Source organism: Prionailurus bengalensis, chromosome B1, assembly GCF_016509475.1.
Source record: "Prionailurus bengalensis isolate Pbe53 chromosome B1, Fcat_Pben_1.1_paternal_pri, whole genome shotgun sequence".
Classification (NCBI taxonomy): domain Eukaryota; kingdom Metazoa; phylum Chordata; class Mammalia; order Carnivora; family Felidae; genus Prionailurus; species Prionailurus bengalensis.
Window position 1 is genome coordinate 167227213 of NC_057344.1, and position 72089 is coordinate 167299301.

The 72089-nt window shown below is 35.9% G+C and overlaps 1 long non-coding RNA gene across 1 annotated transcript; it reads right to left on the minus strand.

Annotated features, from left to right (window-relative positions):
* Positions 1-25013: 25013 nt before the first annotated feature.
* LOC122468364 lies at positions 25014-33094 on the minus strand. Its single transcript, XR_006293220.1, has 2 exons — positions 33052-33094; positions 25014-25157 (listed from the first exon to the last, which is right to left on the minus strand). It is a non-coding gene; the product is annotated as an uncharacterized LOC122468364 (long non-coding RNA).
* Positions 33095-72089: the final 38995 nt, after the last annotated feature.

The following is a 72089-nucleotide window of genomic DNA, read 5'->3' on the forward strand; positions in this document are numbered from 1 at the left end:
TGGTGGACAAAGAAACAAAAACAAACAAACAAACAAACAAAAAGCCCCGCAAAAAACACCAAAAAACTTAATCAAACAAATAAAAATAGTTGAATAATTTGGAAACTCAATAGCAATGATTCTTGTTAATAGGAGTCATAGCTAGAGTTAATGTCTTAACATTTCCAGAGGACAAAGAATGCCTGAAAGATACCAGGCCATATTTCCAACGTGGTTGACTTACTCCCAAAAGTAAGCAAACCAGACTTACTACACTTTTTGAAGTTATGTCTTCATGATGAAGTGCAAAATGAAAAATGACTAATTTTCCAGATACGAAGCTCAAAATAAGGTTGACCTACAGAAATAGAGGAAAGGAAGATTTTGGCTTAATGTTAGCATTTACTAATTTATTAACCTATATAACAGTTGCATTTAATTCATTAAGAATGGCCTTACCATTTTCTAGAAAACCTTCTTTTATTAACTAGTTTAGGTAGCTCAGTGTGATGACTTCTTAGGTCACTTTTACCACGAAGATTCTATATTTCATAATTTCTTTGTTTTTTTTCTTCCTTCCTTTCCTCCTTCTCTCCCTTTCTCTCCCCTCTCCTTCCTTCCTTCCTTCCCTCCTTCCTTCCTTTCTTTTTCTTTCTTTCTTTCTTTCTTTCTTTCTTTCTTTCTTTCTTTCTTTCTTTTCTTTCCTTCTTTCTTTCTTTCTTTCTTTTCTTTCTCTTTCTTTTTTTTCTTTCTTTCTTTCAGCTGTTTAAAATTAAAGCACAGATGAAAATGCATTTTTGTCCTCTCTGAATATGTTATTTTGGTATATTTGAATCACATTGTAAAGAATGTAATGCTCATATATTCTTTTGTTAAAATATTAAATTTTTCTCATGTCCTCAGTACTATCTGTACAAAGGGATATTTCTCCTTAATTACCTTTAGAAATCTATTTTAAATTTCCAGTGTCTTATATATTTAATCTTAACTAGACAGTTTAGAAATTTAGTTATAAGAATAATTCTAATTAATTTTCTTACTGAAAAAAAATGAATATCAGGAGACTCTCAAAATCTTACTTTATTGGCAATACTAGATGGGTCTTCTTTTGAAGGCTAAAAATATCAATGCTTGAGCAATATGGCTTTTACTTTAACTCATAATGTTGTCCAACTGATGTGGTGAAATTATAGACTTGATTACTATATTGTAACCACAGCATAAGATACATTTTATTATTCTTCCTTTCTGAGCCTTTTCTAGAACCATTATAGAAGTAACTCATATAAGCCCTTTACTAAAAGAATAACTTAAAAAGATTTTTAAGAACTGTGTAAACCATTTTAAGCTATATTCATTGTACATAAATCATTAAAGGAATTATTTTTTCTGGTTACATGAACATTGTACTGAATGATAAGTTGCTTTATGTTAACTACATTGACCACCAATTTCGAAGATTTAGATGTCAATAAAATACACTTAATACTAAAGGATTCAGAATGTTTGTTTGTTTATTTTTTAAGCAGGCCTTACCCCTAATGTGGGGCCTAGCACAGCGCTCGATCTCATGACCCTAAGATCAAGAACTGAGCTGAGATCAAGAGTTGAAGCTCAATCAACTGAGCCACCCAGGTGCCCCCATTATGTTTTGAACATTACAAAGTTCTATAAAACACATTCTATTTTTTTTTCTAGCTATTTATATTCTTGAAAAATAAGTGTCCATACTTTGACCAGTAGTGATGTGTCTTACAACATTCTCAGCTCAGCCAAGAGCTTGATCCAAACCTGGACAACAACTCAAATTCTTTATCCTTTCCATCTTTCTCCTTTGATATAAAGTGTTACGAATATAAATGCCTATGGGGCCAGGAGGGACCTGAATGTATTTAAGGATAACAATAGGCAGTGGCAGAGGCTGTGGTGAAATGAGGTCTTGTTTGTCCTTGCTAAACAGAACAGTGATTACTCCATTCCCTCTGACTGTCACCATCTAGGGAAGTTGATCTTTGTCATAAAATAAACAATTTTTCTTTTTCTTTTTTTTTTTTCAACATTTATTTATTTTGGGGACAGAGAGAGACAGAGCATGAACCGGGGAGGGGCAGAGAGAGAGGGAGACACAGAATCGGAAACGGGCTCCAGGCTCTGAGCCATCAGCCCAGAGCCTGACGCGGGGCTCGAACTCACAGACCGCGAGATCGTGACCTGGCTGAAGTCAGATGCTTAACCGACTGCGCCACCCAGGCGCCCCAATAAACAATTTTTCAAAATAAGCCACGAATATGGAATTTTATTTAAAGTCTTCAGATAATAATTATTGTCCGCTAACATTTCTTTTGTCTTGGTTGTACCAAGTAAAACAAATTCATTTAAGACAAAATCCAACTGCCAGTGTGAGACATCTGTTTTATCTCACATCAATATTTACTTGCTCAAAGTTCTATTATCTTAGGATATTTTTATGATGACATTTAGGTAATGAGATGAACCAACCAGTCATGGCTATAATAACTTCAATCAATTATTGCATATATTACCCAATAAAAATAAAAGCATGTGTATTCAATTCACTATTTAATATAAATGCTCTATAGTCTGAATAATAGTAATTTGGAAATTACTGGGACTGAAATAATCATGTCATATTCTTAGATATTTGTCAATCTCTGAGAATTAATTCAAATCAATTCCTCATTTTGATTGACTGTGTTTAACTATTTTTCTGGATTTACAAGATGAAGGATACTAAGGTCATTGGAAATTTCAAGAATCTTAATAGTAATTTAAGTCGTTAACAATAATATGTGCAATAGCATAAGATTAAAATATATTGAAAATAAGAATTTTGGACTTCTATTGAATGGCCAACTACTTGAAAAAAACTTTTGCTGAAAGTAATTAAAATATTGGATGATCTTTAAAATTTAAAAATATCTTAATTTTTTTCTTTTAACGTACCCATGAGTTGTCAAAATTCAAAGCCTACACAGGAAAGTGAAGTTGAAATCTAAGGAAAGCATGTAAGCAGACTTCACACTGAAATAATTTGTTGAATGGTTGAACTTGATTGCTCACCTTCTTGGCCTGTAGTGCTTAGTGCACAGGGAGTGATTTAGGGTCCTCATAATACTTCTCTTGTATCTATATTTTTCAGAAGGATGCAATAACAAATATTTCTGAATTTACATTTGTAATGAAATGTATAGTTCACACAGACCCAGGCTTAATTGTAGGTATGTAAATTCATAAGTAGGGTAAGTTGGTTTATGTTTCATATTTGGCCATAGGTCTGACATTTATAGAACTTTTACTAAAGGGAGTGACGACCTTAGATATGACTCTGGATATCTTTAGGAAAATATGAAATGAGAAGGTACAGATCAGAGAAACAGATAAAGGATTATTACTAATTTTCATAAACTCTTTTATAAAGCTAACAACCTATATTCATTCCTTTTATAAATAACTTTCTCCCTTGGAGTTGAACATTTTTCTAAAGATGCTGGATTATTGGATAGTGAGAAAAATCTTAAAGCATTAGGAGTTACAGGAAATCCAGTCATCTAGTCAAAAATGAGTCATCTGAGTGGGTCTTAATCCAACTCATACTCCCATTATTATGACTGGTGTCTTAATAATAAGAGGAGATTAGAACATAGACACACACAGAAGACCATGTGAAAACATCAGAATAAGATGGCCATCTAGAAGCCAAGGAGAGAGGCTTCAGAACCAACTCTGTAGAGACCTGGACCTTAGAACTGAGGAAATACATTTCTGTTGTTTCAACCACCCAGTCTTGGTACTTTGTTATAGCAGCCCAAGCAAACTAATATAGCAGACAAGTGGAAACACAGACCAAAGAGACCTGACATGAGTGGTCTCCTATTAAGAGATATTTGTCTGGAAAGAAAACTTCATGGAGGAGATGAAGTGAAAGATGAAAAAGGGTAGGTATATTGTGTTTACATCAATTTAAGAGAGCATCTAACGTGAAAACAAGGAAGCTGAATTGCATTAAAATGTATTCTATAGAGGAGTTGAATAATACGAATTGATTCAATTCATATTTATTGAATTGAATGCTTTGTTCACTTACATTTGTGTGTGAGTGTGCTAATGAACCCCTTTAAAGCATTGTTTTTTGTTTATTTTTTTTTTTGAAATTGAGCTTTGGCTGAATTTCTTACATTTTGAAATATGCAAAAATAATTGGTTTTTCTTTTTTGGGGATTCAGATCTTCATAGGCTCTTTAAATTAAAGTAAATCATAAAGTGAGATATGGCTGAATGAAAGCTGCTGATGTGGCACACTGCAGAAACGAATTGGGCTTTGCATAGAGTCATTTGGCAACATAGAATAGGACTGTTATCCCGAACTTGTCTTTTCAAGCTAAATATTCTAAGATCAGATAAAAATTATTGAAAAGAAGCCTTACATATTGAAAGATAAAGTGGATAAATGATTATGTATTCTTAAGTTATCTTACAGTTCTGTGTTTTGATTTTGGTACTTATTTCGACATTACATTTCTACAATGCAGAGATTACTGAAAAAAAACCTTTAAGTTCATTTCCTGATTCATTAATATATTAAGGTACTTGATTATTCAAAGCTTTGCCAATGTGTAAAACTATTGTTCTTCTTAATAAAATACAATGGTCCGTTATCTTTCCCTTTTATTTAGTATTGAAATATTTCAATTCATAACAAAACTAGAGAATGATGCATTAAAATGGCATCTAAGATAGATATCTAAGTTTCCTCTCAGTATAGGAATCTTTTCAGCTCTATAACTGACGGGTCATTATCTAATCTCCAACAGAAAATCTGCAAGAGTAGATTTTTCACTTTATCACAATTTAACCTTTTGAAAGTTTTCTAAATACTGAAATTTGTATCATCACCATATGGTAAGTTGTCCATGAGATACACCATGACTTATTCATACTTATATCTCCAAAGTCTATTCTGGTCCATAAAAAAAGCTCAGTAAAAATGGATGCAATAAAATTGAGTTGAATAGCCCAAGATTACCTGTCAACAGTTCAGTCACGTTGTTGTTATTGTTTGCTTTGTATCCTGGAACAAAGCTGAGTATTTCTTTGTTTTCTGCAAGAGCTCCAAGGACATGCGAAAGATCTAAAGTTTCTGCTATATTCTTAAATGTCCTTGGGATTGTAGCCCATTCCTATCTGATGCCAAGTTAAAACATTTACTGATCAAGGTTTAATGCTAATCTCAAAGGTGTTCAGAAGTCTTGAGGTCTTGCTTTGTTTTGCTCATTTCGGATGTACTATTTGGCTGTTTTTGTGTCTACTAATCCCTGGTGGTTTGTCCGAGCTAGAGTGCACACGGACTTATGTTGTTAGTGGCAGGAGGCTTACAAATAGACATCGGAACACAGTCCAGGAGAACCGTTAATGGAACTATTTCCACTTTATTTTAATCATTAGTATAACTATTCTTATGCCAATAAAAAAAATGCCTTCTCGTTGAAAAGGGTAAATAGTTTTACAAAGTTTGTTGAATCCTGAGAGACTCCTGGCTCAAATCTTTGTATACTTTCCAGAGAAGGAAAATAACAGGTTAGGAAGAATATTTCAAATGAAGCCTATGAAGAAAATCCTTAGTAGATTAAAATTCTATATCTGGGCCAGGTGAATGAAGTAATAATAAATTGACATATAGATTGAAACATTCACAAATTAATATTTAGGAGAAGAATTTAGGTCAAAGAATGAAAAGGATGTCTCATACACTATTTTCAATACATTAAAAAAAGCAATTGTGCTTAAGCATATATTTGTTCCAGTGCTAGAGATGTTATTCAAACAGCTTTGGAAATTATGCTATACAAAAAAATGTGTACTAGATGGCAGTCTAAGTACCCTTTTCATTTATGTCTCAGTCTTATTTTTGATTCCAATCCATGAGTGGAGGAGAAAAGAAAGTATTGTTCATTATCTCATCAAATAAGTGTTTTTATTGTTACATAAGAGCATAGTGTTTAAATAATTGAACAAACGAGTTGTGGTTCAAGTTTAAAATGTCATAATGCATCTTTTACTGGTACATCATCTGGAATTATAATTGCATCTAGACGAAAAATACCCTTTGAGATACCTTGACACAAGTTAAATTTGTGTTTGTTAGATCCTTACCACCCTTCCTTTACATAGTTCCTTATTGCTTGTCCTTACTGGATTATTCTAAGTAAATCAATGATAAACTGAAATTAGAAGCAGAACTCATAGATATTTTAGAATTTTTTCAGGAACTTCAGGACTCTGAGGATGCAGATACAATCAAATTACAGCCACATCTTAGATTATTATAGAGTGTTTTAATTACCTGGGTGGATTTATGCTGTCCTTACAGTTAGACAACTTTCTTCTTAAAATCTTATGTCTATTCTCATTCTTTTTTCTATACTGGTGCAGAATTTTTTATTCTCAGTTTCTTTGTATATTTACCTTCTTTTGGGGTTTTGTGTCTTTGTGAACGTTATACAGGCCCAAAATATATCTAAGTAAAAAGTCAAAGTCATACCTTTGGAGTTTTATTTTCCTTTCACTATATTTGATCATGGTCTTGTCTTTTTGTTATTTTTACCGAAGGTGTTTGTAAGTGTTGGAATCATTTCCTCATATGTAATCCAAGCTGGCTGTTTAAATCCAATTTGCATACTTGTTTTGAGGATGTCTGGAAAGCTACAGACAGCCCCTCTAGTTTCATTTGCATAAAAGCTCCAAAGCTCCAAGTTGCTGGATGGCACTGGCAGCCGCATGGTCCAGGCTACTGAAGAAGCTGAGGAGTTCACGGGGAATGATAGACCATTAAGCTTGGAGCTGAGAACATAATAAAAATAACAGCTGACATCTCTTTTGAATGTACTAAATGCCAAGCACTGCAATAAACTCATTACATGGATTTCATTTAACTTTTAATCCTATGAGGTAGGTAGTACTATTCATCCCACTTTCTAAATCAATAAACTGAGGTTCAGGCTGGCTAAGGAGCTGCCTAATGTCATAGAAGCAGTAATTCTGGAGTCAAGGTGAGAATCCAGGCAGTCTAAGTGGCAGACTGACTCCTAACCACTACAATGATTTTAAGCACAAAATTATACTACCATAGCCCACATTATAGGATCCAAACAACTTTGAAGTTCTAGATAAGGGTGATACTTAAAATCCGTGTAAGTAGCATTATCACAGTTCCTGATAGTCCATGGTCACCTAGGGCCCAAAGATATATGTAGATTGAGGGTCCAGTGTCTACTCCCAGAGACTGGGACTGGTAAGAATTAGGCAATTGACTGACCAACCAGTTGACAATTTTCAGCAGGAAACACAAGTGATTATCAAGAATGGAGGGAGCCGTTCATGCACGTAGAGACAACTTCCATAAATACTGGTACCAGCTGTGCAACAAATGATTAAATCAGCTGACCCCATCATATCTGAAGTGCAGATTTTCCTATACTGTGCAGACAATTTAAAGAGAGAAATAGTTCCACACACCTTGTTCCACAGCAGTGGTATCGCAACCCCACCCAGGCTTGCTACTTCACAGAGGCGGCCCTTAGTTTTTCAGTGTCCCCTGTATATATCCACCACTTTTTGAGTTTTCTCTTGTGGCATTATCAATTTACTTCCCACTACAGAAGAGGAAGACTGACTCTTTTTCATGCATAACCCATCATACCTCCCCTCTGTTATTATTCTCTCATCTCGTCATTATCCTTATATACTTTCTGTAAGATTGATATTTAATATTTACATTACTAAAACTTTCATGATTATATGACGGCTTTCCCAACTGACCCATATGGTAGGCCATGATTAATTTTAATTCCTGTGCTTTTAAAAAAATTCTTTATAGTTAAAAATTGCCCCTTTTTACATGTTTGCTCAGTTTTCAAAATGTTTATTACTTAGCTATCCCCAATTTGGTCACTAATTTTGTAATCTCCCTTTAGTTCATTCGGTTATATTAGTTATTCTATCAATTTCATATTTTTGGAGAAATACTTTCCAGAAATTTCGTGTTCTGACCTAGACTTCTTCATTCCCAACTCTCCCTACACCATCACACTAAGAATTCTATTCCCTTTCTTAATTTGGATCTCCAGTTTTCTGAATCACCTACTTTCCATAATCTGTTTTCCTTTCTGATTTTGCTGGATCAGATGCCCAGGAGCTTCCTAAGCACATTGGGAGGTACATTTGTTGATAGCTACGATGTATGAAAATATCAGTTTTATGCTCACAATTGACTTCTTATGGGATTATATTTGAGAAAGCATTTTTCCCTGAGAGTTTCATGGATTTTTCTCTGTTGTTTTCTAGCTTCCAGTATTATTGTTGAGAAATCTGATGTCTTTATAAGAAGCTTCCTTCTCAGAAATTCCTTGAGATTTTCTCTGTATCTTGCTTTCTAAAAATTCAAGATGGCATACATTGCTGAAAAGGGCCACTGAAGTGCAGTGGTCCAGGGCACTATTACAGAGAGCACATGTGAAGGGACATTCATTCACATTGTCATTTACAACATTGCCCCTAAAGTTGTGTGTTTTACAATCTGCCTGGCCAATGAGACAATGCTATTGGATGAGGCTATTTTCACCTATCACACTGGATACCAAGTGAATGTTTCAATATAGAGTCATGAATCTAAGCTCTGGAATAATTTCTCGACTTGTTTTGCTTTTCTTTCTTCTTCCATCTCCATTTCTCTGATTTTCTTCTGGAACACCTATTTTTAGGATGTTACAAACCCTAGCTTGGTCCTCTAGCCTATTTTATTTTATTTCCTTTTTTTAAAATCTCATTGTTCTACTTTCTAGGAGATTTTCTCAACTTTATCTTCCATTTATCTTACTAATCTTTTCATTTCTAATATTATATATTTATTTTCCAGGAACTCATTTCTTTGTTCTATAAATGTCTCCCCCCCCCTTTTTTTTTTACTATATTCTCATTCTCTTTATTTCTTTGAAAATTATTTAAGCGTGTGTGTATTTGTGTGTGTGTGCGTGTGTGTGTGTGTGTGTGTGTGTGTGATTTTCTTCTCTCTTTGTAATCACTTTTCTCTGTTACTTGTTTCTGTATTTGTCTTGGCTTTTGTCTTTCACAGTAGAGATGTGTCTCAAACGTCTATTCATTTTTTACCGTAGACTTGTATTTTAAAAAGGGCACTAAAGACTGATTGAAGATTCTATGCATTTGGAAAAGACCATGGGTTTCCCTATAGGGTAATCTAGCAGGCCTGCTTATTAGAGAAATCCTTGATGTTATTACCTTCAAGACTTTTCTGTTGGGCTGGCCAGACTCCCAGGAAAACTCTTTCAAGTGGCTCACAGGACATAAATTAGAGCTTTCAGTTCTGGGATCCTGGCAAGATAATGTATTTGGCATTTAAATTTCCCTAAATTTCCTTCTTTTTAGTATAGTATTCTGTCTTCAAATTAGACCAAAGATATTTTAATTATTCTTCCCCTGTTGATAAACCACCAATCATCTGCCTACTTGGGGTGTACACGTGTGTGTGTGAGAGAGAGTGTGTGTGTGGTTAATGTAGTAGATCCTTAGCTATACAGAGGAAGAGAAGTGATGATCTAGACATCCAAACAAACTTTCAACTGACCTTGATTTCATTCTGCCACCTTTTTCAACTTCCATGAGTACTTGATACTTCCAACTCCTGAGTCATTGATTCGTTGGTGTGCATCGGGTCACATGAGAGATTCTCAAGTTTCATTGTTGCGTTAGGATTCAGCTTTCTTCAATCTATTTAACCAATTACTATTCTTCCATCTGGTTTCAGTTTCCAGCATTTTTCTCTTTGTTCTTAGAGCTTATTCCTCTTTCAAAAATAGCTGTTTAAAAATGATATTTTAGGAAGGAGTGGAAACTATTGCTTATGTTAAACTTGTCCTCTTTAACCAGGTGTCACATAGTTATTTTAAAAATCTATTGCATGTGAAAAGAAGCCAATGATAAATCATGGCAGTATGCCTTATTGTCCCTTTTATTGGGGATATATCTTATATTGCATGTTAAACAACATTGAAGTATTATAAACACTTACTCACATAGGCTATTGTGATACATTTATCATATATAGCATTCCCTTTTTTCAACCTCCATGTATCTCTTGAAAATTTCCCTTTCCTCATACATGCTGTATAGTTTTTCCACTAGATTTTTTGGACTTTTATCATATTTAATTTAAAACCAATCTGGGATACCTCTGTATCTGCTTTCATTGACTGTTTACTCTCTTGATCATGAATCTCACTTTCTTGCCTTTTGTTGTTGCTGTTGCTGTTTGTTTTATTTTTTTAAGGTTAGAAGACATAAATGTTTTATCTATTATAAAGGGCTGGGTACTTTTTGAAGTTTATTTCAATTAGGGCTCTTTGTATTGTCAACTCTTCAAAGAATTTTTTAAGTGATGTTTATAGCAATTGTCTCTTGAAACTTTTGTATTCACATAGGAGCATGAATTTTGTAAATTATTCTGAAAAAGTGAATTTTGAATGCAACATGTCTTACCTGCACGTATGTAAACATATTTTCACATTGAAAAGTGGTGATGCCTATAGACTGCAACTTTTGAGGTAGGATAGGATGAAATAGACAAATAGATCAGTGTGAGGTTAGCATTCCATCTGACAGTAACAACATGAATACCCACAGAAATTTTAAAGAATAATATTATACTGGTAGTGCAGATTGTAAAACAGCTTGACACAGGATTTGCCACTAGAGATGCAAACAATCTGTGCTTCTGTTCATAAGAATTCATGTTCATAAAGGTTTGCTTCACGTTTTCAATATTACAAATGGCAGTTGGAACTCTTGACTGCATGTAATTCTTGGGTATCAGAAAACTGATGTTGATTTGAATCATATAGGAAAAAATTTTTAAAGATGAAACATTTTGTGCATAAATACTTATTTTTTTAAAATAACACTTTTTTAAATAACACTTTTAATACTGAAAAATCTGAGTCAGAAAAGATTACAGCATTTGTGAATGATGTGTATATCACTCTTTTATCACAGCCCAAATAATGGCCTTGTAAGCTCTTTCCAAATGCATCAGCGATATATGTGAAATTGGAATTAAAATAAGAGAAGTTAACATAATTACATACTTCAGCTAGTTCAGTGAGCAGAAATTGTTGGCACCATCTTGCTAGATTTTTCCAAACTGAAGCTGCCATGTTTTGTATTATGAGCAGTTCAGCAGCTTTGTGCATCTGTCCCTCCCCTCCAATTTAATTAGACTGTCTGTTGCAGACAAATCAGACTGTGGCTTTTTTTTTAACCCAACTGCTATAAATGCCAAGTCAAAATATGAATAAAAGGAAAACAAGATGTTCTGCAAACACATGCCACTTTAGTGGGTAAAAACATGATAGGTGGGTCTGCTCACACTCTCCATGAGAGATGAGAGAAGTAAGGCCTGGAGAATGAGGTTATAAAAGGGTCAGATTGATGCTATTGTCTTTGTCGGCTCCAATAGAGCAGGGACTTGATTCTTCCCCCCAGTGTAATCTTGCTTTGACACTATAGCCAACACAGATTTATGATTACACATTCTCCTATCACGAAGGAAGTGAGAATTGCAGCAGAGGAAACACAAGAGACAAATAAGCCACAGATTATTGTAGTAGTTTATACTCTTATGTGCTTTGCATTCTGTGTATAGTTTGAGCCAAAATGCCCTAGTAGGTCACTATAATGTTACATTTTAATCATTTTAATAATACTATAATAAGGTTGAAAAATAGTTGATTTTACAGAAGGAGAATGTTATCTATAGGCAGCCATTAGTTATAGTCCGTGGAGGATAATAGATGAATTCTATGGGATGCCTCTCTCTGGATTATTGTGCAAGTTAACAGTGATACATAGAAAAAGCTGGTTCTTAAAGTTAAGAGCCATCACAGGTGTGATGCAAAGGTGAAACAATAGAATGGTAAGACTCTCAACAGGTAAGTAAAATGTAGTGGCTTATGTCAGTTAGGTATGTTATTCGAAGCAGAAACTTAGATACAGCTATGAGTGCAGAATAAATAAGGTCAGGTAAATGAAGTCCTAGGCTGCAGGATGGTGTGGAAAGCAACAGGGTGTTAATTACCAGAGAATGGATACATGTGACTTGTAAACACAGTTCTTCAATAAGTAAGTCTGGAAAAAGAGATTCACATTTCCTTTGAACTTTACTTAGAAACTCTGAGAAACGGGATCCTCCTTTTTGAGAACATGAAGCTATACTTGACTACCAAATTATCCTACTGTTCTCTTGAAATTATCACTTTTTCTAATAATTGTAATGTACAGCATGAAACTATCCAAACCTTTCTTAATTTCCACTGGAATGTTGATAAAGAAGTTTATTGAAATCGAGGTTTTAGTTTGCATTCATGGGGGAAGATGAAGATAATTTGCTCATCTTAAAACTTGTTACATCTCATTTGGCTTTAATGCATTTCTTTTAATGTTTATTTATTTATTTTTGAGTGAGAGAGAGAGAGAGAGAGAGCGAGCTCCCACACTTGAGGGGAAGGGACAGAGAGAGAGGGAGATAGAGAATCCCAAGCAGGCTCCAAAGCCTGATGCGGGGCTTGACCTCACAAACCATGACATTATCAAAACCAAGAGTTGGACACCCAACCAACTGAGCCACCCAGATGCCCCAAGTTTAGTGTATGTTTAATGCACTTAGCAGATGAGCTCTTTGGATCTAAAATATGACTCCTCAGTGTTTCCTCTTGGAAAATTTCTCACCACCAGACAATATGGTACTTCCTCTTTTAAGCTTTTCTAATCCCTAAAGAATCAGTTACTCTATAGCAACTTTTGCACTTAATTTTACTACAGGCACTATTATTTCCAAGAGGCCATTCACCTGAAGAGTTGTGATACCTGTATGGTTCTAAGTTAATATGAAGAAGATAAATAATCTGAATGGCTACTGGCATTTTGGAGACTGAAAATTGCATACCCCAAGCCCAATTTCTAGGAATTATATAAACTGTGCTCATGTGCAGAGAAAATATCTTCTATATCACCTCCCTGTCTTATCCCTCCTTCAGTTACCATAACAGACAGGGTGAAGGTCAATAAAGGCAGAAAGGAAGATGTGTTGACATTTCTCTTTGGGAATTTCATCTTATTTTCTGATTTTTTTTATGTGGGATCTTGGTTGCTTATTACAGACAATACTCAGACTTGCACCATAAATGTTCCCAGGGAACCATATAATCCCCCGTCTTGGAAACAAGTACCAAATCAAAATACATTTGTGTCTAGCATACACATATCAAAATTTGAGTGTGAATTCAGATATTCCTTCATAGCTAATAGAGGAAAGGTAAAATTTACAACTCAAACAAATAATTATACATATTTTATTTGCATGATAATAGAAAGCTATCAAAATTCTCTGAGTCAAAGGAAAATGCAGAGTGCCACCAGTGGTCCTACCTTTAGAAAAGGAAATGAAGATGTTTGAGGAGATGTTGTCTATTATAAAGGATTCTTCTCACTTAGAAGACAGAAGAGAGTAGTGTAAGTTAGCCTGAATATCCTCCCTTTTAAATCTGCTTTGCAATTTCCCTTAGTGTGGTGTATTGAAATAATATTTGTAGGCATATGTACTGGGAATGTAGTCATTTTTAAATAAATCTTTGTGAGTTGAAGGAATTGATAAATCTAGACAAGGAGAAGTAGGAAACTTGAGACATGTTATTCTTTATATCAGGATGTAAACAGTTCATATTATTTTCAATTTGTAGGTGGAGGACTTTGTAAATTATAAAGCTGTTGACCTGAGGCCAATTAAAAGTAAAGTTACAAAGATTCTTTCTATCATGAAAACTATAATGAATGTCAATCTCTTTAACAGACAAAAAAAAAAAAAAACACTGAATTAAAAAAACTGGGTATTAATAGCTCCTTTACTTGAGATAAAGGGTTTATTTAATTCTGCCAGGCCCATGGACTTGCTCATTAAAGTCATGTGCTGAAATATTTGAGATAATTATATTATCAGAATTCTGGCACTTGTTCTTAAACAAAACAAAAAAAAAAAACAAGGCACATATGCTAGGCGATGTGCTAAAATTCCAAAGTTTTGTGGCTAATTTTTGCATTTTAAGCATATACCACATAGTTTTAATATACCACTTATGCAACAAAATTAATCTGTAGAACCATAAATGAATGAAGTCTTTGTCATTCTTCAGAGAATTAAGATTTGTCTTATCCAAATTGTTAAGAAGGCATCTCCATTCCACAGGAAGTTTCCTACAAAAATCGTGTACAATAGTGATGTGGTCTCTCGTTGAGTTATTTACTGTATTTGTATCATGTCATAAAAACCTTTGAAAGAAAATATTATTTAGGAAAAAGGTTATTGTACTTTTAGAAGGCATAAATAATTTTTTGCGGATGCTGAAAGCTTTATTCTGTCTTCAGGAAAACTGTAAGAAGAAAAAAGGACAATATAAGAGATGAACCTTATCATATTTGCTTTTAAAAGGGCTCTTTCATGTGCTCATGTTAATGACAAGAAATTTATTTTAACGACGACACTTGAACATTGCATAACTGATAATAGTTCAGTATGTTTTTCCTCAATCTTTTTATGAATATTAAATAAGATTGTTTTCTTTTTAATTATTTTTGAGAGAATCCCAAACTTTCACTTCCCATCTCTCTTGATATCATATCCTTCAATATGACTTGAGTTGACACGTAATTTCTCTCACTAAACTCTTAAAATTTCACTAAACTCCATTGCATTTTTCAATATTTTTTTTTCCTGGATAGCCTGGTAAGATTCTCTAGATTCACATTTATTTCCTTGCATACTTCTGAAACGAAACTGTGTGGGTGTTTCAATTCTGAATTCAACCTTCTATAATGGACCACCCAACTTAAAAATATTTTCACTGGTGACTAACTACATGGACCTTTGTCTCCCAACTCCTCCTCCCTCCTTCCCAACACATGGTTCACCAGATTTACCCATTATGTCTTGCATTGTTAGGTCTAAAATATATTTACACATGGAAACAAAATATGGTGTAGGTATTTAGATGAGAAAATTAGAAGATATGGAATTTAGTCTTATACTTGTTACTCTGAAACTTACATTATAAAATTAGAGCATGTACTTTATACATTTTTCTCAAATATATTACATCTTTCGTAATTTTTTGTAACATTGCTTTTTCTGTTCAAGATCTATTTCCTTTCTTTTATTTTCTAGAACAGCCCTGAGGGCTTTCCACAGAAATGGGCATGAGATCCAGGATGCCCTTATCTGAGCAACCCAAGTGTGTGGCCCATGCTTCAAGGTTAAGTAGAACATATTGTAAAGATTGGCGTAGATATATGGTAAGAAATGTTCTTCTAAAATGGAAATGCTGGGGACCATTTAAGCCTCGAGTTTCCAGGAGACAACTTTGCTACCACATGGACAGAATCAAACATAGAATGAAGCCAAAAAGAAAGTAGAACTAAGAGATGGAGAGACAATTTCAAGACCATGCTAACAGACTTTGAATCTCTGAATTCAGCTTTATTTGAAAATATTCTTGAACTTTTCAGTTACATAAGCCAAGTACTCATTTTGTTATTGTTTACACGGATTTCTGATGTTTCTGTCACTTGCAACTAATATTTTAACAATCAAGACTGCTCTACTTGATGATGATTATGAGAATGACAATGATGGTGATGTTAAAAGTAACAAAATACGCACACACACACACACACACACCACATTTTCTTTATTCATCTGATAGACACTTAGGTTATTTTTGTATTTTGGCTATTATAAATGTTGCAATGAACACAAGGCACATGTATCTTTTCAAATTAGTGTTTTTATATTCTTCAAATACACAAGCAGAATAGCTGGATAGTATATTAAATCCATTTTTCATCTTTTGAGGAATCTCCATACTGTTTTTCACTGTGGCTTCACCAATTTACATTCCCACCAAAAATATAGAGGAGTTCCCTTTTCTCTGCATCCTTTTCAACACTTACCATTTCTCCTTTTTTGGTAATAGCCATTCTAACAAGTGTGAGGTGATACCTCATTGTTGTTTTGACTTGCATTTCCCTGATAATTAGCCATGTTGAAAATCTTTTCATGTGTCTGTTGATCATCTGTATGTCTTTTTTGGAAAAATGTCTGTTTAGATACTCTGCCCATTTTTTAAAATTTGTTTATTTATTTTTTTGCTATTGAGTTGTTGAAGTTCATTATATATTTTGGATATTATCTTCTTATTGGATATATGATTTGAAAGTATCTTCTCCCATTCAGTACATTGCCTTTTCATTTTGTTGATGGTTTCCTTTGCTGTGAAGATTTTTAGTTTGATGTACTTATTTATCTTTGCTTTTTACTTATTTCTTTCTAATTTGGAAGCTTCTTTTCTTTCTTTCTTTCTTTCTTTCTTTCTTTCTTTCTTTCTTTCTTTCTTTCTTTCTTCCTTTGCCTAATTGCCATATCTAGGAATTTCAATAACATGTTGAATAAATAAAATAAATTTGGAGAAAGTGGGCATCTGTCTTGTTCCTGATCTTGGAGAAAAGCTTTCAGCTTTTCAATTGTTGAGTATGATATTAACTATAGGTTTATTGTATATGGCTTTTCTTAGGTTGAGGCATGTTCCATCTATACCTACTTTGCTGAGTGTTTTTATCATAAATAGATGTTGAAATTTGTCAAATGCTTTCTTGTATCTATTGAAATGATCATATGATTTTTATCTTTCATTTTGTGAAAGTGGTGTATCACATTTATTTGTGGATATTGACCCATTCTTGAATCCCTGGAATAAATCCCACCTGATCATGGTGTATGATCCTTTTAATGTATTTTTAAACCTGGCTTACTAATATTTTGTTGAGAATTTTTGCATCTATGTTCATCAGGGATACTGGCCTGTAAATTTCCTTTTTGTGTGTTGTCTTTGACTGTTTTTCATATTAGCGTAATTCTGGTCCCCCCAGAATGAGTTTAGAAGCATTTCCTCCTTTTCATTTATTTTAAAACAGTCTGAGAAGGATGTGTATGAAATATGTCTTCAACGTTTGATAGAATGCACCAGTGAAATTGTCTGATCCTAGACTTTTTCTTGTTGGGAAGTTTTTGATTATTGATTCAATCTTATTAATGGTAATCAGTCTATTCTGATTTTGTATGTTTCTAGGAATCTACCCATTTCTACTATGTTATTCAGTTAGTTGCATTTTAATTGTTCATAGTGGTCTCATGATCCTTTGTAATTCTGTTGTATCAGTTGCAACTTCTCTTTCATTTCTGATTTCGCTTGTTTGAGCATCTTTCTTTTTTTCTTGGCAAATCTAGCTAAAGGTTTATTAATTTTGTTTATCTTTTCGAAGAAACACCTCTTGGTTTCACTGATCTTTTCTATTGTTTTTGTTTTATCTTTTAGTTCTTATTTCATTTTTTTTCTGCTGTGATCATTATTTTATTCCTTCTATAAACTTTGGGCTTTGTGCTTCCTTTTCTAATTCCTTTAGGCATAAAGTTTATTCAAGATTTTTCTTATTTCTTGAGGTAGCCTGATATCATTGTGAACTTCTCTCTTAGAACTGCTTTTGCTGCATACCAAAGATTAGAATTGAAATGTTATATTTCTATTTCCATTTGTTTTAAGGAATTTTTTTAATTTCTCCTTTGATTTCTTCATTGAGCCATTATTTGTTAAGTAGTATGTTGTTTAATCTCCACATGTTTGTATATGATTGTACAGATTCTGTTGGTCAGAAAAGATGCTTGATATAATTTTGGACTTCTTAAATTTATTAAGAATTGTTTTGTGGCCTAATATTTATCTATCTTGGAGAATATTCTGTGTACAGTTGAGAAGAATGTGTGTTCTGCTGCTTTTGTATGGAATGTTCTGTAAATATCTATAAAGCCCATTGGTTTAATGTGTTGTTTAAAGCCAATGTTTTATTTATTAAGTTTTTGTCTGGGTAATCTATCCAGTGACTTAAGTGGGGTATTAAAGTCCCCTACAATTGAATTACTGTCAACTTCCCCCTTATGTCTTTTATATTTTATATTTTGGGGTGTTTTTTAATGTTATATTTTACACCTTTTTATTTTGTGTATCCCTTGACTAATTATTATAGTTATAGTTGACTTTACCACTTTTGTCTTTTAACTTTCATACTAGCTTTTCAAGTGGTTAATTCACTACCTTTGCTATATATTTGCTTTTACCAGTGAGATTTTACTTTCATATATTTTATTGTTATTAGTTAATGCCTTTCATTTCTGCTTTAAAAATTACCTTTGACATTTCCTCCAAGGCTGGGTTAGTAATGAATTCCTATAGGTTTTGCTTGTTTGGGAAACTCTTTATCTTTCCTTGAATTCTGAGTGGCAGCCTGGCCAGGTATTCTTTATTGGAAATTTTTTCCTTTCAGCACTTTGGATCTATTATGCCATTCCCTTGTGGCCTGAAAAGTTTCTGCTGAAAAATCAGCTGATAGTCTTATAGAGGTTCCCTTGTATATAGCAAATTGTTTTTCCCTCACTATTTTTGAGATACTCTCTTTACCTTTACCTTTTGATATTTTAATTATAATGTCCTGATGTGGATCTCTTTGGGTTTACCTTATTTGAAACTCTCTGCTTCCTGAACCTGAATGTCTGTCTGTTGCCTTTTCCAGGTTAGGGAAGTTTTCAAGCATTATTTCTTCAAATAAGTTTTCTGCCTTTCTCTCTCTCATTTCCTTCTGGAGCCCTTAACATATGAATATTGTTCCACTTAATGTTGCTCCATAAATTCTCTTAAGCTATCCTTACTTTTTTAAAATTCTGTTTTCTTTTTGTTATTCTGTTTGGGTGAGTTCCACTGCCCTGTCATCAAGCTCGCTGATCAGTCTGTTTCAGCCAGTCTTATTTCACACCTGTCCAATGTAATTTTTAGTTTAGTTATTGTATTCTTCAGACTTCTGATTGGTACTTTCTTATATTTTTATCTCTTTGTTGAAGTTCTTGTGACAAAGTTCATTCTGTGAGGTTCTCTAGAAGTTGGTGAGAACCTTTATGACTGTTGCTTTGAACTTTCTATCAGGTAGATTAGTTATCTCCATTTCATTAGTCTTTTTCTGATGTTTTGTCTTGTTCTCTCATTTGGAACATATCCATTTCTGTTTCTTTATTTTACTCGACTCTCTGCATTTGTTTCTATGTATTATGTGAAATAGCTACCTCTCCTAGACTTGAAGGAGAGAACTTGTGTAGGAGATGAAATATCTTTCAACCTTGACCTAGATCTGGGTTGTGATTGCCTAAGTAGTTTGATTTATTCTTCATAGGTCTTAATTGTTGAGGGTGTGCCAAGGTTTGTAGAGTTCCAGAGGGAGGAATCTCAGTCAGCACCTAGTTCCAGGCTGACTGGAAGTTAGATCCTTTGCACTGACTCCCAAGACAAGTGAGTCCACACACAAGTCCCTCAAAAGGAGTATTTCAGATTCCCACAGCCCCTCAGACCCTGTGAGTGTAAGCCTGTTGGTTTCCAAAGCCATACTTGTTTCTCTGGTGTTAAGTCTAAAATGTTGGGGTACCTGATGTGGGGCACAAGCCCCTTGCTTCTTGAACAGAATATTTATACCTATGAGATTCCTCCTTACTGTGTGTCCATGTGCTGGGTTGGGTTTTAGGCAAGAGCATAACTCTGCCTCTCCCACTCATCTCAATGTGGTCTTTTTATCCCTAGTAGTAGGAGGAGCTGTTCAACTAGTTTTCAGTTCTTTTTTTAGTGGGAATTATTCCATAAGTAACTGTAAACTTGCTCTGTTCTTGCAAGAAGGTGAGTTCAGGCTCTTCCTTTGCCTCAATGTTGGACCCTCCTCCCATGGTTATTTATTTGTAAAGTTTAAAAAGAGAGTGTCAAGAGAGCACTACCTTTTAAGATGTTTCAGCAGACTGTAAACCTATTTTTATGAAGGAGAAAACCATACAGACTTAATTGTGGATAATTTCTGTGAACTTTTATGTAAAACCCTCTGTTTCTATGTTTTATCATAGTTAAACTGGGTGATAATGTTTAAATGACATAAAATTAGCATGCATTAAATGAAACAACACATGTGGAAGCAGTTATGTACCTGACACATAATAAGTACTCATATTTCAATTCTTGTTGATATTCTATATTCGATCCAATCTCAACAGAGGTATAGAATAAAAGAATAATGTGGGTTTTCTGAATATATAGCTTATGTCTGAGTCATAGTTTGTAATAAAAAGATGTTTTAATTTTTTCCTGTATCATCTGTATTCTCAACTACAAACACAGAGCACTCCTATATTGAAAGGTGACTAACACATCATTCTTAATGGCAGCCGTCATATTGCCTTTATAGGATGACATACAGATTTCAAAATGATTTATCCATTCGGACTTTGCACATAATTGAGAAGAAGCAAAGCAAGAAAGTAAAGCTCTCCTTACACCCCTAAGTATGCTATGTTAAATGCACATAGAATTTACAAACCTTAAAGACTCTTAGAGACCAGCTAGTAAATTTCTTCCTCACTTTCCACTCCCCGCTACTATAATGAATCCTATCTGTTAAAACATAAAATAATGTAGCTTAATGCCCTGACTTCTGAGGGAATGGAATAGCATCCTAAGTAAATTAGACTATAATGTGTTTTTAACACATTGGACCATTAAAACCCAAAGAAAAACCTCAACACTACCTGTAAACAGTATCCTATGGTTTACAAAAAGTCTCATCAGACGTAAAACAGATAACTTTCTTTTGCTACCTTTGAGAAAATGCATAGAGAATGAGATAGTGTTAATAAAACCAAAGAAAATCATTCAGGCTATAGGTTCACCTTGTATGAGCTTGTACATTCCTTGAAGTCAAATATATAAATGTAAACCACATCTCAGGATTTTTCTCATAATCCTGAGGAGTTAGGTAAACTTAGATCTTTACCAGATGAGATTTGGTCTTCTTAAGAATGTTAATAATGCCCCCTCTCTGATCCCTTGCCCATAAAAGCTTGGCTGAACATGTAGAAATGTAAGATTATCTTGTTTTTATCCTACAGACAGAACAGTGATTTAGCACTTTACCAACATGTGTGTGTCATATGTACTGTAAATCACTGTTTTCTATTGCTCTGACCTTGCAGGATATAAAGTAATGCTAATGTCAAAAATAACACTTACGTAAGTACTTTGTCATCTGCAAAGAGCATTCACATGTGTTACCTCACTTATCTATAAATATATCACTACTAGTCAAAAACCTCTCCAAAGTTCTCCAGATTCTTTTTCTTTAAGTTTATTTTTATTTATTTTGAGAGCAAGATAGAGAACAAGAGGGGAAAGGGCAAAGAGAGAAGAAGACAGAATCACAAGCAGGCTACGTGCTGTCAGCTGAGTGCCGGACTTGGGGCTCAAACTTATGAACTGTGAGATCATGACCTGAACTGAAATCAAGGGTCAGATGCTTAACTGACTGAGCCAGCCAGGTGCCCCCTCCAGATCCTTAAAAATACAATGCAGTAAGGGGCGCCTGGGTGGCTCAGTCTGTTAAGTGTTTGACTTTGCCTTAGATCATGATCTCACAGTTTGTGAGTTCAAGCCCTGCATCAGGCTCTGTGCTGACAGCTCAGAGCCTGGAGCCTGCTTTGGATTCTGTGTCTCCAAGTATCTCTGCTCCTCCCCTGCTCTCTCTTTCTCTCTCTCTCTCAAAAATAAATAAATATTTAAAAAATTTTTTTAAATATATAATGCAGTTAATTTTTGATGTCTCACTGCTGTTATCAGTTCCATGCAAACAATATTGATATGAAGCCACTCAATGCTGGGAACTATGTATCAGGAGGTTATGATGATGATAATGATAACTGGGACCACATAATGATGATCATAATCATAAAGATGGCAATGTTGATTGCAGCATTTAAAAAAATGATTTCCACGTGCCAAGTTCTCATATATACCAGGATCTCTGGTTCATTTTCACTGCTTTACTTTCCATTTCAATGCCAAGAATGTTTTACAGAGGCTTTATAATGTGTTGTGATATCTGATAAGAAAGTTTTTGTTCATTATTCTTTTCCAAATTTTTCTCAGTGATTCTTAAGCATTTATTTTTTCATATGAAATATAAGATCCTACCTTATTTTCAATTCCTCTCAAACTCCTCCTTTCCTTCCCAGAAGTTCATCTCTGTTTGGATTCTATGAGAATGGTGTTAACATTTACTCATTAATTTTGGAGCAACTAGCTTGTTAATGGTATTAAGGCTTCCTATTCAAGACTATGACAGGGTTTTAATTGGTTCATTGTGTTTTATGTTTTTCAATAAGATATTATACATGAAGATCCTGTGCCTTTACTATTAAATTCAATCACGTGCGTTTTATAATTTTATAGCTAATATGAATGAAAAATGTTTTCTTTTCTTCTCTTTCTTAAATGTTCATTGCTAAATTAGAAACATTATTGAATTGGGGCGCCTGGGTGGCTCAGTCGGTTAAGCGTCCGAATTCAGCTCAGGTCATGATCTCATGGTCCATGAGTTCAAGCCCTGTGTCAGGCTCTGTGCTGACAGCTCAAAACCTGGAGCCTGTTTCAGATTCTGTGTCTCCCTCTCTCTCTATCCCTCCCCTGCTCACGCTCTGTCTCTCTCTGTCTCAAAAATAAATAAACATTAAAAAAAAAGAAAAAAAAAAGAAACATTATTGAATTGATGTTTGTTTATCAAATGTGCAGGAACTTTATGTCTTATTTTTTCTCTCAGTTAATTTTTCATAAGCGTAGTCTGTTTTTTCTGTTTTAAAAATCAAATCACCCATGAGTCACATTGCTTATATTTTATATTTTGTAAGTATTACTTATATTTTGTAAATATGATTTTATTTCATTGCACGATTGCATTTGCTAGAAACTTTGAAGCAATACTGAATAATAATGGTGATGGTTTGTATGCCTGCATGATTCTTGGATTTAAATGAAATCGTTTTGGTGTCTTCACCTATGGTAATATTTAATGTTGATGAAGCCTTTAGTATAGTTGAGTAATTTTTCCTCTTCCAATTTAATTATAATTTTATTAGAAGTTCTTAAAGATTAATACATATATATGTGTGTGTATATATATATGTGTGTGTGTATATATATATATATATGTTAGTATATGTTTATCTCATGGTTACATGAATTTTATCCTTAAATTGCCTGATGTAGTGAGCTATATTGATAGATTTTAGGATAACATGCCTGAAATTATCCTGGCTTGGTAATGGTATCATGGTATTTTGATATTTTAGTAGTATTGGTTTTTTGCCATGTTAATTTAAGGGGTCTGGAAGGAAAGTGTGGGAGTCTCATGAGGAGCACTTATAAGGAATACCAGAGCATTTTACCAAAATCTCACCAAGCTTTGCAGACCACTCTTCATCTTGCCAGTGGTGGTGTGAAAGCCATCATACTTACCTGTCAGAACACCTGTCTTGGATAATGCAATCCTTCACCTAGTCTGCACCTCCCCTGAGCTTCCATAATTTTCTGTTCATGACCACTACTCTGAAGAAGGTTATCTGGAAATACTTTTAGACTTCCTTAATCCCCTCTACCAATTCCCTGGTTATCTATTTCATACCTTCTCCTCTACCCCCAAATCGAGAATCTTCTTCCAAATATTCATCTTGGATTTCATTTGGTAATAAAGGGAAGAATAGTTACATTCAAGTCTCAATATTCCCAGAATTTCCTGCTCGCAAGTGCTGTAGAATAATTTATAGTCGCTCGTTCTCCTATTCAAATAATGAACAAGGAGATATACTAAGTCATGGTTTAAGGAAAATTGACACATATAAACAATGAGAAAAAATTAGTCTTTATTTCATTTCATTTTATACAAGCAGGGCAATCTTCAAAATTTAAACAAGTACCATTTAAAGAAAATTGAAGACAAAATGACAAATAATAGTAATAAAAATAGCACGTTGTATAGACAGACATTGTAACCACTTTAAATACAGTATTTGGCAATCCACACGGTACCCTGAGAAAGTAGAAATCATTAATGTCCACATTGTAAAAATGAGAAATGGGAGGGCACAGGGAGATTAATACATTTATCTGATATCACACAGTTACTAAAAGGTGGAGGCAGGATTTGAACACAGGTAGTATGACTGTGATTCCTTTTCTGTGTGGTGGAATGAAAGGGGAGGAGGGAGTGGAACAGGTGAGATATGTTCACGGAAACTCTCTCCTCATAGATATCAGGAGTGGAGAAAAGAGTTGCCCCACTTTTTACTCCCATAAACGCATGAGGTTAAACAAAAAGGGGGTTTGGCCCTTGTCTCTCAAGAGAAGTGATCAGCAGTGGGTTTGGACAGTCTCCCATTTTTCAAGATGCCACACCCACATACTACCCACTTCTCTTTTTAGCCTTTTCTTGGGATCAAGTGTGAACATATAACGTTTGATTCCAAAGTTCTAAAATGGATCAAACTCGGGGCGCCTGGGTGGCGCAGTCGGTTAAGCGTCCGACTTCAGCCAGGTCACGATCTCGCGGTCCTTGAGTTCCAGCCCTGCGTGGGGCTCTGTGCTGACAGCTCGGAGCCTGGAGCCTGTTTCCGATTCTGTGTCTCCCTCTCTCTGACCCTCCCCCGTTCATGCTCTGTCTCTCTCTGTCCCAAAAATAAACAAACGTTGAAAAAAAAAATTAAAATGGATCAAACTCATGTATTAATTAAACCCAATCCAAGGCCACTCCAGTTCACTTCCTATTCTGTTTCTTACCCGGTAATATGTCCAACCACCTACCCTAATTTATTAGAGACTGCAGTGAGATTACACAGCATTGAGACTTTCTAAGATGCTAACAGTTGAATACACACCCCTGTGAACTTTGCAGAAAGAAATTAAAGTCTAAATATATAACACACTTTTATACTCAAGAAATCAAGTTATTCTTACCCTTTTAATCAAAATTTGATGAAAAAGAAGTGCCTCCTCTCCAACTTCTTTTGTTCAGTCTGCGCTTGAATGATTCTTCATGCTTGAGTAAAGCTGGGTTCTATCAGCAGCTACAGCTTGCACCGTTCTCTGGAATAAGTCAAATTCTTTTAAATGGTCTGAGAAGTTGTATTAGTTCAACTGAATTTGTAGCGCCTCCCTTTTTAAACAGTTTGAAAACTTAATAAGGCAAAAAATTCATCATACTCCTCAAATTAAGGTAACAAGCCAAACCTCACTTCTAAAACCAGTTCTCCAGGAAAAACAAACAAACAAAATCCCCCCAAAACAACCGAAGAAACAAAAAGCAGTTCCAGGACCCAGATTTTAATGGTGCCAAAGACCAGAGAAGAAACTCATTATAAGCGAGTGGGAACATTCTCTTGGTCGTGGCCTTGCCAGGACACCACTCAGTTTGTTCCAGGTGCTCTAAATCCATGACGTGTGAATTTAAACTCAATTGTGAGAACTCTTCGAGCAAGAAGTTAGTTTTGACGCTGGGCAATCACATTTCTGAGGGGATAATCCATTTATGCAGCCAGGCTCCTGTCTCTGAGAGTGACACTTAGCCTACTTACAAAGTTTAGAAGTTTGCAAAGGTGGCAGCTCAGGGGCCAGGTGCATATTCTGTTGTAAATATGCATTTGCAGGCGTGCGCCATAGTGCACATTTTCAGGGCCTCCTGCCAAGAAACCTGCCTCCTCGCCAAGTTTTCTCCCTTAACCAGGAGTGAACCAATTTAATGTCGTCCTGAAACTGTGAAGAAGAAAGGATTTTGAGTTGGTGGACGATTTTCATGATTTGTCTTCCTACACTTGTTTTCTTGGTTCTACATGCAGAATGGAATGTGGTTCATCTGGTCCAGAGATGTCTGACAATAACAATTAAAACCTAAATCCTCAGGAGTGCTTAGAGGCATATGCAGAACTTTGCTACCTGGCAACTTAAAAGCAGCAAATACTGCTTTTCCCACTAATATCTAAGAGGACTGGACTCTTTTCCCTGCAATAAAAACATTTGTCTCAGCCAGGAAAAAAAAAAATAGAGGAGGGGGCTGCAGCTTGCTGAATCTGGAACTCTGCCCTTTCTAAGCCCTAGTTTTGAGTCTTTACCAGACTCTGTACCTCTGCTGAAAACCGAGTGGCCCTGTCCCCCTCTGCTGAGGCGCCCACATTCTGTCCCTGGTTTCAAAACATCTCTCACAGTCCCTCTCTCATTGACACCCCTACTGGAGGATTTTTCCTGAAGCCCATGGACCTTTGTCTAAATTTTTGGTTCCAGGAAAATAAAGCCGTGTACTTTTGGACAAAAAGACCGCAAGCCACAGTCATCTACCACAGCCAAAATATCATGAGGTTGAGTTAAAATATTTCCATTTAGTCAATCACAGAATGTAAAAGTGACTATGAACCTGAAAGTGACCTCGACAAATCATCATGGTCAGAGCACCAAGGCCCAAATCACAACCTTCAGCCACTAAGGCTTTCCGTGTGTGTGCTCGACTCTCCCAAATTCCATTCTTTTGGTCTTAATTTTCGGTATTTCTGGCTGATGCATTTAATGCTGGGTTTTCAACAAAAACACCACAAAATTACTACTGTTCCTCTCTTACCCTGGTGTAATCTGAAGAAATTGAGAAAAAAAAAATCAAGGCCTCAAAATGAGATCAAAATAATAGAGACCTAGTTGACAAGAGTGGCTCTCAGTTGGTGAGCTAAATGCTTCTCCTAATCCTGAACCTCAGAACTAGGTGAATTTATGCTCCCAATCACGGGCAATCTAGAGGAATGGAGGGAAGTGTGCACTCTTTGAGGGCAAGTTTTGTAGCATAAGAGAAAAGAGTGAAATTAAACCACACATGCAGTTATTCTTCCCTAAATAATCAATTAGTTATGTCACCATCACTTCTACTAGGGTGGAGTGAATGAAGAAGTGGAGAAAGGCCAGAGTATGTGGAGGAAAGACACCTCCTCTTGAAGCCTGGAGTGGGAAAAGGCATTCTCCTCCAGACAGGACCAGTAACATGCCCAATGTTAAATAACTCACATAAGGAAACCATGGATGTCTGTTCCAAGACTCCTGCTTTTCACAATGACCTGCTACCTGCTGTCTGTGTGTCTATGGGTAACTTAACGACCCAGTCTGATAGCCTTATTGGAATTATTAGTTGCCATCACAGTGGTAATGAGATTACATTTCAAGTATGGGATTCTATGTATCTACTTATATCTCAAGAAATGCCTTGCTAAGATTACTTCATATCCTATAATACTGTGCTCTGAGGCCACGGGCATATTTTTAATTGAAAGGCAGAATTATCCATTTAATTATTTTATCATGTGTCTTTGCTCATTTCATTGACTAATAATTAAAATCAATTCTCTGGGGTTTGGACACCATACTAGAGTTTCTTAAAATGATCCAAATTATCTGCAATTATACTATTCCTTATTCAAGAATTATTTTAGGAGTCACCAATTCTCAACATTTTGAAATAATATCAACTTCAAATTTTAAAAAAATATATGATTAATATATTGATCTTATAATTATAACACCTAAGACTTTAAAAAGTGTGCTCACATACATCAATTTCACTTAAACTTCACATCATTCTATAAGTATTATTGTTCTCTTTGTCAGTGGCTCTCCAGAGTCATACTCTTAAGAAATGGCATAAGGCTTGAACTTAGACTGTTATGACTTCTAGGTTAGTGTTTGTTTCATGACACAGGCTTCCTCTATGTAACAGGCAAAGAAGGACTCACACAGATTGGCTAAACTCTATAGACCTAATTAATGTCCAGTTCTGTTGCAGATGAGGTATGTCCTCAAATAACATGTTCCTCAAAGTTCTCTGGAAATTTAGAGTATTAAGTGGCGGTTCAACATTTCCATAAAGATTCATTAATGCATATACTATATTTCTTCTAGAATCCATTATTGTAAATTATTTGCATAAATTTCACATTACATTATTAACATAACCCAAAGCCTAGGCATATGATAGATTCTGCTTAAGGACCAAATGAAGATGGCGTCTAATATCTGAAACTCTCCAACGTAAGACTTTCTTTTTTTTATTTTTAAAAAAAAATTTTTTTTTTCTCAATGTTTATCCATTTTTGGGACAGAGAGAGACAGAGCATGAACGGGGGAGGGGCAGAGAGAGAGGGAGACACAGAATCGGAAACAGGCTCCAGGCTCTGAGCCATCAACCCAGAGCCTGACGCGGGCCCGAACTCACGGACCGCGAGATCGTGACCTGGCTGAAGTCGGACGCCCAACCGACTGCGCCACCCAGGCGCCCCTCCAACGTAAGACTTTCCCATGGAAATGTGACTGCAGAGTTTGGTGTGAATAAAAATTACTGTAAATTAGTATAATAATGAAGAGTAGTTTGTTTCATTGATGCTAGGTAACATGTTCCCTGGTTTCTTTATCATTTTCACATTTTCTTGCAAAAAGTGAACAAATTATGAAATACCAAATGCAAAATCAAATGCATTTATATTTAAAAAACCCCGCAATTTGAGGGAGATTTCTCATGATAAATGATGAATTCGTCCTAAGAATCTAGAGTCATGTGTTCAAGTCTCAGCTCAGCAGTCAGGAAGAAACCCATGAAATTAGCCATAGCACTTCATCTCTTTGGGTCCATTTTGCTAGAATCAGATATAGAGTCATTTGATTGCACTCGAATGTTTCCTCTATGGTTCGTGCATGAAGCGTTGCTGCCATTGGCTAGTGTTTCTGACCGTACTCTAGAGAATCATGAAGGAGAATGCTGTTCACCTATGAAGACTGCATTTTTTATTTGCACCACTTAAAGGCAGAATTGCAACCATGGCTTAACATGATTATTGCAGAAAAATATAATGGCCACACGTTATCTCAAGGGTCATTGAAAATAAGATGAAAGAATGATGTGACCTTCAATTACTCATGTGAAAAGAAAGAGTTCCAGATGTGGAAACCTGGATTCCCTATACTGCTATACTAGTAGCAATGGAGATAGGAAGACTGTGTCCCTTGGAAAGAGAGCGGAGGGCCTTCCTAAAAAGAATTCATCATCCATGGTAGTATTTAATCTGTTATCTGCTTCTCTTACTCACCATCTTTGAGGCTTGACCTCTAAAGATTTTTTTTGTTTGTTTGTTTCTGTAAGGGGACAGTGATGAATCTTTTTATTTTTATTGGGATGTGATTTGTAGTTTCTTTATTCATCAGTCTTATTTCTGGAAAGCTCTGCACAAAGCATGAGCCTTTTAAAATTTATAAAACCTAAGGTGCCTGGGTAGCTCAGTTGATTAAGCATCTGACTCTTGGTCAGATCAGGTCATGATCTCGCTGTTCGTGAGGTCGAGCCCCACGTCGGGCTCTGCGCTGACTGCTCAGAACTTGCTTGGGATTCTCTCTCTCCCTTTCTCTGCCCGCCCCCCAAATAAATATATAAACATAAAAAAATAAAATTTCTAGAACCCAGAAGAAAGTATTCAGATTTATCTTTCTTCCCCATCTTTTTCCTCCTGGATCTGCTCTCTTTCTTAATGAGGTCTTCCCTCACTCTCCTCAATGAATGAATAATGAATGAACCAATGAAAAAATGAGACTGTAGAATGGAACGGAGAGAATGCAAGTGGGGAAAAAGTTACCTGAGAAACAGTTGATAGGGGAAAACAGAGCTAGAATGCTAGGTATTAACAAGAAGGGAAATCTGTACACATAAAGTTACAAATCAGATAGATCACTGCAAAGTACTGAAAAGCCTTCATGAAAAACAGCACCAGCCGTCCTAGTTGCCATATATAGATCGATAAAAATAACTAGAAATGACAATCTAGGCAAGCAAATCATTTAATATTTATACTTGCAATGCCAATGACAGCAATAAACATCTCACTATTTAGCCTTCACATCATCACTAAACACAAAAAGGTAAGAGAAGGGTCATGATTTCCTTCCTGCTCTGTTCTCACTCAGCCTTATTCAGCATATTGTTATCTTCTCAGGGGACAGGTTATACACCTGACCTGCATTAGAAAAGTTAGCAAGTGAAATGAGATTTCCCCTAAGCCTCTAACAGTGTTCTTTGGAATATATTTGAAAGCTTATCCTTTAATATAGTAATATTCCATTCTCTACACTTTTATTACTTTGCAGTTGAATCCAATCCCCACACTCAGCACAGAGGCACACAATGAAACAGTATCTTACTACCTCATGGAGAAACATATTGGTGTTCACACACACACACACACTTATTTCCTTTATACGGCCAAGGGGTTTATATGGCAAACAGAGAAGGGAAGAATTAGATCTAGACCCAGATTTTGATGGAATTAGACTTTAGCTGCATATATTCTACTATTTTCAGTGGAACTTTACATACAGTACATTTATGCGCCCATCATTAATCACAGATTGCCCTCTTCCTTCCCAAACATTTTCACTTGCTAAATCCTATCTATCTTCACAAACTAACTAAGGTTATTTACAACCCATGAGACAGTTCTAGACCAATCCAGATGCAGACATGTCTTTTTTTCCTAAACTTATGGCACTTCTGGTTATTATCAAAATCAATCACTTGCAAATGCACCAGGCACATTCTTGAGATACTGTGAAACTTGCTTTCAAATTCTGTTCTATTTCACTTAATTTTGTATAAATTGAAGCTAAGTAGTTTATTCCTATGTATGTTCTTTGCATAAGATCCACTACTAAAAGCCAACTGCCATGTCATGAGTAATAGCTCCAGAAAGGTGTTTTCTAAAGTTTCATGTGGTGTTGAACTTTACATTTTTCACTAGGGCAGCAAAGGGGAAATGAAAGAAGAAAACATTAATAATGCAGAAAAAGAGACTGAGGCAAAAGAATAAATACACTCTAGATAAGATTTGAACTTCATGTAAAGGAAGCACTCAGGAGAGCAGGGCACAGAGATAAGAATGTATGAAGGGAACGGAGTCAATAATGGGTCTGGAGAGACAAAAATTGAGCCTCAGAGAGAATCTAGAAGGATAATAGGGACACAAGTGTGCCAATAGCTCTAGAAGTAAAGCAGTTGAATGAATCTCTGCTTCTCAGAAACTGTTAAGAGATTAAAACATGGAGATTTAGCTAAACTTTCAGTTTGCACATATAATTTCTTGAATTAATTTCTGATTTTTTTTCTCTTAACTTTTTTTTCTCCCTCATATTAAGACCATTTGCAAAAAAGGATCGTTTTCTACTCAATATGTCATGTTTCCCAGAGCACTGAGTCCTATAGGCTCAGGCTTATGCAATAGGATTTTCCTCAAGCAACTTGAGGGTTATGGTTCCAGAATTATGCCTTATTTATCTTATCTATACCTCAATAGTGAAGTCCTTGAGATCAACAACTATTTTTAGTCATGTTATAGACTGAATATTTGTGTCCCTTAAAAATTCATATATTAAAACCCTAATCCCATTAAGATGGTGTTTGGAGGTGGGGCCTTTGGAAATAATTAGGTCATGAGAGTGGAGCCCTCATGAAAAAGATTAGTGTCCTCCTAGGAAGAGGTCAGAAAGCTAGCTAGCTCTCTTTTCACCACATGAGCATTCAATGAGCAGGTAGCTATCTGCAACATGGAAGAGGGATCTCACCAGAACCTGACTATGCTGGCACTCCAATCTCTGACTTATTGCCTCCAAAATGATAGAAACACATTTCTATTGTTGATTAGCTACTCAGTTAATGGTATTTTGTTATAGCACCCCAAGCTAAGACATCATCCTTATATTCCCCTAAAACCTATCGCAATACTTTTCATATGGTAGATATTCCATTAATGTTGATTAACCTGTCCTTCTTAATTCTGCATACTTAACACTTAATATATGAGTATTCAAATATCTTTTTCTGAATGATGTAACCCTGTCTAGTTAATAAAAAATCATTAAAAATTCAATCACATCAGTAATGTATCTTGAGTGCAATGAAAAGTCAGGTGGGCGGAAAGATAATACACCAAAGGATTCTTTTTCATCATTATTTCAGTTTTGAGCTGCGATTGGAATTGCCTTTGAAAACATTTGTACTTCTCATTTAGATGAGCTCTGTGACATGCAGAGAAAGATGAAAAACAATCTCTGTGTGAAGTCGCATATGAGGGGTTAGTCCTAAATTTACCAGCCACTAATTCCTTTGAGTGATCGTATTTGTTCTTTGATTACACATAACCTTACTGATTTCAAAGCAAAAGAGCAGGAGGAGATGACAATGCTTGAATCACACAACAGCCTCAGGTGGTGCCTCTGGCACTGAAGAGCTAACGTTCCATTTCCAAATCTCAAAATACATGAGACATAACTAGACTTTGGACAAATCTGATGCAGTGGCAACAGCCCATGGCAATACAAGGCTAAATACCAAGCAGAAGACAGTTTGTTTAGTGTGGATGGGAGCCCATGGAGCCGTGATAAGGAGTGTGAAGGGACGAAGTAGGAACTCCCTGACATATGGTTGGTTTCCTGGGGAAAGTTTAGTGGCGAAAAGAACCATGGGGGCAATGCTTCCTAAACATGGGAAAGGTCTTTGCCGAGCAAGAATGGATTCTTTCTTCAGAACGGGGATTAAAACTCTTTCTTATTATTGATTGAACAAAGAACAATATTCCCACAGAGTGGCTGGTAATGACCGAGAGCAATCTGGTGAAATATAATTGCAGAAGAGACTAGAGAAAATAAAGTCTTCCCCCTAGGAATAAGGGATCAAAATAGTGAAGTCTTGTGTTGAACAAGCACATAAAATTATACTTTACATCATTTTATTCTATAAATGTTTAATTAATCATTTTTGTTTTTTATACTAGTTCACATTTGTTAAGTGATTACCATATGCCAAGTACTGTATTGAATATTTCACAATAGTATTGCTTTTAAGCCTCATTGATAATCATAGAAAACATGTACAATTATCAATTCCATTTTTTAATATAGGGAACTGGAGGAGTACCTGGGTGGCTGAGTCGGTTGAGCATCAGACTTTGGCTCAGTTCGAGATCTCAGGTTTGTGAGTTCGAGCCCCCTGTTGGGCTCTCTGCTATCAGTACGGCTCCCACTTTGGATCCCCTATCCCTCTCTCTCTGCCCCTCCCTTGCTTGTGCTCTCCCTCTGTCTCTCTCAAAAATAAAGAAATAAACTTAAAAACAAAGGGGGAATTGGAGCTTAGAGAAGTTAAGTAAACAACTAGTAATTTCAACAATAAGACTTGAAGCCAGTTCTAACTCCAAATCGTATGTTCATAATCATTAATGTGGACTATCCCTGAAGCAAGAAACAGACATTTTTAAATTTATTTATTTATTTATTTATTTATTTATTTATTTATCTATTTTAGTGAGAGTGTATGTGTGAGCAGAGGAGAGGGGCAGAGGGGGAGACAGAGAGAGAATCTTAAGCAAGTTCCCTGCTCAGCATGGAGTCTGATGCAGGGCTCGATCCCACAACCCTGGGATCATGCCCTGAGCTGAAATCGAGTGGGTTGCTCACCTGACTGAGCTACCCAGGCACCCCAAGAACCAGACCTTTTAACATGGACTGTGATGATCTGTAGTAAAACTATGCACTAGAGAAAGCATTCAGATGGGACAAAATTTGTTTCTTAATAATGTGGCACTGGAGACTTCTATCAGGAATCAAGAATTATTGTATATCCTTGTTCCATTAATTGTATGTAAGTATATACATATATATATGTACATATATACATATGTCTCATGTATAAACATATATGTGTTTCACTTAGACATATTTTATTATAGTGTGTCTCAACTTAGATTCATTTATTCTCAAAAAAATGGTTATTTTTATAGATTCGTTGGTTGAAAGAGACTTACCAGATATTATCATATAAGGGGTACTGTAATGCTTAATTTTATGTGTCAACTTTATTGGTCATGGGATGCCCAGATTAAACATTATTTCCAGGTGTGTTTGTGAGGGTGTGTCTGGATAATATTAGCATTTGAATCAGTAAACTCAGTAAATAACTCTCCCTGTTGTGGGTGGACATCATCAATAGCTTGATGTCCTGAATAGAACAAAAGTTGAAGGAAGAAAGAATTCACCCCTTATTTTTTCTGCCTCACTCCTGGAGTGGGACATCTGATCTCATCTTTTCTTGCTATCAGAGTATGATTTATGTATTGGTTACCTTGGCTCTCAAGCTGTTGGACTCCAATTGGAATATACCACCAGCTTTCCTGGGGAGCTCCAGTTTGCAGATGGCAGATCATTGAACCTCTAGGTCATGTAATTGTGTGAACCAGTTATCTATCTATCTATTTAGCTATCTACCTATCCTCTATCTATCTATCCATCTCTTATCTATCAATCTTCTATCAATCTATCAATATCATTTATCTATCTTCTATCTATATACTATTGGTAGCTTCCATCTAAATATTTTATATACATATATAGATTTTTTTTCTTGGTTCCATTTCTCTGGAGAGCATTATTACAAACACTTAGGTTAGGCAATAAAGACTTCAGTACCCAGAAAAGATAAAGGAAAGTAAAGAAAACCCATACAGGGGCGCCTGGGTGGCGCAGTCGGTTAAGCGTCCGACTTCAGCCAGGTCACGATCTCGCGGTCCGTGAGTTCGAGCCCCGCATCGGGCTCTGGGCTGATGGCTCAGAGCCTGGAGCCTGTTTCCGATTCTGTGTCTCCCTCTCTCTCTGCCCCTCCCCCGTTCATGCTCTGTCTCTCTCTGTCCCAAAAATAAATAAACGTTGAAAAAAAAATTTAAAAAAGAAAACCCATACAGAATCCTGCCTCAACAAGAATTTTCTGGGAGGAGGGGCGCTGTGAGCTACTCCTACAACTATGAGCAGTTAGTCAATAGCATTGTAAACAAAGCCTGCTGTGTTTTGTAGTTCATAGCAATTCAATTAGAAATAAATTTAACGCTTTTTTCTCCCTTGTGAAAACTGCCTTCACTTCACTAAACTTAAGACTGGTGGTCCCAGGGTGTACAAGTGTCTTGACATTGCTGAGTTGTAGTAAAGTCTTCAAATCTTCTTGCCATGTCTTTGCAGAATACAATGCATTCATATACTAACTCATCTGTTTGTTCCTTTAGGCATTCACAACAATGTGTGGAATAGTACATGCCCGGCATGTTTTTCACGTTAACAAGGAAGTGATGTGCAAACGGGCACATTCCTTGTGCTAACAAACACATAAACGAACAAATATGCAACATAATACCAGTTATAAGTGGTAAGAGAATGAATAAACCTGGGAAAGGAAAGACAGGGTATGTAGGAAGTTGGAGTGCTATTTAAAATAAGGTGTTCAAAGATGGCCTCAGTGAGGAAGTAGCAGTTGAGTAACATCATGAATAAGACAAAGCAGCTAGGGAAAGAATCTTAGGTAAAGACACTCCAGGCTAAACAAAAAATCACAAACACTCTTAAATGGAAGCCCTGCTAAATATATACAAGGTTTGGCGAGGAATCTAGAGTGCCAGCACAAAATGAGAAATAAGGAATAAGGTTGGAGTAATAATCAGGGACCAGATTGCTTATAGCCTTGCTCACTGTGGATTTTGTTCTAAGAGTGACAAGATGTCATTGAGGGTTTTGGGTTGGATGTAGCAAGATCTGATTTGTGTTTAACAAATAAGATTTTTATTTGTTAGACTAGATAGCACACCATGTAGATAAGTCCTCTACTACTCTAAAGTCATAGAAAAACAAACAGACTCAACGTGTCAGTTTTTAAAAATGTTTTATTTATTTTTGAGGCGGGGTGGAGCAGACAGTGGAGGACAGAAGAAGCAAAGTGGGCTCTGTGCTGATAACAGAAAGCCCAATGCAGGGCTCAAACTCATGAACCACAGGATGAACCACATGAACCACTCTGAGCCGAAATCAGATGCTTAACTGACTGAGGCACCCAGGCACCTCTATTGTCATTTTTAAAGAGGATTATATCATTGTCAGTTGCTCTATTGTTGAGGTTTTTTTTTTCCCTTTCAATTGAATTGACTTAACATATATACAGAAAAGTTATATGGATCATAAATGTACAGCTTAATAATTTATTACAAGGTAATTAGAACTGCAAAGGTATTGTTGTGTCAGGAAATAGAGTATTTCCATTGTTTTAGGAAACTTCACTTGTGACTTCTCCCAATCAGACTCCTTCCCTCCTGCCAAAGGTATTATTATCCTGACTTCTAAAAGCACAAATTTGATCTGTTTTAAAAGTAGAGATGGAATCATCGCAATAATTAATTGAGACCTGGCTTCTTTTGTTCAACATTGTATTTGTAGGATTTGGCATTGGAGACCCATCTCCAATGCATCAATTTATTAATTGATCTTCTAATCTTTATTGTGTTTCTTCTACATTCTTTTGTGTTCAGTTCTCTTTTTAATGCCAGAAAGTCTATTTTTTTCTCTTTGTCCTAAAATGTGTCCTTTTGGGCCCTGAACCAAACCCCAATGTGTTTACCACAGCCTCTAATCCTTAGTGGCCTCTTGACTGGAGTTTTTGTCCTTGCTGTACATGAATCTCTCCAATGCTGTGCTCGAATTCTCAGTCTCTCAGTGATCTTCTCTATAATTGGCATTTGCCTCTCGAGAAAATATGGCCCTGTATTCTGGATTTACCTTCATGGGTTTTCCTTTTCTCCCAGATCTTTACCTTACAATTTTCTGTCTTGGGAAGGCTTGAGCATCACCAAACAGGTTATTTTTTGTTCCAGATTTTCTCATTCTTCCTAGTGAGAATGCAGATATGAACAAATGGGTTCACCTTTACCAGAACATTTTGATACAGTTTTAATCATTTTTTAAGATAGCCAATATTCTAAGTGCCTTGAATTTACTGTAAGTGTTGTCATCAATTTAGGATTTTACTGATGATTTTTAAATGGAAACCTCTTCATCCACAAATGGAGTGGCTTTCCAAAACAGTTAAAAACTGAAGAGAAGGATAAATTTTTTCTCATTTTTACTAATTCTGTTCTGGAAAAAAACTCTAGGAAATCACATATAGGACTCCTAAGTGCTGAATTTAAAATTATGTTTCCTCGAAAAGAAAGGCAAACTTTAAGCATAATCTTTACAAGTATTTCCCGTCATTCAGAAATAAGTTTAATAGTGAGTATAAACCAAATTAACTTGAAGAAGAGAACATCTTATATTCTAACACCTGATAAAAGATCTTGGAGAGAACACTCATATTAAGATGAAATGTGTCTATAAAGTGATTTCGTTCCATTGTGAACTTTTTTTCTAACTTCATAGATAAGCAAGGAGAAGTAATTCCTCTATGTCACACAGCAAAGATGTTAACAGGGATGGACTTCAAACTGTCCTGCTGTAAATATTCTCAGATGACTCATAGCATCACCAAACCCTCTTTAAATCTTGATCCTTGCCTAGTTGTTATGTTCTTCTTTCCCAGTGTTTCCTAATAAAATTTCTTGAAAATAAAAGAGCAAGGCCTCCTCTGTGAACTTCCTCACTTCCTCTCTTCACAGTTGAACTATTAGGGATCACTTATATTCCTAAGTTTGGGGATTTTATGAAGCTCACCAGACAAATAATAATTTAAATCAATGGGTGAAGATATTAAAGACTGGATTCTTGCTTTAGCTGTAAGGTTGGATGAAATTATTTCAAGATCACCTGCCGAGTTCAATAGTATAATGTTACAACCAACTTCCAGTTGTTTTATTATTTAAAATAAATAATTTTAAATATTTTGAAAATAACAGTTTATAATAGTGATAGTGATTTTTTTCAAATATAAGATGCATTAATGTGCAAGTTACTTTAATCATTTTTGAAATTTGTATGGACAACATAATGCTCCAGGACTATTTTCTCTTCCTATTTGACACTTACACTTCTCTTTCTAAATATATATAGTTTGTTTTGCTACAAATAGTCTATCTTTTGAGCCCAGCCACTATGGTATCTGATAATGACTCTCTGACATCAATCAGCAGTGCATTTTTCTCCAGAATATGGTATAGTCTATGTGTAATGTGTATTGTTTTGTGGTACATAAGTATCGATGTGGTAATTAAAGCAAATAGCTAGTGCAGTCATGTGCTATTAGGGGTTGGGATTAGAATAAAAGATGATTATTATATTAATATTTCAGGTGGCAGAATACATCTACAAGATGCATATACTGTCTTTCAGATGCATATACTCATCCCAGATTTCATAACTAAAAACCTAACTACATTTATCTAACATGAATCTGCATGACTTTCCCACAGACTGCTTGAGATTTGTTGGATTATAGAGAGAAGGGTAGAAGGCAGAGTATAATACTGTAAGGGGAGAATCAAATCAAATAAACACTGAACCCTTCCATCTATACTCAAACAACAGGTTAGATGCTACAGGTTATAGACAGGTCAGATGCCTGACCTCAGAAAGCAAGGGGGCAAGACAATGCACATGCTTTTTAATTGAACATCACAATATAATGGTGTATTAGTTTCTTGTTGCTGCTGTGACAAATTGTCATCAACAGTGGATTAAAACAACAGAAATTTATTATCTTACAGTTCTGTAGCTTTGAAGTATCACCTGGCTAAAATAAAGACATCTCTCAGCGTTTTTATCTTTCTGGAAGCTCTAAGGGGAGAAATGATTTCTTCACCTTTTCCACTTTCCAGAATCTGTCTGCATTCATCCTCTTGGGGCTCCATTACTCTATCTTCAAAGTCAGCAATATCAGAGTTCTTTCTGAACCTTCTTCTATCATTGTATCTCCATATGATATCAGAAGAGAAAGATTCTGCACTTTTAAGAACTCATATGCTTAGACTGGTCTCACCTGGATAATCCAAGGTAACATATTTCAATATTCTTAACTTTTATCATAACTTCAAAGTCCCTTTTGCTATGTAAGGTGACATTCCAGGTTTTGAGAATTAGAGCGTGGATATCTTTGCGAGCGATTATCTTGCCTACCGTAAGTCCCGAAAAGGTAGTTTAAAAACGAAGCTTATGTTACGGTTTGGAGAAAGAGGAGAGAAAGTTCGTTGGCAGGATGTAAAGGAAGAATTTATCAAGGAAGTGGAATATGATCCTTGAAAAGTGAAGTTTGCTTTTTGATGTTTTTTTTTCTGACTCTTGGATCAATTTTATTTCAGAAAAACCAAGTATTTTATCAAAGTTTTGCAAGCATAGGTGATAACATTATTTACATTATCTCATATTATGCTCAAAACAATCCTACTAGAGAGGTATGATTATTATCCTTGTTATATAGATAAAGAAAAATCAAGTAAATTACCCCAAATCACATACTTTGTATGTATTGAAACTGAATGCAAACTTACATAATTGACACCTGTGTCCACAGTTAATCACCATACTCTACACCCCTTGTTTACATTTTCCTTTGAATTTCTATATTTGTTGCAGTATTTTCTTAAGACAAAAGGAAAATTATTTATTTTTTATTTATTTGTTTATTTATCTTGAGAGAGAGGGTGAAAGAGAACACGAGCAGGCTCTAAGCTGCCAGTGCAGAACCCCATGTGGCACTCAAACTCAGGAACTGCGGGATCATGACCTGAGCTGAAATCCAGAGTTGGATACTTAACACAGTGAGCCACCCAGGTGCCCCTGTAGTATTTTCCTTTTTTTTTTTTTTAAAAAGTTTATTTATTTTGAGAGAGAAAGCATGAGTGGAGGAGGGGCAGAGTATGGGAAAGAGAGAGAATCCTGAGCAGGCTTCTACCCTGTCAGCCCGACCCCAACGGGGGGGGCTCGAACTCATGAACTACAAGGTCATGATCTGAGCCGAAGACAGACACTTAACCAGTTGAGCCACCCAGGCACCCCTAGTATTTTCTTTTCCTTTCTTTCTCTTTTTTAGTGTTTATTATTATTTTATTTTATTTATTTTATTTTTGAGACAGAGAGACAGAGCTGAGCGGGAAAGGGCACAAAGCGGGAGACACAGAATCTGAAGCAGGTTTCAGGCTCCAAGCTGTCAGCACAGAGCCCAAAGCGGGGCTTGAATTCACAAACCATGAAATCATGACCTGAGCCAAAGTCTGATGCTTAACCAACTGAGCCACCCAGGTGCCCCTAGTATTTTCCTTTTCAAAACCATATTTATTTTTTAGAGAATAAAATATGACATTTGATGTTCCTTACTTGATATTTTTGTTATTTTCAAATGTATTGGTTTGTCTTTTCATGTTTATAATTTTCCTACTCCTTTTTTCTTCAAAGTATTTTTTTTTCAAACATCTGGCGTTGAATGCTTAATTATTTTCTTCAAAAAGTGTAAGGCATGAAATTAGCTTCGGAGTATAAATTTTAACATATTTCAAAAATATTGAAAGGCAGTATTCTCATTCTATTTATTTTAAGAAGGTTGGTAATTATATTGTTGAAGGTTTTCCCCCGTGGCAATTCATGATTATTACAGACAAATAAAAATCAAGAAAATAAGTAAATAAATAAATAAATAAATACTCTTATCACCTAGAGATCTAGAGATCTCAAAATTATTCTGGGTAGTCATTTGGTAAGCAGGCATCAAAGACTCTTTTTTTTTTCTTTGTATACATTTACAAAAGTAACGTAACATGTAAACTGCTTACAATGCTTCAGTTTCCTTATAAAAATATATGAAAGAGATGCTATTATGTCAACAAATCTATCTTTTGTCATCCCTGCTGATTGCATGGTAAGCCTTCAATGAAGATTATTATAATGCATCTAACTAATCATCCATAATGAAGCATTTTTTCCCAATTTTTCATCAGTGTAAACAACACAGCAATGAGCATTTATGTACTTCTGTCTCTGTCTCTTTATCTATCCTCCCCATATATGTTATTTGCCTCTCTGATTATGTGCTTTGGAAATAACAGTATATAGCATATAGCTGAGTATGTGAGTCCTTGTCTCCATTTTCTTGGAATTGAATCTCTTTACCACCCACTCAAAATGTGAGTTTAGGCTAGTCACCTAGGCTCTCTGTGACTCAGTTATCTCATGCATGTCTAAGTAATAATATTGACCTCATAGGATTTTAGTGAGAATTAAACATGAAATTCATGTTAACTGCTCACAAAAGTGCCTGACAAATATTGTCAATAAATGTGAGCTGTTATCATTTGGATTTATTTCTAGAAATGAATTTCAAAAGGTCAGAAAGAATTCACACTTTATCGTGATGTAAGATTGCTAACATACCATTTGAACACAGAAGATGTTTACAAGATAGTTTCTCCTACAGTAAATAGGCCCTTTAAAAGCAAAAACAAAAACAAAAACAAAAACAAAACATTGAAATGGAAGCTGCTTTTTTTTTCCTTTTCTGGTTGTAGGCATTGAATCCAAAGAACAGTTCTAAAGTAATAGAATATATCAGGAAAAGTATCTAGAGAAAGAGATGGAAAATTCTGCCACTTTGAGAATGAAAGAAAAAGTAATAACATATAAATCTAGAAACATCATTAATATTCAATATGTATTTCTAATTGTTCTATTGTTCTCAATCCAGTTAGTGCCCATATCATAATATGTGTACAAATATCATCTTAGGGAGTCATTTCATCTGTCTGTAAGAGTATTAGGAGAATTTATATTTAGCAAATAAAGCTTTACTTCAAATAATAGAATTGTTGCATTTATAAAGGAGGCTTATATTAAAGAAGTGTAAAAATACCATCTGTCTTTATTTTGTTAATACTGTTAATGCACTCAGTTAGCCATGGAATATTCTGCTGGATAGGTTTTTGTCAGAAAAAGATGGAATCATTTCTGTAGATAGGCTATGATGTTTTCCAAAAAATCACTTATAATGCATACATTTATGCCAACAGTCTTAAGTAATAATCTAAATAAACATTTTTTGGACTAAATACAATTCATTGCCAAATGGTTAATTGGTCTGTCATTGTGGGTGAACCCTAGATTACTTCAGGGGCAGAGAGATTTATTGACATCAGGAAGGCTATGTATCTAACACTCTTATATCCATATGGAGTTCTCATCAATTTCACCATGGGCTAATGATAACATGACACACAGACTTTGTGGTTAGGCCAGAGTATTATTTAATTTTACGTAATTAACAATTCGTAAAAAATAAATATATTGTTAAATGAAAGACATTTAGGTTAAAAGAGCCTAATCAAAGAGCATTAAAGAAAAACCTACATTTGCTTACTAAGTAGCACAAGTGAGCCTTTCATATAGACCTTAGGCTCTCCTGTGTACTTTTCTTCTCCCTTGTGTTAATGTTAGTAAGTGAAATGTAATGATCCTATGGAGATAATTGTCTCTTTTATTCCTAAGTATAAAATGAACTCTCATTACTTGCTTTTATGACCTTAAATATATTTAGGTGGGGCTAATATCCAAGGTTTACCGCTAGAGATCACTAGTATATGTAACCATCAGCATGCTATATTGCCTATCTCATTTAAAAACTGGTATCATATGACTTCTACCACCAGCTGGGATAGAGTAACAGGGACTGGATTTACCCTCTTACTTGGAACAACTGAAATACTGTATAAAATATAAGAAACAATAGTTTCATGATTGTATATCAGGCAAAAAAAAAAAGACCATGATCCTTGAGCATGGTGAGAGCTATAGTTAGCCCAGAGTAACACTTGGAGAGAGTTTCCAGGCTGCCGTACAGAAAGTGAAAACCAGGAAAAAGCCAGTGGTCTCCTGCATTGATATGGGGCTGGAAGTAGTTTTACTTACTAAATGGGGAGCAGATAGAGTTGGCAGGAGAGAGTGGTAGAGAGGAGAGATTCATGGAAAATGAGCTCTGAAAATCTGCAGAAGGTCTGCATTCTGGAGTCTTCAGCTGATATGGATCAGTGGATGTAGGTCAAGAAGCTGCCCCAGGCTGGGGAAAAAAGAAAATGCCCCAAACAGTAACAAAAAACAATACCAAGAACTCACACAGACCAGGAAAAATGCGTGTTCCCAGCAGCCAAAGAGGATAAATCTCATAATTCATCGGGCAATGAGTACTAGACTCAGACAAACTTTGCTTCAGGAATGGGGCAAAATTAGCCTTAAACTAAATGCTTTTCTGATCCTGCCGAGCAAAAACTAAATGTTTTGAGGTAAATTAACTTTATCATAAGATAAATTTCAAGAATACTTATAGATAAGTGCAACAATATATTTTATATGTATATACATATATACACACACACATACATATCTATACTATAAACATAGTCCATATATGTATGCACATATATACATACTATATGGACAACTGATACTGCATGCTTTGATGAATAATACATTTTCAAGTAGATAACCACATTATAGATGAATACTCTATTAGAAGTGTGGTGCCTTCATTTCAATTTGCTGATTAATACTATTTTAGGATTCTGACCAAAAAAGAGAAGGGCAAATATGTGAATTATACCTCTACACCAAATGATAACGTGTTACATCACACAAAGGATTTACATTGTAAAATGCATTTTGGCAGAATTATACTTTCATCTGGCACACTGAAGCCAGAACACATTGAAGTAGATCATTTCATATAGTGCCACCAATAGTTTATCACATTAAATTAATAATTTGCAGGATTAATTCAAGGCTTGCAGTGTTCTTTGCTTTCACCCTTAAAATTTTTATAGTTTTAAAGCAGTCATAAGCATAATGAGTTTATACCTAGTTTTATTTTTCTGCATGTCAGATAAATAATTTCACTGAGACAACATGAGATTATTTTTTGAAAAAAATTCACATAGTAATTAATTTAGACTTTTACAGATCTCTTGTACTGTATACATGGAGAAGTTCCTACCATCCCAGAGGATGCTAATCATGTCTAAACACATTGTAACTATTAACTTTGGAGGAGAGTCTTGAATTCAAAGTGGAAATACGTTATCTCTTTTTGGTCTCTTGATAATTTTCTTCTTTTCCTCTATTAAAATGCAACTGTTTGGCATTCCATTTACTTTCCATATCTGTGCTGTGTAAAGTACAAAACAAACAAAAACAAAACAAAACAAAAACTTGTGCCTCGCCAGAAATTTCAATCCAATATCTTTAGGAGATGGAGGTTTGGGGGAGGGTAGACCTCTTGTTTCCTCTTGTTACTAAAATCGTGCTTCCTTGCCAGTGTATTTCACTAGTGCAGCATCAATGCAAAGAAACACAGAATCAGCTTGCATTCATTGGTGGCATGCAAGAAAAAATAGCCGTAGGCAAGTTAAATGAAACGATGATTTATTAGGAGTCTATGAGATGACAAAAAACCTAAAAACCTGGCTTTAGAATAAAATGAAAATGGTAGCAGCCCCAGGGATCTAGGCAGGCAGGCAGTGGAGACAATCCCTTAAGAATACCCCCTTGGAACTGAATGGGCTCCATCCATGTGCTGGCTCTTATGCCTTCATAAGAAAATTATGTCCATACTTAGCAGCTTAAAACAGCCATTTTATCATGCTTATGGATCTGCAGGTCAGAAATCCAGACAGGGCCCCTCATAATGAGGCCTTAGCTAGAAAGAAAGACACAACAAAACGTCTATGTCTGGATACTGAAATGATTTCCAGGCATCCTTATTCTCAGTTGACAGTTGATGCTAGCTGTAAGTTAGGACTTCAACTGGAGCCTTATCACAAAGTCTGTCCATATGGCATGGGCTTCCTCACTACATAAAGGCCTCAGGGTACTTAGAAATTTTGTGTCCACTCGGAGTGTCATAAAAAATGTCCCAAATACAAGGCAAAAGTTTCACTGCTTTTTAGAACCTAGCCATAGAAGTCATATAATGTCATTCCCGCCATATTCTATTGGTTGAGTTAGCCATAAGTCCGTTCAGATTCAAATGGAAAAGATAGATTCCACTTTTCAAAGTGTGTGTGGTAACACTACCTATTAATGTAGGAGGCCATGTGGGTTGAGAGATGTTGCAGTCACCTTTGTAAAATATCATCTGTCAATACCTCTTTTCTCTTTACACAGAAACACACATTTGATTCCAGTGGACATCTCAATGGATAGGTTTTATGTCTATATTTCTGTCTAGGATTTCACCTTCTTTACCAGGAAGAAGGTGCTTTGTGGAGAAGAAGGTCTTCAGATTTTGAGGAAAGGAAACATCTGAGGGAAATGGAGGCTGGAGGAAATATCAAAGAAGAGGGTTGGAGTCCAGTGTGCCTTTTGGTATCATAAATGTCACAGCGGCAGGCAAAATAGACCAGGGGCAATGACTCTATGAACTTCATAAGATTTCTTAAAACTTTGAATTTTCCTTCGTTTGTTCTTCAGGCTGTTTCCCCAAAGGGATTTGAAGTAAAAACCTTCATATCAAAAAGGCATGCATTTGTTCAAGAAAATGTTGAGCTGGAGTAAAGACAAACCACTAAGGAGCAAATGTGAGAGGGGAAGGAGCCCCAAAAGAAAGTGGGTGTACTGCTAACAATTAAAGAGGAAGGAAAAGCAAGCTGGGTCCATGGGGATCACACAGGGAAAAAAGAACGTAACAGGAAATTGGCCTTCACCTTACACATAGCCCTGCAAGTTTTATAATCTGAAATCCCAAGAAAAGTGATACAATGGCTTAAAGCAAGTCTACCATTAACTATGCCAGCCACATCAAACTAGTTACAAAAATTTAAACATGACAGATGTCTGGATGTAAACCAGGAACTGTCTGCAGTGGCTAATGTAGCATTGTGATTCTTTTCTCTTAAACCTTCCCATTGGTTCTACCTATGTTCTCCTTTTCTCTCTTTCTTTTCTATACATCCCTTTTTTGTTTATTTTTAAGTCATTTTTAGTGTTTTCTCTCCTTTTACAATTAGTGAAAGTAGAAAAAGAAATGAAAATATTAAAAATCATCTAATGCAACATCTCATTTTAACAAAAAGGAAGCAGCCTCAGAGAAGTAGCAATGTACATGCTCAGAGTCGGTGTAGATTCTTGGTAACAGCAGAGATGCGAACGAACATTGCTGTACTTACCATTCATATGTTCCCTAGTTTATGAGACTGCCTTTCCAGCCTAGCTTGAGGCTGAAGTCCCAGACAAGGAAAATTATAAAACTATCAAAAGTTCCCTATGTCAGTTTGAGCTCTCTGGGGAAGCTGATGGCAAGACAGAATTAGAAAGGCATGAGATTTATTGGGAGAGGTACCTATGAAGCATAAAGAAGAATAAGAAGAATGAAAGAAAGGGAGAGAGGCTTCAGATCACAATGCTAGTCTGACACTGTGAAGGAGAAGGGGAAGAGAGAAGAGACTCTGATTGCTGTAGAGTTCTGAGAAAGTGTCAGCTAGGTTGATGGAGTGTCCAGAGCAAAGATTAATCTTTAGAGGAGTCCCACATTGGGCAGAAATGTCTCAGCTCTAATATCACTAGTCATTGTTCAGCCATTGGCTAAGAGGAGCCAGGGGTAGTAGGAGGAAGACAGGAGGGGTGAGAACACTGCAGTGGGTCCCCAAAGTGTAGTAGCTGCAGGCTTGGTTAACTACCCTCCTTGCAGCAGATTTTCTCTTGAAGTAGGTCTGAGTCATACACTCTAATGACAGTCTTGGTTTGCTTCTGTATCACTTACTTCGAACAGGTCTGTAGTGAAGTGGGCAAGTGAATTAGTTGTCTTCTGCTGTGTAACAAATTACCACAAGCATAGTGGCTTGAAACCACATACAGGTATTATTTCACAGTTTCTATTGGTTGAGTCTGAGCCTAGCTTCTCTGGGTCTTCTTGATAGTTACCATTCAAGTGTCAGCCATGATTGCATTCTCATCCGAGGCTCAACTTGGGAAAGATATAGTTCTCCAAACTCATATGGTTGTTGGTAGAATCCAATTCCTCACAGATCATCCATTCATAAGCTTCAGTTTCTTCTTGGCTGCTGACCAGAGACTGTCCTCAGTTCCTTGCTATGTGGCTTTCTCAATAAGGCAGCTTGCTTTTTCAAAGCCAGCAAGGGAGAGATTCTTCTAGCAAGGTGGACATTATAATCTTATGTAACATAATAATGTCCACATAATTGTTTCTATCCCATCATTTTTGTTGTATTCTATTGGCCAGAAGCAAGTCACAGGTCCCACCCCTACTCAAGGGGAGGTGAATAGAGAAGGGCAGGAGTACCAGGAGACGTGGATAATTGGGCCATCTTAGACCCTCTGCTACAGTGAGAGGTTGTGTTCACTGCACCCAAAGGGCTATTGGGCTTTTGTATACTTGAGCACTCGAATTCTCCCCTCTGAGACTAAACCTTGAAAAATTCAAATATAGGGGTGTTGGATTCATGATCTCAAATTATTTTGAACATTCATGAGTAGAACAAGTTTATTCACTTGTTGTAAGTCATATACATTATCAGAATGGGTTTGATGGGAAAGTTGGAAGACATTGAGTATGTGAGTTTTCTAATGACTGAAAATATTTTTTCCTCTGCCCATTATATTCCACACCTGCTGATACACTCTTTCACTTAGATTCATCCAAACTGGATCAAGTCACTTAATATTCTTGAACTTCTGTTTCCATACCCATTATCTCCTGCTCCCATCTTAGGAGCCTTAGGCACCTGAAGTTATTCCTTCAGCTATGAGCGCTCTCCCCAGACTTTGCAATCATCTTCCATAGGTCATTTCTCAAAAGGCATTTTCTCAGTGAAATCTATCCAACCAATTTATTTTAAATTGCAAGCTACCCCTTCCTTCAATGCTCTTGATTCTTTTTACCATGCTAAACTTTTACTTATGGCTTTCAAGTACACCATATATCATTACTCACTTATTAGATTTTTTTTACTGTCTGTCTTTGCCTTTAGAATGTAAATTTTATGACAGCAGAGATATTTGCCACTTTTGTTCATTCATGCAGCTCAAGTACCTAGAGAAACAATGTCTGGCAGATAGTAGGCGCTCAACGAAAAATACTTATAGAATGAATTAATGTCTTCAAACAACTCTCCATGATAGGTGTTATTATTATTTCCTTCAGGTTACAAAGCAGCAAACAGATGAACAAAGAGGCAAGAAAACTTCTCTGATTGTTCAAATAATAATTGACAGAACCCAAGTCAAAGGCAGATAGTATGATTATAGAATCTGAGCTCAAAAAAACGTGCAATATTGCTTTGCATTGAGAGAAAGGAAAACAACATGCAAACCTTAAACTTTCACATTGCCTGTAAAAACAGATGACCCTTCTTAACAATTTTGCTTCTCTGTCCCATTACCACATCCCATTACCATGTCCCCAGTTTAAACACACATTTGCAGAATTTTTAGAAAATTACAATATAACAAGAAACAAGTCCATCACACAGACGCATATTTTACATTTAAGTATTGTTAAAATTTCCCCTCAAATAATATAAGCAATATATTCCCTCCCAGAATTCTAACATTTTTCCTTTGTAATTGAAAATATCAAGAGTAGAAAGAAAGCAACTACAATTGATGTGGTTCTTTTTAGTGCATCTTTCTAGACGAATCCTTAGCAAGAAGAATGACTGAGGAGATTTAATTTAATGACTGGAGGTTTTCAAGCAATTTATAGATCTCAATATTTGGTGTAGTTGATTATTCTTCATGGCTCTTACTCCCTTTCAGTAAAATATGCCTTTACAGTCAAGTTTCACATCAAAATCTGGGTCAAAATCATCTAAGATTGACCTTGAAGGAAACTACAAAAATAGGATGATAATGGCATTATCTAATCAGGGAATTCCTGAGCAAGTTCATTGTCACCATGAATGCTTTTAATAAATATCTTTCACAGGTAGTTTTCCTAATCCCCAACTATGCTGTGAGAATCATTATAGAAAAGTTCTGGATTAGGAGTCAGGAAACCCAATGTGTAATGTTGTAACTGTTGTTGTCTTATAGTGTGGCTTCATGTAAATAATTTTTCCTCTGTGGGTCTCAAATATTTCATCAATTGGAGGGTTATGGTGTAGCTTCTACTGTGATTTCCAGCCCTAATAAGACCTATGAATCCATGAAAAGTGAGGAAGCCATCCTTAATAGTAAGGTTACATGAAGCAACATTCCTTGCTGAAACTGTGATTTAAAGTCTGCTAAACTGAAATTTAGGATCTGCGTATATTTAAGAAACTGGTGAACAGATGGCTCCAGTTATCTACTGGCTTTATTTTCTGTGAATGATGGAAGGGCTCTCAAGGAGGACAGTTGTTATTCACTTTCTTTAGATATTGTATCAGTCAGCCATTGTCAACAACAAAACATATAAAAAAAACACCCCAAACTACAGTGGCTTGCAACAAAAAAGATTTATTCATATGCTCACAGGTCAGAACATTGAATGGTTTGCTGATCTAAGCTGGGTCCATCGAGCAGCATGCTTCAGGCTGTGTATAAGCTAAGCCTAGCTCTAGGATATCAGCTGGGTTCAAGGCTCATATTTATTTCATGTGGTTTGTTCTAGGACAAGTTGATGGGGCATCAGCTGTTATGAAAAATTATGGCAGATTTCTGAACCACAAGAGGTAAGCCAAACCATGCAAAGTCATCTAAGGCTTCTGCTTCTGTTATACATGTCGGTATCACATGGGCCAAGGCAAGTCATGTGACCAAGCCTAATATTAAGGAGCCAGAAGGTATACTCTGTCCAGCACGAGGTATATGGCATGCATATTGATGTAGGGTAGTGAAGAATTACCAATAATGGTCCAATGTATCACAGAGGCAAGATGAAGGGAAACACACATGCTCCTGAAACTAGCCTCATGGACAGGTTTGAACCATATCAAAGGAAAAATAAAAAGTTTTCCCAATTTGGAAAATCCTCACAGGATTTATCGAGATTCAGGCCTTAGTAAGGACTGGAGGAACATAGTGCTGTTTTGCTCATGGGAGATCATTACAGTGTTCTGTTTAAGGTGGAGGTGTCTGGGTGGCACCACCATGGGCTAGGAAGCAGTGCAATGTGGGGCACCAGCAGCATCAGTGACACTGGTTTGTGACTCTCAGGTGCCTCTTAAAGTGGTAGCCCTCACTGAAGAACACCAGGACTTGAGCAGATTTGTTCATAAACCAATGTCTCTTTTTCCCGCGGTGGTGGTGGTGGTGGTCTCAAAATTAAATGGAGAAAATAACAAGTGTTAGGACTGAATCATGTTGTTCTGCAAATTCATATGCTGAAGTCCTAACCCCCCCGACCCGAGAACACTTCAAGATGTGACTGTGCTTAGAGATAGCAATTAGGTTACATTCAATCACAAGGCGGGGCCCTACTCCAATAAGACGTGTGTCCTTATAAGAAGAGGAAGAGACACAAGGGATGGACACGCACAGACAAAGGCCATGTGAGGACACAGCAAGAAGGTGCTGTCTGCAAGCCAGGAAGAGATGCTTCAGGAGAAACCAAAGCTCCTGACACCTTGATCTTGGACTTCCAACTCCAGAGTTCTGAAAAAAATAAATTTCTGTTGCTTAAGCCACCCAGTCTAGTGTCTATTTTGTTGACACAGCCGTAGCAAATGAACACAGATTTTGGTATTGAAAAGCGGGACGCTGCTGTAACCAATACCTACAAATGTGGAAGTGGGATGGGAGAGGCAGGAAGAGTTTTAAGGTGAATGTAGAAAAGACTGGATTGCCTTGATGGGACTGTTGGTAGAGTCTGAGCATTTAAAGATGATGCTCATGAGCTCCCAGATGCAAATGAGGAATGGTAATCGGAAGCTGGAGGTAAGGCAATCTATGTTATAAAGTGGCAAAGCACTTGGCTGAATTGCGCTTACTGTTTTGTGGGAAGTGGAACTTGTTTGTGGTGAACTTAGATATTTATCGGAGGAGGTTTCTAAGAAAAAAAATGTGGAATCTAAGAAACAAAACAAACAAAAAACAAACGAGCTAAATACAGAGAATAAACGGGTGGTTGCCACAGGGGAGGTGGGTGAGAGTATGGGCAAAACAGATAAAGGGGATTAAGAAGTACAAACTTTCAGTTACAAAATAAATAAGTCACAGAGATTGAAAGTACAGCATAGGGAACATAGTTAATAATAACATTGTATGGTGATAGATTGTGGCTATGCTTATTGTGGTGAGCAATAAGTAATGTACAGAATTATCAAATCATTCTATTGTACACCTGAAACTAATATAACATTGTATGTTAATGTCACTTCAATAAAAAGTTTAATGAATTTTTAAATGTTTTAAAAATAAATTAAATTAAATTAAAAGAATAATACTAGTTCCAGGGGTGACTGAGATGTTAAAGGGACATTTTTCAGCATGAGAGTTTGTGTCCACAAACGTGATGTGGAAAGGCTTGATCTTGTGTTTTTTGGAGTGAGTTGAGCAGTAACTTACGTTTGCTAGAAAGAGAGGAGGCTCCCCACACCCCATTGTCAATATTTCACAAGGGTTTTAATATATAGGTGCTAAGCATCATTGGAAAATGCTGCAGATCTCTGAAATTAATTGAAAACTGAGAGGAAATTTTTTTTGTCCATAGTAAGCTCATTGGCAGCTTCTAAGGAAGACATTTATTTCAGTCGGATAATAAGAAAGTTCCAGCTTAATGGAGCCATGCATTAAAAGATGGTGTACTCTTGCCAGATATTCTTTGTTTTTTTGTTTTTGAGATTTTCTGTTCTGGATTTTTATGTAAAATTGCCATTTTTAAACATCAGGAAGTAGTTAGAATTAGGTATGGCGAAAGCAAAGGACAGTGTCTATGCCCATTTGTAATCTCTGGCTTGCAAAAAGTGATGGAAATGAAAAGAATAAGCAAGTCTCATAACAGACCAGGTAAGGTTGTATAGCATAGCAAAAATGTGTAGTGCAGCCTTTAAGCTTGGCCATAGTTAGCAGTATGGGGTTGGAGCAAAGGAAATGGATGGCTCTACCTAACATAGAGGTTTTGTTATGAGGCACCTGGGTGACTTTGTCGGTTAAGCAGCCGACTCTTGATTTCGGCTCAGGTTAAGACCTCACAGTTCCTGAGTTTGAGCCCCGTGTCAGGCTCTATACTGACAGCGTGAAGCCTGCTTGGGATTCTACCTCTCTCTCTGCCCCTCCCCTGCTCATTTGTGCTCTCTCTGTCTCTCTGAAAATAAATAAATAAACTTAAAAAAAAAATCTCTTAAGAAGTTCTGGTTTGTGGGTCTGGCAGGTGGTTGAGAGACGGAATGGAATTTGTGTATGAAGGGAGGGGCATTCATGAAGCCCATGGTTGGCAAGCTAAAACAGCCTGGAAATGCACTCTTTTCTCTTTCAAGGATGAACTTATAGAAAGGATAAATAATAGATAAACTTTCAGAGCCACAGAATGAGACACGCGAGGCCCCTAGAATACAAAGTTTAAGGAGGCACTTACTCACAGGGTCATGAAGGTTGAGGGTCAGGGTTTGCACAAACCTAGGAGTGAATGCCTGCTCACATTGTGTTCCCTGGACGCCATCAGTTGCCTCGCCTTAGACCAGTTCTGGTGCTTACATTATGTTAAAAACATATTTATTTACTCTTTTCTCATATGATATGGCCATGTTTCAGGTTTGGGAGTAGCACATCTCAATGCAGAGTAGTAATAAAAGAGTATCAAAAAGGAAAAAAAAAATCAGGACACTAATGGCGCATTTTGTGATGACAAATTTGCAATGATTTGTCCCGGCAAATCAATGTTTATTTTGTACTTATAGATTTTTAATTATGCCTCCAAACTGTATTATAATTTCACTTTCCTGGTTTATATATTTATTCATTCAAAGGTGTTTATTGAGTGCCTACCTAATGTGCCCGTCCTTGTGCCTAGCGGTGATTATGCATTGGTGAATAAAACGGAAAGGTGACCTCCCCTTTGGAGTGGATAAATGAGAGAAAAGGAGGCATTTAACATGTATATAAGTAAAATAACATGTGCTTATCACTGTGGTAAGGACAATAAAAGAAAAAAAGATGCAGGAATATCTACTGTTGTTGGTTCATATTACATAAAACTGTTAAGGATCACCTCCAAGACCTAAACAGTGAGGGAGATCAGCCACATACAAAAAGTTTGGGAGTGTGGTGTGGTTGAAGAGAATTCCTGCTGGAAGTCCTGGGACCTTTGAGAAAGTAAACCATATAACATCTTTTCTTTAAATATTAAATTTTTAATGTTTATTTTTGAGAGAGGGAGGCAGAAAGAGACAGAGAGAGACAGAGAGAGAGAGACAGAGCATGAGTGGGGAAGGGCAGAGAGAGAGAGGGGGAGACACAGAATCCCAAGCAGGCTCCAGGCTCTGAGCTGTCAGCACAGACCCTAACACGGGGCTCTTGAATGCATAAACTGCAAGATCAAAACCTGCACTGAAGTCAGACGCTTAACGACTGAGCCACCTGGGCACCCCCTTTTCTTTAAATATTAAAAATAAAATTGCAATAATTCACACATGCTTTAAAAGATAAGAAGATATTTTTTCAAGTATGTAGAATAAAAACAAAACACATATGGTCATATCAGGAAGATACTACTATTAAAGTTAGTTTTTGGTTCTTTCTCGTTTTGTCCCATGCCACACTTCAGTAAAATTCATATTATTCCTTGAATATTCTTCTGCTCTTCTCTCTTCTTTCACTTCCTTCTCCTACTCTTCCTTTTTATACTTACACATTAAGGACTGATATAATTTTAATTTTAATTTCTTCTCGTTTAAAGCTACTCTCGAACGGGGCGCCTGGGTGGCTCAGTCGGTTAAACATCTGACTCTTGATTTTGGCCCAGGTCATGATCTCACGGTTCATGAGTTGTGGCCCCACATGGGGCTCTCTCTGTGCTGACAGCTCAGAGCCTGGAGCCTGCCTAAGATTCTCTCTCCCTCTCTCTCTGCCCCTCCCCCACTCATGCTCTTTTGCTCTCTCTCTCTCTCTCTCAAAATAAATAAAAAACATTAAAAATTAAAAAAAAATAAAGCTCCTCTTAAAAATTTAAATTTTCATTACTGTTGTGAATGAGGTCTGGTCTCTATATTTTCTTTTCCTAGTTTTCATAATCTACATAGTCTAAATGTTTCACTGTAGAGAAATTTTTAAAATAGAGAAAATTCTAATGCAGAAAGAAAAATCACCCACAGTATGTTATCTGGTTAATGTTTGCAGCATAATCTTCAGGGCGTATGTTTACATTTATAAAATAGAACATCTTTGTCGGTCGTGGGTAATGATTATATTTTGTAACTATTATTTACTTATATAAAAGAAAGTATTCAATTTTTCTATATGTTGCTTTCATATGCCATTATCCCATTGTGCCTAATCACTAATCAAGTGCATTATCTTCATCTATTGAAGTAATCATTTTTTAAAATATTTTACCAATCGATGAATAACAGATTAAATTTATAGATTTTTTGGAACAGTAATGACCTTGCATTCCTGGGACAGAATGATCTATCCATCGTATGTTATTTCTATTTACTTTGTGTAAATTTATATAGATTACAAAACTTACTACAATTGCAAATTCCACATGCATTATATATCAAAACTGTTCCTCTTTACTTATAAGAGAATCTTCTAGTAGAACCTAATACTTCCTCCATGTTCACCACTTTTCCTTCAAAGGCTAATATTTCTTTGACCTTTCCATATCTTGCTCTAAAGTCCACTTATCTGACATCAAAAATGTAATTTTATATTTCTAGCCATTTTAATAGTGGAATTGTACAGAATTCATTATTACAAATAGTGGTGTGCTGGAAAATGTTTCTCTTCAGAAAAAAAGTCATAATTTATAACATTTGTTACCATGGTGTGAATACTCCCACCATGGCTTTTTTTCAAGCTACCGGTGTGACCTCACTGAACACAGATTTGAGACTTTCAGCAACTTGTAGAATCCAGCTCTAGCACCCTGCTGAAGCTGATGGTGAATGAATTAGCCATTGAGATGGCTGAATATAAGCGAAATCTTAACAGTCCTAATATCTCTAAATGGAAATGGCCTTATGCAGTAAGATAGGATTGTCCATATTTTATATAAATAATTCAAGAAGCCTTTGAAGGCTGGCTCATTCAACATATTGCAGCAAAAAAGGAGACAGGAACAGAACACCTAGTCATCAGTTTGAACTTAACTACTGACTAGTATTACCTAAGCAAGCAACAAAAATTTTCTAATCTACTTATGAGAGAAAGAGAGAGAGATTGTGTGTGTGTGTGAGTATATATATATATATTTTTTTTTTTTTTTTAATTTTTTTTTTCAACCTTTATTTATTTTTGGGACAGAGAGAGACAGAGCATGAACGGGGGAGGGGCAGAGAGAGAGGGAGACACAGAATCGGAAACAGGCTCCAGGCTCCGAGCCGTCAGCCCAGAGCCCGACGCGGGGCTCGAACTCACAGACCGCGAGATCGTGACCTGGCTGAAGTCGGCCACTTAACCGACTGCGCCACCCAGGCGCCCCGAGTATATATATTAAATATAAGTATACGTAGATATATAAGTATGTATATTAAATCTATTTAACTCCAGGTCTTTGTGAGTGAGACATACTCATATTCATTCTTTCATAATCTGTACAAATTGACTATTTTCCAGTTATTATAGGAATTACAACTACCGTGTGGCACCTGGGTGGCTCAGTCAGTTGAGTGTCGGACTTCGGCTCAGGTCATGATCTCAACAGTCCGTGGGTTTGAGCCTTGTGTTGGGCTCTGTGTTGACAGCTCAGAGCCTGGAGTCTGTTTGGGACTCTGTCTCCTTCTCTCTGCCTCTACCCCACTTGTGCTCTGTTGCTCTCTTTCTCTCAAAAATGAATAAGTATTTAAAAAAAGAAAAAGAAAAAAGAAACTACGACTACCTTTCAGGAATATACTCAGGTTCCTAAGTCCTTTATCAAGCCTTTCTTGAATATATAAAAATCTTCCTTTTTATTCATTTTCTTCTTTTTAATTCTTACATTCATTTTCCCTATTACACAATGCAACATGTATATATGTATCATTTACATTATTCACAGCTTCATACATCCTGATCTTTCCATTTCAGATAGATTTAAATCCCTTAATGTTTGGAATCATAAAGCCCCTAATATTTATTATGTTGCAACACATGTAGCAATTGTCCAATTAATAACTGTAAACTAAATATGAAAATAGAATGTAACCCTACACTTGAAAGAGCAAGAAAATAAAAATTCTTATGCAAAGATAATTTAGACCTGTGTTAGTTTTTGAACTTGAATTATGGCTGTTTTTTTGTTGATTGCTTAATGTAACAGTGTCTGACAAACTATTAAACCTATCATTTATTAAAGGCTTCCTACATTGCCAAGAACCCTACTAGGAGCTATTATTATCTTATTCATCCTTACATTAACTCCAATAAGATAGGTTGTTTCATTCCTTATTTTTGAAACAAGGAAATTGTGCCTTAGAGATATTAACATGTTCAAGGTTATCAAGTTTAAACGATAGATCCAGGAATCAAATCCAGGTGTGTCTGACTACAAAGCCCATGTCTTAAAGTACTGTATCAGAAGAAGTGCCAAAAGTATATCCCAGAAGCTGACAGTGAAATTAAGAATATATTCAAACTTATGTAAAAGAGAAATAAAATGCTCTGGGTCTAAATAATACTAATGGTTGACCATATAGGAAATCATAAGAGAGCTACTTGAATTTAACCTTACCCTAGAAAGAACTCTAATTCTAGCCAGCAAAATTGAATCAGCCATTAATAATGCAAGGTGACGTGCAGAGAAAGACTCTTAGCCCATAAAAGTGATTCATGCACCCTCTTTCCGGAAACAACATTCCACTGGGGCAAATCAAAGCCATAAGCTGCTACTGAGGACACTATCTACATGAGCCAAAAATCATTGAAGTTCACTTTTATTTTTTGATTGCGATTCTAAAAGGTACTTGGCAAATGTTGCAGGATATTCTGTACAAGAAGGCAAATGGTAATAATTGGGGAAAATTGGGCATTGCACATGAATGGACTTCTGAAGGATCTCTGGCATTAATTTTCCTTTTATTCTCTTTTATAAGTTTTAATTGACGGTTATCAATAAAACAATTGTATGGAAAAAAGGTTGTGTTGCTTTAAATTCTAACCAAAAATACCTGGAAGAAAGATAAAATAAATATTGTAATAAGATGCATATGCAAAACAAATCTTCAACTCTAGGATTATATTAATGTTTATTTCCTTTTCATAAACAAAGATTTCTATTACACATAAAATTAGCATTGAGGTTTATTGGTTTCCAATTTTTGATACTTTGACCTAAAAGAAAAGATGGAGCTAAGTTCACATTTGTAAGTTGCTCAACTTGCCTACACACAGCTATTCAAGAAGTGTTTGTTAAATGAATAAAAAAACCTCTGCCTATGAATACATGCATGTGTGTACATATATACCTATTTCATGCATATGTATGTACATATATACCTGTTTCTAGGTTTTTGCACAGGAAGAGTTATAAACACATATTTATAGTCACATATATTCACATATAACATGTATATTCAGTGTATATGTGTGTGTGTGTGTGTGTGTGTGTGTGTTATTGAAATATAAGACCTGAGTAAGAAAAATACTAGATCCCTGGCCATCATGTAGTCTGTGCTATAGGGGAATAGTAGATATTAGAGATAAACACACTTGGCTTTGAACCCTGATTTGACCATTAACCACCACTCTCTAACCTTGAGCAATCTGTGTAATGTTTCTAGGTCCCACTTGTATCTGTCAGTTCACAATAATGCTACTTTTTCAGACTTTTCAGATTTGGGGGACAAGGATTTCAAATAGGAAGTGTAAAAGAATCCAGGTGGCCCCAACATTTTAATGTTATGTGGTCTTAAGTTTTCAGATTTGATTGTGAAATATTTCAGAATTTTAGCATAGCCATGTAGGGCTTCAGTTCCCCAGTATGCTGCATCTTTCAAGGATATGACGTTTGTGATTCCTCCTATAATTTTTAATGCAATAGATGTATGCTTATGAGAAGAAAAAGGCAAATACTGAAACTGTAGATCAATATAGCTGAAATATTACCTTCACTTCAGATTTTCAAAATAGGTTATTATCTTATGGGTTTGGATGTATATAGTTTGTGTTGAAATACATAAGCTCACCTGCTTGGTTCTTAGGTTAGCATACAACCTAGTAAGTTCAGATACAATTTCCTTTTTCAATATTCATGGACTAATTAAGTTGTTTTCCTGCTAGAGTTTAGGCCGCCTTTATTTTATTTTATAATAGAGTGTGATTCCAGACATTCTATCAAATTAAGTAGACTTGGAGAGAAACCAAATGTATAATTCAATGAGAAAACAAATCTTTAAAAAAATCGAATAAGCTCTTAGAATTTTACAAATAAGTAGCAGAAGTTTGAAACCAATAAGCATATACCATGATTCTGCATTTATAGAAAACTGGAAATAATATGATTGAAAACTGACTCACCATATAAGTGGATAATAACTTTAATTTTTAATTAGATAATTTACATTGGGCAGTGCTTTTCTTAATTAATCTTTTAATTTGAATAAAAGTAGCATTGATAAAGCTCTGGTTCTCATCACATTTAATGAATCATTTCTAGGTGTATGTGTACTTTTCTTAAGATTTCTAATTCCAAAATAGTACACTACATTCATACTTCATTTCTTCTGTATCTGTCAAACTCAGAAACAATAGAACCATTATCAAAAGAAATAAGTACATATCATGCCGGAAAGTAAGAAAGGGAACTATCAATAAACAAGAACTGAAATGAATTCCCCACCAAAATAAGGAAAGTGGAAGGGAATTTGCATCTACAATTCATGACTATTATTAGAAATAGAACTAACACAGGTATTTGAGGTCAGTCACCCCATGAGGCCCATGGCTGTTTTAGAAAGGTGCAGTTAAAAAAATGTGGAAAGTGTTGCAAATATGTGTTACAATAAACTTCATCACCAGGGGCATCTGGGTGGCTCAGTCAGTTTAGCAACCGACTCTTGATTTCAGTTCTGGTCATGATCTCACGTTTCCTGAGTTCAAGCCCCGCATAGGGTTCTGTGCTGACAGCACGGAGCCTGCTTGGGATTCTCTTTCTCCCTCTCTCTGCCCCTCCCCTGCTCATGTTCTCTCTCTCTTTCTAAATAAATAAATAAATAAATAAATAAATACTTAGACATTAAAAATAAATAAAATAAACTCAATCATCAAATATTTAAGAAAATCCAAGCTTAGAAAAGACTACCAAACTCAACAATTAGGATTTGCACTCAAAGAAATAGTTAAGAGAATAATTAGATGCTGCCTAGCCAGTAAACATATTTAGTGTGTCAGATAAATGAAGCAAGGACTTACACCCTTGGGAATAAAAAATAGGAGATTGTAAAACATAGAGAAGTGATGCTGGTAAAGAAGTCAATTCAATGTATGTGTATAATTGTTGAAATGTATTTTTATTTGTTTTGAAGGTAATGTCAGAGAAAATGGTAGTCACTGGGCTTCATTCTTTTCTTCCTTCTTTTCTTTCTCCTTCCTTTCTTTTATAAATTCCAAGATCCTTTTGTTTGTCATTTTTGGTGTAGTTTATTATTATTTTTTTGCCTGAGAATGAAATCCTCTTTATTCATTCATTAGGAGATTCCATGAATTTGCACGTTAACTTTGCCTCTGTGAGTTATATAGATTTTGGCTCTGTTATCTTATATTCTGAGTATATAAATAAACAAAGGCTAAGTATAGCAACTTAGATCCAGATGCTTCAGTTTGAACCTTCTTCTACTTCCTATGACTGCAGTACAATCATCTAACTCTTTGATGCCAGCCTCAATTTTAAGTAGGTATTACATTTCCCTATTTCCTCCAACTTGCTCTCTTGTAGACACTGCTTCCTCTGCCATCCCCTTTGGGATGTAATTGACAAAACACAGACTCCAGACTAATTCTCACCTATGAGCTTGTGAAATACCTTTTTATTTTTCCAGCTCTACAGAGTTCCAGGCTTCCCTCTGAATAGCATTAGCTCATCTAATGAAATCCACATTAGTGAAGACTTCCATTCCTGGTCCACAGACTCCTCCAATCCTGCTGCATCTCACTGAAAGTAACATCTTCTCCAGCATCACTCATCCATCTAATCTCACCCTCTGCAGTCACCCTAACTCTCCCATTTCCATTTGAAACATTCCATCCTCCAACCCCAACATACTACCTTCCAGAATGCTTGTATAATCATTTATTTTCTTTCTTTGGCCTTATTGAGGTTTTCAGCTCACTGATATCTCATTTTTCTCATTACCCATCACTACCACCTTTCTTTACCTCCTTCTCTCTTCAGATTAGATTACATATTCCCTTGTTTCAGTCACTCCTTCAAACCTGAAACTCTTTGCCTCTGTTCCAATGAGCCCGCCTGTTCTCTCTATCTCCGCCTGGGCGAGTGATCATTGCTGAAGGCAATCACACAACCAGATTGGAATAAGATCATCCACAATTTTGGTTCACTAGTATAAACACTGCTTAAATTTTTTTTTAATTTTTAAAAAAAAAATTTTTTTTTCAACGTTTATTTATTTTTGGGACAGAGAGAGACAGAGCATGAACAGGGGAGGGGCAGAGAGAGAGGGAGACACAGAATCGGAAACAGGCTCCAGGCTCTGAGCCATCAGCCCAGAGCCCGACGTGGGGCTCGAACTCACGGACCGCGAGATCGTGACCTGGCTGAAGTCGGACGCTTAACCGACTGCGCCACCCAGGCGCCCCAACACTGCTTAAATTTTAAATGACGTTTTCCTATTTGGCTAATTGTCCTACTTTCCATAATAACAATTTCAGTTCTATCCATTCTATCCAGACTCCCAGCCTCTCCTACTTCACCATACTAAGCAGTTTCAGAAATCTCTTACTTCCTGTAGAAAGTAAAAGCCAGCATTCTGGAACTCCTTCAACCTCCCACCACTAAACATAAATACCTCTCTGAATCCTCAGCCATCCTCCTTTTTCCCATGTTTAAAATAGAGAAAACATTCTTTCTCAGGAGCTGCCTAGAACTTCCATTTTCTTTACATTTCTTCACTCTTTAACCCACTCCAATCCAATTTATTGATTTGAACATGGCGGATCCACTTCAATAAAACTATAGAATGTTAATTTAATGTTACTTAATTTTTCAACAGTATGATCCTTTGTTCCATAATACACTCCTCTTGGTTTTCTTCTTACCATTTCTTTACTATTCAGCCTTGTCTCTTGGCTGTTTTTTTTTTAATTTTTTTAATGTTTATTTATTTTTGAGAGAGAGAGAGAGACAGAGCATGAGCAGGGGAGGGGCAGAGAGAGGGAGACACAGAAACCGAAGCAGGCTCCAGGCTCCGAGGCATCAGCACAGAGCCCAACGTGGGGCTCGAACTCACGAATTGTGAGATCATGACCTGAGCCGAAGTTGGACACTCAACTGACTGAGCCACCCAGGCACCCTTATCTCTTGGCTGTTTTTATCTACAAGATCTTTAAATATCATAGTTCCTAAGTATTTTCCTACTTTCTTCTCTTAGCATAACCTCCCCACACACATCCATTTCCAGAACTTCAATCAATATCTATAAACTGAATGTTTTCATATTTATACATTGAGTCAAGACTTTTTTTCTGAGTTATAGATCTATATAACTATTTGCCTCCTTGACATTTACACTTGGATTTTTCAGAAGCATTTCAAATTTTACAATGCTAAAACTGAACTCATGATTCCTTATTTCCCTGAAACTTCTTGCTCTCCATAATCTCCCACACAGGAGGACTCCAAACAAGTCCTCAATAAGAAATATGGAAATCCTTCTTGACATTAATTCACCAAACAATGTTATTATGTCTTATCTATTTTATCTACTTTTATCTTATTTATTTCTTATCACTGGAAGTCATCATTTCTCCCCACCTCTACCCTACTCATCTATCTCCTAAACTACTACAATAATCTTCCAAATAGTCTACTTTTATCCAAATATTTGTCCCATCAATGACATAATAATTGAAGGAATAAATGAGTTATTCCAATTATCACTGTTGGAACAGCTTACATCCTACCTAGAAATTAATTAATCCTCTAAGATCTGGGACAAATTTGTTTCTTTGTACACTTAACAGATAGTGTGGCTTTAGCCCCTCCTTTTCTTGATATTATGTAACTCTAGGGACTCCTATTAAATTAATTCATGAAGTTATTCCCTCTTGTCTCTTTGCACACTGTATAGTGTGAGAGATAGACCTGGACATCTGTGTAGTACTAGGATGCGGACATTTAGCATTTGCCAAGGTCCATTGCTCTAAGCTTTAGGATAACGTCTTTTTCCATTAGAGAAATCAGAGTTCTAAGACCAAGATTAGTGAAGAAGCCTAGTAGAATTGTGCAGGTAGAACACATAATATCCTTTCACATAAGTTCTGGCTCTGCTTCCCATGGTCAGGGTTTCCATGGAGGTATACGGAACTGACAGGTACTTGTCCTTTCTATAGAGATCCTAATATGCTCATCTACAGCAAGATTCAGCAGTTTGATGATTTGGGATTTGGGATTTGGGATTTGGCTATCTCTAGCTTGCTATCTTGAGATAATTCCTGAGATGATGGCTCTGTTTGACCTGGTCCTCACTTCCCCTGAGAAATGGAGATATCGCTGAAACCTATGGTTGGTGCTTGTGTCCTTGATTCCTGCTGATACTTTTGGTACTAAGTTCCAGCTAGGTTGGTTTTATATCCCATGGTACTACCTGGTTTCTCTGCCTTTATTTATCGCTGGAAGCTTTCTCAAAACTTTTTCTGATCTTGGATATGTTAGCTGTACTGATTTCGTCATGAAGGCTATGTTCCAACATGCAGGACCCGTGGAATTTTGTGTCTGTTTATTTTGATCTGATTGAGATGATACTTACCCAATATAGAAAATTTGGAAGGTCTAGTAAAGCATTCAGTCACAATCACCCAACACAAATAAACATATATACTCATAGTCACTTAGAGGATTAGTGCTGAATTAATGTCAAAATGTTAAATTCTTGGATTTTAGGAAGATTTTGAAACCACTTGATGCTTTGATAACTGAATATACTGACACAAAATCTGACACAAAGCATTGTTACTGCTACTTATTGACCAAATGAAATGAATATGGAAGTAATGGAAGTAATTTAATCAGCTGAGGGGAAAAAGACACACTTGGTCACCCAATTAATATGGGTTTTAAAATTATTAAAAATATTGCTCATATTTTATCCAAATATTTTTTACAATTATATATGTATTTTTATTTATTTTTATTTTATTCTTTGATTTAAATTCCAGTTACTTAACATAATATTATTTTCAGGTATAGAATTTAGTGATTCAACACTTCCATACAATAAAGTCCTGTGCTCATCACAAGTGCCCTCCTTGTTCCCCATCACCTATTTAACTCATCCCCCCACCCACTCCCTTCTGGTAACCATCAGTTTGTTCTTTAAAATTAACAGTCTATTTTTTGGTTTTCTTTATTTTTCTTTTTGATGGAATATAAACAGTCGACACATTAAAAAGATGGGTTCTCTACTCCAAAAGAATCTAAAATTTAAAATACATATAACAGGGAATAATAAAATCCAAGGGAAATAACTTAATCTCATGCATAACAAACAAATTCAAATAATACAAAAGGATGTGAAAGAATCTAGTCAACAAATTGATAGTTTTGTTATTTAAAGAATGAAAGAATATTTTAATTGAATCTTATAGTGGTATTTTAGGAGGAACTTCAGGTTAAAATGAAATATTTGTTATTTGGAGAACTCCGAAGGCCAAGATTTATTTATTGAAAGAAGGTTGATCCTCCTGTCAAATACTGTCACATTCCTTAATTGACATGACATAAAACTACAGGGTTTATTTCATGCATTTTCTTAGAGAATCGAAAGTACCTTTTTTTTCCCCCCCCACAAGCTTAGATCCTAAGCAGCTATCAGAATCCAAGTAATGAAGTAAGTTGGCTTCTGATGGAATTAGCACATATTTTAGCCATCTTCTTCTATTATATTTTTCTTCCAAGATCTGCTCCTTTAATATATTTTCTGGAACACTTTACTATATATCTGCTTTGCTAAAAAATGACTCACCTATTTCTTGAGGTAAATTATGTTGCCTCTCCTACTTTGCAGCTGAGATGAACTGCACAGTAAGTAAAATGTCCGAAATGGAGCTTTCAACTTGAACATTGCTTTGGAATTATGCCAGCTTTTCCTGGGTATTAACCACTCTACTAATGGTTGTCTAATTCTTCAAGAAGCAGTTTGAATTACGGCCATTTAAGACCTACAGATAGAAAAATTCAGATGTTTCACAGGGATTTGGAGAATTAATTTTCCAAGCCAATAAGATTTACCATGTCCTAGAAGAGGAAATAAGTTAAATATTTTGTATGGTTTAATAAGACTTAAAGAAGGGAAATGGGGTCAATATCTATATTTTCATAGAAATATCTTTATAATAGTCTTAAAAATTATAGTTTGATTTCTAATTTTCCCAATAGTTTAATTTGCTTTATCTTTCTTCTGCTTACCAAAAAAAAAAAAAAAAAAAAAAAAAAAAGCACTAATCCATTCATTGGACTTTGTCTTTGGGTCCAGTGATAGGGAGAAAAGACTAGCCTTGTCATCTTCCCTGTGATACTCAGTGCAGCTTCATTGGAATTCAGTGATGGTTCCAAGTTCATTTTACTTCTTTAAGGCACAAAGTAGGATATAAAATGGGGCCATGCCTTGCTCTCAATGGAATTTTTAATGAATAGTTTAAATACCATACTAATTTGTGTTTTCTTTCTGCCCTTGGAGCAATGACCTAAGAACAGGGAAGAATCTGTTACTTGATCTCATTAAACCCTGGAGAAGAGGCTCATCATTGATCTCATCTTTCTTTGTTTGTTGTTATTTGTTTGTTTGTTTTTAGATCTCTGTTGATGCTCTGTGGAATAGAAATAGAGAGGTGCCAGCACTAAAATATGGTTTTAGACTTCATTTTCACTAATGGCTTAATTTCTCTATTTAAAAAAGTAACTAAGTTGCTAAAAAACAAAACAAAAAGTGCTGACCAAGATTTATAGCATGTTCAGCAAACTTTTAATTGATGTCTGATAATCTATTAAAGATGCTGAGTACATAACCTTGAATATTTCCTTTTTTGTAACTATAAGATTAAACTTCAGACTGACACAGCATTCTCCTCCAAGAGAACTCAGCATGAACCTCACCCTTTCCTAGCAACTCCATAGGGATAAAGTTGTTCTACCTGTATCTGTCAGGATACGTACTTAAGTAGGGTGACCATGTGATCGTTGCTCACATAAAGACACTTTAGAGAGGAAAACAGGATGCTATTAATAATTAAGTCAGGCATAAATAGATATGTTCCAAGAAAATAAAGACATAAAATGACAGTAGAAATCAGAATAAAGTAGGTCAAATAAGTCACTGAATTTGAATTCCAACTTGAATTGAAACCCGAGTTTCATGATCACCAACCAGATCTCTCTATAGATCCTACATATATATATATATATTTCAGAATTACTTAAAGCCCCAGTTTACTAGTTCCAACAATGAAAAATATTCTCTAATGTTGTCAATGAACATACTAAGCTTTTGCTTGACTCTCATGGGTTTCTCCTTGCTCTTTTCCAATAAGATTCTCTGTTTTATTGGCTTGTGTTAAATCAAGATCATGGGGGTATACATATAGTAAAATACACTCTTTAGATATACAGTTACATGACTATTCCCACCACATCATCAAGCTATGGCATATATCTATCACAATACACAGTTTCCTTAGGCTCTTTAACAAGTCACTTTCCTCTGCCCCAAGTCAGAAACTGGCAACTACTTACCTATACCTTTTCTAGAGTGTCATATAAATGAAATTATATAGTACGCAACTTTTAGAGTCTGGCTTCTTTCACTTTGCATAACGCATTTGAGATTTGCCCATGCTATTGCATGGATCAGTAGTTTGTTACTTTTATTGACCTTTTTGCTAAGTGTCATTCCACTGTATAGTGGCACCACAGTTTACCCATTCACCAGTTGAAGGACATTTGTGTTTTGGGTAATTGTGATTACAACCACTATAACTCTTGCACACAGATCTTTGAGTGAACGTTGCTTTTATTATTTCAGAGAAATACTTCCAGACAGGATCTTTGAGTTGGATGGTAAATGTATGCTTAATTTTACAAGATACTGCCAATTTGCTTTCCACTGTGACTATTCTGCATTCCCACAAGCAATGTATGGGAATTGCTGGTGTTTTGCACTCTCACCAGCAACTGATACTGCCATTGCATTGTTTTTTTTATCCATTCTTATAGATGTGTGCTGGTATCTTATGATAGGTCTAATGGGCATTTCCCTATTGGTAGTAATGTTGAACATCTTTGTGTGTGCTTATGTATCATCCATATATCTTCTTTTGTGAAGCAGCTGTCCAAACCTTTTACCTATTTTACTCATTATCATGAAGTATGATTTACCTGTAGTTTTTTGTGGTTGTTGTTTTGGTTTGGTTCAGTTTGGCTTTGATATTATAGATGCTCATTATCAGTTTGAAGACGTTTCCTTCTATTCTTAGCTTGTGAAGATATTTTTGTCATAAATTAATTGTTGAATTGTATCACAGATATTATCTGTTTCTATTGAGGTGGCTATATGTTTTTCTTCTTCAGTTTATTAAATGTAAAATTAAATTGATTCATTTTCATATGTGAAAATGCATTCCTGCATTCTTGACATAATGCCCACTTGTCATGATGTTTTATGCCTTTCTGGATTTAGATTTATAGTATTGTTTGAGGCTTTTTTTGTCTATATTCATGAGGGATGTTGGTATGTATTTTCTTTTCTTGTAATATCTTTATCTGGTTTCTGTATCAGTGTAATAGTGGTCTTGTAAAATGTATTGGGAGTGTTCTTTACCCTCTGTTTTATGGAGCCTTGTATACTGATGTTATCTTCCTTAAATGTTTGATAAAATTCACTATGGACCTATCTGGGCCTTGAATTGTTTTTGTGGCTTGTTTTTGTTTTTGTGGTAGTTGGTGGTGGAAAATTATTAACTTATGATTAAATTTCCTAAATAAATATAGAATTATTCTGGAAATACAGGATTCTAGTAATATATGCATTCTTGAATAATCTTTGGTATTGTGTCATTCAAGAAATTTGTCTATTTTATCTAAAGTTCAGAATTTATTAACATCAATTGCTTATAATACTCCCTGATTAATCTATTAATATTATGGTGACCTGCTGGTGTGTCCCCTTCTTTATTGCTAATATTATTTATTTTTACATTCTTTTTTTCCCTAAGCAATACTGCTAAGGTTTAATGATTATACTGATATTTTTTAATAATCACAATTTGGTTTCATTTATTTTATTGTTTTTTTTAATGTTATTGTTTCCACTTTTTTCTTAATTATTATCTTCCTTTTGTGTGACTTGAGTTTCATTTGCTCTTCTCATTCTAGTTTCTTAAGATGAAAGTTAATGACATTGTTTTGAAACTTATTTTCTAATATCAGCATTTGACAGTATTATTTTCCTATTCATTAGCCACATCACACAAATTTTGATATATTATTTTAATTTTCAATAAAATAATAAATCTATTTTCTAATTCTCCTTGTGACTCCTACTTCAACCCATGGGTTATTTAGAAGTGTGCTGTTTAGTGTCAGGTCTACTGAGGAGCCGAGGGCAGATACTCTGGTTCTTTGTTATCAGGTTTTTGTATTTCTTTAATTTTCACTTGATTCCTCTCTATCATTTCTAATGTTCTGAAAAAATTCTCATTTGTTCATTCTTGATATCCATTTCTCTCATGAAAACCTTTAACATATTAATCATCATTATTTTGAATTCTCTACCTGATAGTTCCAACATCTGGTCATCTTTGAGTCCTTTCCTATTGATTGATTTGTCTCTTGACAATGGTTTTTTTTTTTTTTTTTTTATTGTGTGTCTTGTAATTTTTTTACATGGAACACAATATCTTTTGTAGAACAGGTGATGATGTGGTAAATATTAATAGCTGGAAAGGACATAACTTTCCTCAAGAAGTTTATATGGATGATGGACTCAATCTAATTATGAACTAAGCTTTATTGTTGTTGTGGTCATCTTCAGAGCACTACAGACTCCAAATTCCTGTGACATGATGATGTCAGCAAAAATGGCATAATAAAGAACTACAAAAGTTTGTACTAACATAAAAACAGTGGGGAAAAAAAACTGGAAAAGTCAAATTTTTCAGACTTCTGCAAATTAATCGAAGCCAATAGGACCCTGTGAGATGTTTAATCAAAAAAACCCAACTGAATCTCAGTGAATAACAGTGAGCTTTGTGGTTTCTAACACACTCTGGCCCCATCTACTGCTTTCTAATTCATAAGTGGCCCTAAAGAAAACAGCGTATGGGTACAGGAAGAAGTAAAATAAACCTCATGGGCCAAGAAATGTAGTTAGGTTTTTGTTGGTGTTGTTTTTGTTTGTTTGTTTTTACCTCTCTGGTGGCTTCCTGAAGGACCATTGCAAAGGGCTTGCTCACCTTACTCACAATTCCTGTAGTATCAGGCAGCTACTCAGGGGACATATGTTCAAAACTTTTACAGGCAATTATGTTAGTGCCTGTTGCCTTGGGAACTAGATAAAAGTTGGAGTAATCATAGGCTAACCTAAAGTTTGGAAGGAAAAGCTGGGTATGGAGATGCTTTGGGTCATAAGGCCATGATAAGCTCTGATACATTCCTGGCAATCTAAAAGGCTGTGCACCTACCAAGGCAATGCTATTATTCTGTGATTGGAGTGACAGTTGTTCACTGGTGGAGGGTTTCTCTCAAAGTTTGTGTTCCACTCTCGGTTTCAGCCATCTTGTATGCCTGTGTTACAGTGGTGTTCTCTCACACCACTCATTTCTCCTCCAAGGTTAGACTCTTGCTTGTACTTGGTGCTTGCTCTTGTGTGACATAGTTCACCTTCAAGTCTTAGATAAGCTCTGTGTGGCCTCAGAAGTAGGTTTCTTTCAATGTTCCTGCTCATCCTTCCCATAGTAGGTAGCCAACCTGTGACTTGTGTCTGTGGTAGGTATTAAGCAGCAGAAAGTTTTGTGCTTTTCCCCAGATGTAGAAAACCTCTATTAGTATTGGTGTAAGATAATGTTCTCAGAGATATTAGCTGAGTCTTCCCCTGGGGTTAAGGGCTTTTTCCCATGCCTGGTAGTGACAGAGTTGGCTGTCCCTTCTTCAGAGATTTAAGTTTTTTGAGAGAAAGTTATGGGGTTTTGTGACTTTCCTAAGGGAAAGTTCCTGCATGCCTTCAATTAAAAAGGATACCCATTCCACCTGTCCTCAGTCTTTCTTATGAGTACCCAAAGGCAGTCCATGGATGGATACAGGTCTACCTATGGGTTCAAAGTCCCTTGTTTTCACAGTTCTAGGAGTTCTACATAGTCATATTAATCTATACCAAGCCTTCATACATTTATAAAAAGTTAGCTGATTTTTCCCTACTTGCTTGTGTAGTGACACTATCTGTTCTCATAGTCTGTTGGTCTGTGATAAGCCAGTCTTGTTTTTATCTTGGCAGAACATGTCACTTCTTGGATTTCAGGCTTCTTGTGTGATTTGGGAATTCAGCTCCCTGATGTGCTAAGGAAAATTTATTTTGTGGTTTATCTATCTGGTTGTTTCTTGTTGCTATCCAGGTAGTGGCAACACTTTCTCCAGAACTCCACATTCTAGGTATAAAGGGAACCTCCAGCAAATTTTTTAATATTAAAAACATATGAAACTATTAAACAAAGGTATGGAGAAACTAACTCTTCTACATTATAGTTGCTGTTTCTCAACTGTGGAAATTTATGGAGAAGGTGTCTTCATGCCTTAATGATATATTTTTCTAGAATATTCCTCATGGACAAGACACTGTGACACAGTAATTTCTTTCATGTGTCTTAAGTCACTGCTAAATTTATCTAAATTTAGTTACTCTTTACCACAGGGTATTTTTATTTTTATGATTCTATCAAATCATACTTCTTGCCTTAAGAACTGCTCTTAAATTTTTTTTTAACATTTATTTATTTTTGAAAGAGAGAGAGAGAGAGAGCAGGGGAGGAGGAGGAGAGACAGGGAGACACAGAATCCGAAGCAGGCTCCAGGCTACGAGCTGTCAACACAGAGCCTGACATGGGGCTCAAACCCAGAAACCATAAGATCATGACCTGAGCCAAAGTCGGATGCTCAACTGACAGAACCACCCAGGTGCCTCTGTTCTTAAAATGTTTGTTATGCTTACAAAAGACATTTGGAGAGTAGAGGGAGGATCTGTGTGTCCGCATGCATTTTTAAATTAATGTAAAAAGCCTGGGTGGCTCAGTTGGTTGAGTGTCTGACTCTTGGTTTTCAGCTTAGGTCATGGTTGCAGGGTTGTGGGATTGGACCCCACATCAAGCTCCATGCTTTCACTCTCTCCTTCTCCCCCCCCCCCATTTGCGATCTCTGTCTCTAAAAAATAAAATATATATATATATTTTTAAATACTAAAATTTCAAAATAACAGACTTTCACACATTGAATTGACTTGTCCACATTCTTCTCACTTGATGGTTTTGGACAATTTTCACCTCCAACAAAATAGAAACATTTTTATAGTGAAGCAGCAAGGCTTTTTAAAATTATATGCCAGACTATCTGCACATAAAACTCAGATCATCACCCTCAATTATTTTCCTTATTATGATGTCACCATTTGTTGAATTATTTCTTGATTCATGTCCTTTACTGTATCTAAGCATGTGTTTGAATATTCACCTTTACAGAAGGCTATTCCTTTCTTATACAATCTAAAATAATAGCCATCCTCCTAAATATCATCTATTCTGCTACACAGTCCTCCCATTTTCTTCAGAATATTACAACATGACATTATGTATTTTTTCACCCAAGATATGGAACCTTTATGTTTACATAATTACTGTATGTCAGAAGTATGCAAGTGATCTTTCTTATAAATGGAAATGATTACCAGAAGAAACAATGGCAAAAACAACTGATACTTTATGTGAACCCATAGGAGCTTAAGTTTCAACCCCAGCCAAAAAGTTTGTTATAATGTCTTTCAGTTTTGCCTCTGACGGTTCTGAGATCTTTCCTTTAGTCCTGAAGTTGCCCAGCAGGCTTGGTGTTGGCCGACAGCATGAGCTAAGAGAGCATTCTCGACCATCATTATTTTGCCAGATGCCAACTTATCAAGATACCTGTTTACACCAGCATAGATGACAGCCACTTGTTCTTGGCCAGCCATGAGAGAACACTGTGTGTGTGAGAGCTCAGTCACACACACACTATGAATCAAGAATGGTGCGTAGCAGCGTCAAGATCAGAACTGAACTGGGCAAAAGTAGTGACCGCATGATGATGAAGCAATTCGTCATAACTTCTACCTGGTTCCTAACTCTGGCTTGGGCAGCAGACCCAATGCAGAGAATAGACTCACCGACATTAACGGAAGGTGGATACATTTGAAGAACAATTCTGTCTCACAAGAATGAAAGTACAAGAGAGTTGGGATGTGTTGTGAACATTGACATATCTTGATGTTGCAAGAGTGCCTGGTAGACAGGCAGATGTTTTGAGCAGATGCTTAAAAGTATTCATTGGATGAATGAGTGAAATAATGTACAACTTCTTAGCAAAACTCATTTTTGTCTGTGTATCTTGATATGAAAATGGCTGAGAAGCATCACTCATTCTACATTTCCAGCACATTTTTAAGGTGAGTATAAGGCACTGGAGAAGCAAAATCTGGCTACAGAGTACATACTAATAGATAAGAAGAGAAGAGATAGGTTGCAGGCATAACATAATTAGAGCAAGTATATATTTCAGAGATGCAAAGAAGGTAGATGTCAGAGAGCAACAAATATACACAGTGAGCAGAGAGGTCTGGAATGAAGAGGAAGTGAGAAATCTGGGAC